This window comes from Carex rostrata, chromosome 7, assembly GCF_964058835.1.
Source record: "Carex rostrata chromosome 7, lpCarRost1.2, whole genome shotgun sequence".
Lineage (NCBI taxonomy): Eukaryota > Viridiplantae > Streptophyta > Magnoliopsida > Poales > Cyperaceae > Carex > Carex rostrata.
In genome coordinates, this window is record NC_135924.1 from 5,317,168 (window position 1) to 5,389,256 (window position 72,089).

Below are 72,089 nucleotides of genomic sequence, written 5' to 3' on the forward strand. Positions count from 1 at the left end.
GACCAAATTTTACATTTTTTGGAATTTTTTTACTATTTATTAAGCATTTTTGAAAATTGCTGATCTGATAGTCCATAAAATTTTACTGTTCACAGCAAAACAAAATTTTTGAAAAATGCTTAATAAATAGTAAAAAAATTCCAAAAAAATGTAAAATTTGGTATCCAAACACATTTCAATATGGAGATCACATCTAATGGTTCGGATCAGTCGTTTAGATTTTCAAAATGAAAATACGGCGTGGAGTACAAACGCGTTTTACTCCATGGAGTAGCGTAGCCCATCCCATATATATATATATATATATAGAGAGAGAGAGAGAGGGGTTGGCTAATATCAAAACGTTTGTTCCAGAACCGTGGTGCAACCAATTGATTTAATATTAAGCAATCTCTCTCTCTCTCTCTTTATATATATATATAGAGTAGAACTAGGGTGCTCTTAAGCTCACCAAAACTTTGGTGAGCTTAACTCTAAAACTCATCAAATCGATTTCAAACGACGAATCCGAACCGTTGAAACCCGCTTACCTTACGTGTGATGCATCTACATGTGAAATTTTTAAACATTCGAATTAATTTAGTATAAAGTCAAGCGGTCAAAATTAGAAGGTTAATAAATTAATTTTAGTGCATTCATTTTTTGGACGTTTTTGACCGCTTGACTTTATACTAAATTAATTCAAATGTTTAAAAATTTCACATGTATCTCATCACACGTAAGGTAGGTGGGTTTCAACGGTTCGGATTCGTCCTTTGAAATCGATTTAATGAGTTTTAGAGTTAAGCTCACCAAAATTTTGGTAAACTTAAGAGCAATCTAGTTCTACTCATATATATATATATATATATGAGGAGAGATCAAGTTACAACATTTTTTGAGTTACAACAAGCATTTTCTACATTTTGAAAGTTCAAATTGACGATCCAAACCGTTAGATGTTATCTCTACAATAAAATGTGCTTGGAGACCAAATTTTACATTTTTTGGAATTTTTTTACTATTTATTAAGATGGGTACAAAATTCAATGGTCTGAATTTGACTAGTTTTTGTACCCATCTTAATAAATAGTAAACAAATTCCAAAAAATGTAAAATTTGGTCTCCAAGCACATTTAATTGTAGAGATCACATCTAACGGTTTGGATCGACGATTTGGACTTTCAAAATGTAGAAAATGCTTGTTGTAACTTGATCCTCTCCTCTATATATATATATATGGTCATAGTGGTATATGACCATGACCTTGGTAGTACCAACTTGTTTTGGTGATTTCAAAGTTCAAAAGTCGATATGAAGTGATGATCAACATGTTCTTCATATTAAAATGTCCTTAGAGATTAAAATTTTACATTTTTAGAATTTTTCACTATTTTTTTAGGATTTTTGAATTCATTGTTTTAATAATAAATAACATTTAATAATTCCAAAAATAGTGATTTTTCAAAAGTCCTAAAAAAATAATGTTTTTTCAAATAATGTAAAGTTTGATCTCTTTTTTTGAAATTGAGATCAAACTTTACATTATTTGAAAAAAACATTATTTTTTTAGGACTTTTGAAAAATCACTATTTTCGGAATTATTAAATGTTATTTATTATTAAAACAATGAATTCAAAAATCCTAAAAAAAAAAAAAAAAAAAAAAATAGTGAAAAATTCTAAAAATGTAAAATTTTAATCTCCAAGGACATTTTAATATGAAAAAAAAAACAGGTACTACCAATGCTCAGATAATGTAAAGTTTGATCTCAAAGTACAATTTAATATGAAGAACATGTTAAGTTAGACTGTCTTTTGAACTTTGAAATCACTAAAACAAACAGGTACTACCAATGCTCAGATTGGGTATGAAACACTATCTTTAAGAGAATTCCGTCTCTCTATCGTGCAAGATTTGAAACCACAACCAAGATAATTCGGAATTGTTATTTCTTAGGAACGACCATAAAAGCAATTGATAATAACTTTGCAATATCTAACATGTTCATCATAATTAATTGACTTGGAGACAAAATGGGAAATGAGAAAACAATCAAAATATTTCATTTTTTTTTCTTTCTCGGATATTAAACAGAGAGAAAGGGGAGCCTTTAAGTCATTAGAGAAAAAAGATCCTTTCATATTAAAAGATGAGAGAGAGACTCTAGGGGTGCGTCAAATTAGAGGATCTTAACAGATATTAAAGGTGCTTTTTAGGCTTGATGACCTTTTTATTTTTAATAGACCGTTCAGAAAAAAATAACGGATTTCAAATTAAGATATTTTTATTTTAACCCTCAAGTTCGTAAATATTACAAAATAAGATTTGAAGCAATTTTGTTGAATTAATTTTATTTTAAAATTAAAGTTTCAACAAATTCTTCACAACAAAAATGTGTTTAAAGGCAACAATTTTCCTTGATAAAATGCTTATATAGCTTATATATAATTGAGAAAATTAAATTTGTCAAGCATACAAAAGTGCTTTGATTTATGAAAAATTAATGGTGTTTAATAAGATTTCATTCAACCGGAAACAAATTCAGGAAAGGAAAATTTGTTGGGTTGATCATCAGACATTAACAATGTTCAAAATTCAAAATTCAAAGTGATTATTTACTTTTGTAGGTTTTTGGGTACAAAGTAATTAATTTTGGACCTTTCTTAAATGGACTTCATGATATATATAACACATTTTGATTGTCATCGATATCTAATTTTTAATTTGCATTTACTCGTATATATTATAGCTGAAGTCTTGCTTTTCCTAATAACAAGTTTTTTTTTTTATTTAATTTGCAGCTACGTCACAAGTTATCCCGTGTGAATCTCAGAAGGCTATATTACGAGCATAACATGTCCCACAAGATAAAAGATCTTTCATCAAGGATGAAAAAGGTTTCTCAAAGGCGATCAGACTTTGGTTTGGATGTCAATGCATCTTCTACGACGAGGGATAGACTTGAGATAACCACTTCACTTCCTCCAACTCACACTGTTGGGAGAGAGAATGAAAGTACTAAGATATTAGGTATGCTCATTCCATACAATGATGTGCAAGTGGGAATCTTGACCATATATGGGTTGGGTAGAATTGGAAAAACAACACTAGCTCAATTGATTTACAATGAACTAAACAAACAAGGAGATTTTAACATGACACTATGGGTACAAGTCTCATATGAGTTTGATCTTGAGAAGGTGACCCGTTCAATTTTAGATTCAATGGGTGAGCCGCAGGTTCGTGACATAGATGCTGCTCAAAAACGCATACAAATGAATCTTGAAGGAAAGAGATATTTGCTAGTTTTGGATGATTTCTCGAATGAGAATATATTCGAATGGGAGAAATTGATTCGACCATTACAAAAAGGAGCACCTGGAAGTATAATTATTGTTACTACAAGTAATGAGTTGGTTGCAAGAATGGTTTCCACAATTTTTTCCTTCCACCTTAAAGAATTATCAGGAAACAATTGCTACTCTTTAGTATACCATTATGCTTCTCGCAATGATACAAATGCAATCGCAAAGCTAAATGCACAGAGGAGTGAGATTATAAATAAATGTAAGGGAATGCCTGAGGAGGCAATCAATTTAGGCGGCCGACTTCGTCAGCAGCATGACGAAGAGAAATGGAATGAGATAATTGTAAAATGGGGTGAGGGGCATACATTTTCTGAAGAAAGTAGGTCTATCAACTCTATGAGATTGCACAACCTTCCCTCATATCTAAAGTCTTGTTTAGCATACTGCTCCATAATCCCCAAAGGTAAGCAGTTCAAAAAGGATTGGATAATCCAATTGTGGATGGCACAAAATTTCATTGCAAAACAAGATCAGCAAAGGATCGAGGATATAGGCAATACCTACTTTGACTGGTTGGTAGCACGATCATTTTTCCAGAAAACAGGGATAAGTCTTAATAAAGACCGATATGAGTATCACATTCCTAATATTGTTCATGAAAGTGTGCAAGAAATCTCAGCTAAGGAGTGTTGCATATTTGAGTTTGGCAAGTCTGATAAGCCAGCTAATAGTACCAGACATATTTCAATCATCGTCACAGGAGAGCAGCTTAGAAATAACCCCAACCTATTCACTGAAATCTATCACTGCAAGGGATTATACACACTCTTAGTCGTTGGCGATTTCTTAACTAATCATCCTTTGCGTTTACCTAATGATATTTTTAATAGATTAGGAAAACTCCGAACTTTAGATCTAAGCTATTGTAACCTTGGATCTTTACCAAAGAATATTGGAGATCTAATACATCTCCGTTGCCTCCAACTCCAGAACTCAAACATCCAGGAACTCCCAAAGTCGGTTGGTGACCTTTACAATCTTCAGACATTGGGCCTTAGAAATTGCTATTCTCTAAGAAAATTGCCCAAAGAGATAAAGTGTCTCCAGAAACTTCTACACCTCGATTTACATCTAGATCATGTAGTCCCAAATGATGACCAAAGGTTGGAGTCTATGCCACCATATATAGGGCTGTTAACTAATCTACGGGTGTTATCCCGATTTGTAGTTAGCAAGAGAAAGCATTGTGGGTTAAATGAGTTAAGGAACCTGAATAGCCTTCAAGGAGGGCTGTCAATCTCAAACTTGGATCTTGTCAAGAACTCTAATGATGCTATAGAAGCAAATTTACAAGAGAAAAGGCATATTGAAAGGTTGGAGTTGCTTTGGAGGGGGAATGGAGGGTTGATTTTAGAAAACTTGAATCCGAATAGTAGCATTAAAGAACTCAACATAGTGGGCTACACTGGAGGAGTTTTTCCTTCTTGGTTAGGATCAACATACTATTCTCACTTGCATGCAATTTTCCTATCTGATTGCACGAACTGCATTAGGCTCCCAACTCTCGGAAATTTACCTCTTCTACAAGATTTGCATATAAAAGGAATGCATAGTGTGAATTCTATAGATTGCGAATTTTTTTGCGGTAACAACCCAATCCGTTTTCCATCTCTTAAGAAGCTAGTTTTTGAGAACATGGCGAGTGTGGAGAAATGGTCTGGACATGAAAATTGTGAATTGTCACATCTCACTGAATTGGTTGTGAAGGACTGCGCTAAACTTAAAAGGTTTGCACACAACTTTCCCTCACTAACAAAGCTGACAATAGAAAAATTACCAAACTTCGTCGGCCTACGCAGATACCCTTCCCTTAAATACCTAAAAGTAGTTTCATGTAGCGATTGGATTTGGGGCTCATGGCCTTGCCTCTCTTCACTCCTTTCCCTAACCCTTAGTAATCTATCATTCGAAACCTTACCGGGTAATTTACCAAAGATACTTGATTCTTTACGAATTCTTGAAATAAGCCAATGTAATAATCTCACCATGTTGCCTGATGACTGGATACCTTCAAGTGTAACACATCTTTGTATCAGGCAATGCCCAATGCTTTGTCAGTTGCCAAAGGGAATAGAAATTCTCAAAACCTTAGAAGATTTGGAGATTCAAGATTGTAAAAACCTTGAATTTTTGCCGGAGCTTAAGAACCTAAAATCCCTCACAAGGTTGGAGATATCAGGTTGTGACTCATTTGTATTCTTCCCGAGTGAGGGGCTGCCAGATGCACTCCATTTTCTAAGCATCAGCAATTGCCCTTTTTTTAGTAAGCAGTTTGAGGACTTGCAAAGCCTGGACCGGATAAAGATTAAGAATGTGTTTTCCGTATGGATCGATCATAATCACTTTAATTCTAGTAGAAATCAAGGTATCTTTCATTATTATTGTTCTCTGTTTTCTTTCTTCTATTGAGTTTCTTTTTAGCAAATTCACAGTTAAATTAGCTGTATGAATGTAACTATATATGGTTTACATGTTACTTCTCAGGAGAGAGCTCAACATAAAGAAGATAGGCCACTACATAGGTTTGCCATGAAGATAAGAGGAGACGACTCAACAGCTACTTGGATCACGGTAACATTATAAAAAAGGAAAACCAATGTTAGAGCTAACCGATAATGTGATTTCTATAGTAATACAGGTTTTATCATTCTCATAACATACTTTTTAACTCTTGTAACCATCTCTTCCCCTGTACTATTTTGCATCAGTACTTGTAAGCCTTACAGCAATTCAAATTTCATGGAAGTTCAACAGTTATAGCTAGTTGTATGCATGAAGTATACTTTTCATTTGTAAATAGTGGAATCTTGCAGCATGTAGTTACATTGAACATGCTCTGTTCCGATCAATGGGAATGAAATTATAACATGATCTTAATTATACAAGTACTTTTTGTATGTTAAAACATGATTTTTAAAAGGAGAAGAGGGCAGGCTTTTATATTTTCTTCTCTTACTGATTACATTTTTCACAAAAAATAATATATTTTTTTTCTTTGTCCAAGGCTGGACATTGATGGTGTAGAGCAAGACGGGAGAATTGGAAACAACTCATATAAGCCTGACCACTTATTTGCTTAAAGGTCAGATTAATTGCAAAAACATGTGATTATTCAATTTGATTATGTGTATAACTACTTAATCAGAAGCTACATTTTCCTGTTAATTAATTTGCAGGGTACTCAGGAATAGGCAGAGGCGAGGAAGCCGGGAGAGTGTTTTATTGAAAATAATAATTAAACCTCTCTGTGTGACGTTTGAGTTTGTGGAGCTTTAGAAATTATTTGCATTTCTTTTCTGAGAGATGTCTCTATTTACTTGTTTTGTATTTTTTTTTTCTTTTGATTGAACCGAATAGGCTCATGTTCCTTCAGCTTTTTTATTTTTTATAATGCATTAATACCTTTCAACCTCCTTATAAAATGAAATTACACTACATCTAATTTTCTAGCCTCCCAATTTGAATTGTTTAGTTCCTTCCCTGATCTGATAATATGCACGCTCTTAGCAACGACGTTCTTACTTTTCATGGGGGTTATTCTGTCAATTGACTTAAAATATATAAACTAAAATTGTAATAATGTACCACTACTTTATTTGTACTAAAATAAAAATAAATAAAAACTTGCAGTGAGATAAATGCTTTCTGTGAGAAATATGTGAAATGAGTGCAGCGTTTTCTGAAAAAGTGTTTGTGCTAAGATTCGAGAATTTTCTAATACATATCAGATTTTAAATTTCGTTTTTGTTGCCAAAAATAAAAATAAAACTCAGCCAATTAACAAGGGTGAGAAACACAGTTAAAAACATCCAACTCTACAACTTACAAGAAAAAAAAATTAAATGTATTACCTTGGCTATGAATATTGGCTAGTATTGCCTATGAACTTTTACAAAAAGATAAATAAATAAGATACCTGATATCGGATCAGAGAGAGCAGCTTTAAATCATGCTCCAACTGATACCAGCTGCCCCCTTGAAACCTTCAATTATTCAATATCTCTTCTTGTTGGATCAGTGACCGTCCATTGAGCTACTAAAAATGGTAAACCAATGTGACCATCACAGTGTAGGTGCTTGCAATGGGCGGATGCCATTTGTTTCATATGATAGAGTTAGCTCAAATTTTGAGTTTAGATTCGGACCATTCAATCTACTTAAGCGCAAATATTAAAGGGGCCTGGTACATTTATCTCGGGACGAATTAAATCAATTACCTTGACTGTGAATATTATGAATATAGTACTCCCTATGGGCTTCATAAAAGAAAAATAAGATGTCCCTGATATTATATATAATGGATGAAAGAGAGTAGCATTAAGTTATGCTCCAGCTGATACCAGCTATACCCTTTGAAACCATCAATACCTCTTCTTGTTGGAGGGGTAAACCAATGTATCCATGAGATCGTAAGTACGTGCTAATTGTGATGGGGCGGATGGTACTTTTACAACATTTTATCATTAATTTAAGCATTGCTAACATTCTACAAATATAGGCATCGATGACTTTGAATAGATCCTATATACCAGCTGAATGGTAAACCTTTAGATGATGGACTTTGTCCATAAGTTAAGTCAACCCTTCCTTTCCTGCTATGAACTACTCATAATTCCTTGCAACTTTCAAAACAATTGAAACTACATCCCATCTGAAAACACACATCCTCTCTATCTTTCTCTCTCACTCTAGAAAATCCTCTCCCAAATTAAGGATGGCAGAAATAGCTTCGGCATTTCTCCCAGTGGTGTTCCAAATCGCAGCAGATTTTATGAGGGAAGAGCTGAGATTGGAGCACGATCTCGAAAGTGAGGTTCAACTTCTCAAAAAAAATGTCAACATGATTAACGCAACTCTCAACGATGCTAAGATGAATCCCTCGCAACCTCTCAAGCTTTGGCTGGATGAACTGAGAGATGTTGGGTATGACGCCATAGATTTACTTGACGAACACAACACTGAAGTCCAACGCCGGAATTTGGTCCTTTATCATGAGGTACGTATTGCAATTATTTGAATTAAAGAAATAATAATAATTTTCTGTTCGAAAGAAATTAAAATTGTATGAAACCTACGAATTTGAATGTATGTGTTAATTAACGGATAGAACTTACAAATTACTCTGTTAATCTTCGTGCGGAAGCAGAAGCAGATCTTACGAGCGTAGCAGTATCACTGGTTTTGCAAGAAATCACAAGCTGAAACCGGAAGCCTTGCATTTTCCACGACCTAAAATCTTCAAGCGTTAACAGAGTGTTTCTGGTGCTCTCTATCTTTTCTCTCTTTTTTGGCAGTCACTATTTTCGTTCTCAGATTAAGAGAAAAGACAGAAGGATAGGGTTTATATAAAAACCAATACACCTCTTCATAAATGGCCTGCACCACTTCATAACGGATCAGCAACTTTTCATAACGGGTTAGATTTTGGATTCGGGTTTTCCATAACGGGCATACCAATTTAATAAATCCAACAGTATGATTTGGATGTGTTAATTCAAGGGGTACATATTAAAAGGGAGGAATTTCATGTATATGCCTAAAATATTTGGAAATTACATATTTTCCGTTGTAAAATTCATAATACTATATTACCATCTAAATTTCAAAACTCTCAAATTTACTCAATTTATTGACTTTTCAATGAAAACTCATTTTAAATTTAAAAAGTGCCCATTTTTCCCTTTATTGAAAAACAAAAATATTTCCTCTTTTAAATGGTAAGTTTCCGAGGACAAATGGTTCATTTATCTATTTATGATACATATAAAATGACATTTAGGCATACACTTGTGTGTGCGTCATAATAAGAAAAATGAACTATCGCTTTCACAACCGACCAATTAGAAGATTGAATATTTCTCTTAAGCAGGATACATAATTTTTTTTAATAAAGAATAAAGTGGATGCTTTGTAATTTTAAATGGGTTTTAATGAAAAAAAGTTAATAAATTGGTAAATTTAAGATTTTTTGAAATTTAGAAGGATAAATATGATATTATGAATTTTAGAGAGAGAAATATATAATTTGGAAGTTTGAGGGATATACATGAACCCCCCCCCCCCCCCCCCAGGAAAATTGGTTAGCAATAAAGAGTACATTCTGTTGAAATAATAAACTTAATTAGCGTTTTAGTTAGTAGTTAATGTAAGAATTTTCTAGAAGTCTTATGAATATATTAGTTAATACTGAAATTAAATCTCTATAGAAATCATATTGTAATTTTTTAGGCTGTTTTGGAAAGTAGAAAAAAATATACTTGGGAAATATAAAGAGTTAATTAGTGGACTAAATGCTATTTAATGAAGGTTGAGTGTGTATAAAGATTTTATGGATCTAAATATAAATTGTATTTTTAATATAAAAGAGTTATATAATATTGATAATAAAAATTAAATTTCTAACATAGAGTGTTTTCACTTCCACTACTATATTAAAGATGGTCTCAAATATTAATTCGATCTTATCACATTCAACCTTAAAAAAAATTCAGGAAAGAAAATTTTTGCTTGGCTGATTCTCAAATATTAGCAATATATTAACGTTACTTCAAAGTATATAATTATTTACTCTCTGCATTTGGGTGGAAAGTAATTAAATTAATTTGGACCTTTCTCAATTTGACTTCCTGATATAATAGTTTGGGTAGTTTTGATTGTCATCTATGTAGAGGTGCAAATGGATTGGATATTATCTGTCTGTATCTGGATCCGTATTTGAATTTTTGTAAATTCAAATACGGATAATTGCTGATACAGATGTGGATACTAGATACGGATACAATTTATGTGGACACAAATATGAATACAAATACGGTTTCAGTTTCAGTATTGAAATTGGATACAAATACAAAGTTGTATCTATATATTTTGATTTGTCGGATATAAGATACTAATTTCACCTCTCCGAAATTCGAACAACTATATATTGAATTGTGTTGGGGTTTAGACGCGGAAGCGCTCAAAGAGTAATTTCGTCGAACACCTTGCGGGCATACACTAGTACCCGACTAAATGGAGAAATATAAAAGTCAAACAAGAAGCCAACACAAATAAGCAATCAAGCATAAGAAAATAAAATAGAGACACAAGATTTTATGCGGAAACCCTTTCGGGAAAAAAACCAAGCACATGACACAACTTCACTATATTAATGAGTCTTTACAAATATAAGGATATTAACAAGCCAATAACATTCTCTCTTCCACTCTCTTACAATCCCATGCACTAATATATGAGATTCTCAAGTGCATCGATGAATTGGACCAAAGAGAGCAAAACCCTAGAGAAAGTTTACAAAAGAGGGGCTCACAGCTTAGAGAGAAAGTCTCTCTCTCTCTGTCTCCATTTTTGTCTTCATTTCCGTCAAAACAACGACATGGACCAAAGGCCCAATTTCTTTGACTTCATAATATAACAATCTCCCGCTTGATCTCACAAGCTCCGCACCACACTCCAACATTGGAGTTACTCAACAAATCCGGATCGCCTCCTTATCTAGACGCACCATCTTCGTGAACATGTCGGCAATCTTTTCAATCACATGATTCTTCTCCATGATCAATTGCCAACAATCGAGTACATCACGAATCAAGTGGTATTGCACATCTATTTGCTTCATTCTTGAGTGATATGCCGCATTCTTTTGAAGGTGTATAGTGCTTTGATTATCATAATGCACTACATACTCATTTTGCTTCAATCTATAGTGTCCAAGCAAACCCTTGAACCAAAACATCTCTTTGGTCACTTTGGTCAATGCAACGTATTTCGTATCGGTTGCAGACAAGTCAACAATGTCTTATATACAAGGCATCCAACTAATGACTTCACCACCGATAGTAAAACCATAACTAACAACACCACCGATAGTACAAACATAACACGTTATAGATTTATTTCTCTTCACAACCTGCATGATCGGCGTCAACATACCCTTTATCATTCTCCAACACAAACATCCACCTATTTTTTAATGCTTTATTTTCCTTTAGAAGTTTCACCAACTCCAAAGTCTTATTTAGATGCAACAAGTTCATTTCATGCTTCATTACCCCAAGCCACTTGACTTTATACGAGCAATCAATAGCCTCATGAGATGACTTGGGTTCACCCGTATTCACAAATAAAGCATAATATAGAGAAGGGGAATACCTTTGTGTAGGTTGTGAAATCTGAGTTGATCTCCTCAACTCTTGTACCGGTGTATATATTAGTATGCTTATTTTCTCTTACACCTTCACTCTCATGCATTTCCACCAGCTCACTCTCACCCTCATGGTCATCACCACCATCTTGAGGATGTGTCACCATCCTAGGTGCAACACTTGCATCAACATGCTCATCCACATGTCGATATTCATTTTGCTCATTCTCATGATTTTCTATGAACATCACATTTTCACAAAATATGACATCTTGGCTTCTAATTGTCTTCTTCTTAATAGAATCCCAAACCCTATAACCCAAAGAGAATAAAAACTCTAGAGAAAGCTTACAAAAAAGAGGCTCACATCTTAGAGAGAAAGCCCAATTTTCATTTGAAAATTAATTCCCGTCAAAACAACGACATGGGCCAAAAGCCCAATTTCTTTGGCTTCATAATATAACAAATTGGGTATTTATAAATTTGGGTATTTTTAAAAAACTCGGCTGAACAGCTACTTTGTTCCATTAATTGGTTTCTGTGAAACGCACTCACGCACACGCACACGTGCACACGTACATGATACAATCAGGAATAAACATAAAAACAATGAAGATGAGGGTTCAAATGCCTCTATTTTTTATATCTCCACTATGCCTCCATTTTAAAAACATTAATAAATCAAAATTTATATTATAAACGTCAAAATAAAACCGTTAGATGTAATTTATTTTATTTTCTCTATGTGCTCATAAAAAATATCACATTTTGATTTTGTTTTTATGTTAATCAATCATTTGAAAAATCAACGTCTAGAAATTATCTATATTAATATGTTTTATACAAGCTCTTGATGCCAACCAAAACAAAGTTGAAATGTCACAATTTTTTACACGTGTATAGATAGAATGATGTAGATCATATCTAACAGTTTTAATTTGACTTTTAAGTTTTAAATTTCGATTTATTAACGTTTTTAAAAATGGATGTATGATGGATCGAGGCACAAAAAATGAAGACACTTGAACCCTACTTGACAATGAATTATTTAATTCATTTGATAATTTTTAAGATAACTAATATTTCTATACTGAACCAAATTAATTTGTGATACAATGAAACATCAGAAATTATTCAAAAATACCGGTTACTGGGAAGAATTACCAAATTAATTTACCTAATTATATCTATATCCGTATATTATGTTGTTTTTATTTTCTAACGAGAAAAATAATTTGTTGAATAATAAGTTAATTTTGTTACAATATTCAAATTATATATTCGAATTATATACTTATCAATATTCGTATCTGGTAATATCCGATCTGTATTCTTATCTATTTAATATCCAATCTGTATCCATATTAGTTTGATGTCCGATCCATATCCAAAAAATAAAAACGAATATGGATATGGTTTTACCACTATCCAATCTGAATCTGATCTGTTTGCACCCCTACCTCCATGTTTAATTAGTAAATTTGCATCAACTAATGTATTACAATTGAAGTCTTGCGTTTTCTAACATATATATTATAATTTTATTGCAGCTACGCAATAGGTTAGCCATTGTTAATCCCGGAAGGGTCTTATATCGGCATGACATGTCCAACAAAATAAGAGAGGTGTCATTGAAGATGAGTGATGTTTTTCAAAGGCGGATTCATTTTGGTTTGAATGTCAATGAATCTTCTCATGTGAGGGATAGACTTGAGACAACCACTTCACTTCCTCCAACTCACATTGTCGGAAGAGAGAATGAAAAGAGTGAGATATTAAAACAAATTTTTCCATGTGATGATGTGCAAGTTAAAGAACCCAAACTATCAATCTTGGCCATACATGGGATGGGTAGAATTGGAAAAACAACTCTTGCTCAACTGATTTATAATGATGAAAAAACAAAGAAGCATTTTGACATGAGACTATGGGTCCATGTGTCATATGAGTTTGATATTGAGAAGGTGACTCGTTCAATTTTAGAATCAATGGATGAGCTGTCCTGTCCTAGCATTAATTTAGATAAACCTCAAAAACGCATCCAAAAAAAGCTTAAAGGAAAGAGATATTTGCTTGTGTTGGATGATTTCTGGAATGAGAAGCCGCATGAGTGGGAGAAATTGATTCGACCATTACACAAAGGAGCACCGGGAAGTGTAATTATTGTTACCACAGGGACTAGGTTGGTTGCAGAAATGGTTTCCACATTCCCTTCCTACCCCCTTAAAAATTTATCAGAATTTGATTGCTACTCTTTAGTCGCTCAGTATGCTTGCCATAATGATAGACATGCCATCGCAGAGTTATATGCATTGAGAAGTGAGATTTTCGTAAAATGTAGGGGGATGCCTGAGGAGGCAATTGGTTTAGGCGACCAGCTTCATCGGGAGCATGATAAAGAGAAATGGAATGAGATAATTGTAAAATGGGGCGAGGGGCATACATTTCCGGAAGAAAGAAATGGGTTTATAAACTCTATGAGATTGAGCTATTCACGGCTTCCCTTAAATCTAAAACCTTGTTTAGCATACTGCTCCATAATCCCCAAAGGTCTGCAGTTTGAAAAAGAATGGATAGTCCAATTGTGGATGGCACAAAATTTTATATCTAATCAAAGTGAACAAAGGATCGAGGATATAGGCAACACTTACTTTGACTGGCTGGTAGAACGATCCTTTTTTCAGAGAACGCAAATCGGTCTTAATAAAGATCGATATGAGTATAGCATTCCTGACATGGTTCAAGAAGTTGCGCGACATACCTCAGCTGAGGAGTGTTGCACCTTTGAGCTTGGCAAACCTCATAACCTGGCAAGCACTACTAGGCATATGTCAATTGTCTTCACGAGGGAGCAGCTTTCATGTACCCATGACCCATTCACTAAAATCAAACACTGCAAGGGTTTATACACACTCTTAGTCATAGGTGGTGATTTAATTAATCAGCCTTTGAGGTTACCTGATGATCTTTTGAATAGCCTAGGAAAACTCCGAGCTTTAGATCTAAGCTATTGTAACCTTGGCCCTTTACCAACCAATATTGGAGATCTGAAACATCTTCGTTACCTCCAATTCCGGAACTCAAACATCCGAGAACTCCCAAAGTCGATTAGTAACCTTTACAATCTTCAGACATTGGGCCTTAGGAATTGTTATTCTCTAAGAAAATTGCCTAAAAAGACAAGGTATCTCCAGAAACTTCTACACCTTGATTTGCATCTCGATTATTTACACCCAAATGTCAACCAAATAGTACCATCCTGGGAAACTGCAATAAATTTGGAGTATATGCCACCATATATAGGACTACTAACTAATCTGCAGGTGCTATCTCGGTTTGTAGTTAGTACGAGAGAACATTGCGGTTTAAGTGAGTTAAGGAACCTAAATAGCCTTCAAGGAGAGTTGTTAATCTCAAACTTGGATCTTGTTAAGAATTCTGATGATGCTGAAAAAGCAAATTTACAAGAGAAGAGACATATTGAAAGGTTGGAGTTTCTTTGGAGGGTGAATGGAGGGTTGCATAGATGTAGCAAGGAAATAATAACAAGAACAGAGTTGGTTTTAGAAAACTTGAAACCGAATAGTAGCATTAAAGAACTAAACATAGTGGGCTACACTGGAGGAGTTCTTCCTTCTTGGTTAGGATCAACATACTATTCTCACTTGCATGCAATTTTCCTATCTGATTGCACGAACTGCATTAGGCTCCCACCTCTCGGAAATTTACCTCTTCTACAAAATTTGCATATAAAAGGAATGCATAGTGTGAAATCTATAGATTGCGAATTTTTTTGTGGTAACAACCCAATCCGTTTTCCATCTCTTAAGAAGCTAGTTTTTGAGAACATGGTGAGTGTGGAGAAATGGTCTGGACATGAAAATTGTGAATTGTCACATCTCAGTGAATTGGTTCTGAAGGACTGCGCCAACCTCCAAAGGTTTGCACACAACTTTCCCTCACTAACAAAGCTGACAATAGAAAACTTACCGAATTTTGTCGGTCTGCGCAGATACCCTTCCCTTAAGTACCTGAAAGTAGTTTCATGTAGCGATTGGATTTGGGACTCATGGCGTTGTCTCTCTTCACTCCTTTCCCTAACCCTTAGTCAGCTATCATTGGAAACCTTACCGGCTGGTTTACCAAAGATACTCAATTCTTTGCAAAGTCTTGAAATAAGTCATTGCAATAATCTCACCATGTTGCCTGATGACTGGATACCTCCAAGTGTAAACCATCTTTGTATCAGGCAGTGCCCATTGCTTCGTGAGTTGCCAAAAGGATTTGAAATTCTCACAGCATTAGAAGATTTGGAGATTCAAGATTGTAAAAACTTGGAATTCTTGCCAGAACTTAAGAACCTAAAATCCCTTACAAGGTTGGAGATATCAGGTTGTCACTCATTTGTATTCTTTCCGAGCGAAGGGTTGCCAGATGCACTCCATTTTCTATGCATCAGTGATTGCCCTTTATTTAGTAGGCAGTTTGAGAATTTGCAAAGCCCAGACCGAATAAAGATTAAGCATGTCTTTTCAGTATGGATCGATCAGAAGCACTTTAATTCTAGTAGAATTCAAGGTACCATTGATTATTATTTTTCTTTGTTTTCTTTCATCTATTGAGTTTCTTTTTAGAAAATTCCAAGTTAAGTTAGCTGAATGAATGTAATTGTTTTTTTTTTTTTACATGTTACATCTCAGGAGAGAGCTCAACATGAAGAAGATAAGCCACTGCGTAGCTTTGCCCTGAAGATCAGAGGAGACGACTCAAACTACTTTGTTCACGGTAACCTTATAAAAAAGGAAAACAATGTTAGAGCTAACCACTAATGTGATTTTATAGTTAGGCAGGTTTTATCATTCTCATAACATACTTTTCTCTCCTGTAACCACCTATTTTGCGTCAGTATTGTAAGCCTTACAGCAATTCAAAATTCTTGCAAGCTGATCAACAGTTATAGCTAGTTTTATGCATGATATGTACTTTTCATTTGTAAATTTTTGAAATTTGCAGCATGTAGTTACATTGCACATGCTCTGTTCCGGTCAATAAACATGGTATTATAAGTAGAACATGATCTTAATTATACATGTCCTTTTTTGTATGTTAAAAGTTGATTTTCAATAGAAAGGGACTTACTTCTTTTTTTTCTCTTATTGATTACATTTTTTTATAAAAAAATAATCTTGTTCATTTGCAGGGTACTCATGAATAGGCAGAGGTGAGGAATCTGGGCTTGGTTCAGAGTGGTTTAATTATTAATTTTCTGTGTGAAGTTCGAACTTGTGAAGCTACAGAAATCATTTGCATTTCTTTCTGTGTGATGTCTCTCCTTTTTTTTTGTTTCGTTCTTTTTTATTTAATTTTTTATTTTGATTGAACTGAATAGGCACACGCTCCTTCAGTTTTTTTTTTTTCTTTTTTCTTTTTCTTGCATCTGGCATAAGAAATGATTAATTTCATCTTTAAGTGGTCAGAGACGGATGGTACATATATTGTTGGAGAAATGATATTAAGTTAATTTTCCTATATATTTATAATTATATTCATTAAGTTTTGTAAATTTTATGTGTTAATACCTTTCAGCTTCTCTCTTCCTCTTATAAAACAAAATGACACTACATTTAATTTTTTTAGTTCCTCCCCTGATCGAAGAAAGTTATCTCTATGAAAATACGCACACTCTTACATTTTATGAGAGTAATTAATTAATTAATTATCATTATTGTGAGATTTTCGGATTTCACCCTGGAAATATATCATTAAGCAAATCATGGTGGTGTTGTTTAGGTCAATTGACTTTATTTTTTTTTATAATTGTAATAATGTACCAATACTTTATTTTTATACTAAATTAAAATAAATAAAACCTTAAAGTGAGATAAATGCTTTCTGTGAGAGAAATGTAAGATGAGTGTAGTGTTTCCACTTTCCTGACGAAGTGTTCGTGCTAAGGTTTGAGCTATTTCCAATTACATGCCATATTTTTATTTATTTTTTGTAAATGCCAAAATCATGTTGCAACATACAAATAGGATATGTTTAATTAAGATAATGTTATAAATTATGATTCCATTTCCAAAACCTGAACAGAGCATTATCTATTTAATTACACGCTGCAAGTTTCAATTTTTCGAAAACCTGTTGAGCTTGAATGGAATTTGAACTGATGTAAGGCCAAATGTTACAATACTCATGCGAAATGGTACAGAGGAAGAGGGCAAGAGATGGTTACATGAGTTTTTTTTTTTTTTTATTGGTCAGTGGTTAAAATTACCACTAACAAATATATTGATAAGAAAAAAATATTTATAGATGGTTACATTAGTTACAAAGTAAGTTAAGAGAATGATAAAACCTGACAAACCATATAAATCAAATTATGGATAGCTCTAGCATTGTTTTTTTTTTTTTTTTAAATAAAGTTTCTATGATCCAAATAGCTGTTGACTTGCCTCCTCTTCGCTTCAGGACAATGCTTTCCAGTGGCCTATATTCTCCATGTTGAGCTCTCTCCTAGTAGCATGTGAAACAAAACAATTACATTCAAACAACTAATGTTTACTTGGAGGGGAAATAGGAGGCAGGTGGATCGCTGAAGGCAATTATATATCAGATCTCTTTGAATTAATGTTTACTTCCGAAATTTTTATTTTTACCATTTTAAGAAAAAAAAAACAAATAACTCTTTTTACTTCTCTGAAAATTCTATTTTTACCATATTGAATCAGTGACCCCTATTCTTCACTCTAAAATGAGTTGATTACAAAACAAAAAAGAAAAAAAAGTTGTAATCGCAGATTGAATATGTGATTCCAGCCAAAACAATCTCAAACTAGTAAAAATGGAATTTTCCGAAGTAAAAAAAGAATTATTTCGTTTAATTTTTTTAAGATGGTTAAAAAAAGATTCTGGTGTTTACTTATCAGCCTACGGGCATTTCAAACCAAAAAAAAAAAAATGTTTACTTATCATATGAATTTTGTCTATTTGACTTGAACCATGCTGTTTAACAAGTTTTTGTTATCATATGAGTTATGCTGACAGCTAGTTTTATCATGAAAATTGATGGAATCGGGCAGATTTAGCTTCTTTTTTTTTTTAATCAGTCTGATTCTCATGATTTGGACAATTCTCTTTTAGCTAGGCCTGATTCTATCATAAAATTAGCTAAAATGAATTGATTACAAAACAACAACAACAAAAATTTATCATAATATTATTAAGCGTAATTAGAAGACAAATGAATTAGCTTATCCATTAATATTTATATTTGGTAGAACTAGCATTTGATCTAGTGATAAAGGGATGCGTTTCTTTGTGTAAGAGACATGGATTTGAAACCAAGATAGAAAATATACTTTGTAATAACAAAAGTAGAATTTCGAAGGCAAAGAACTCCAACTCTCTTTCAAAAATAAAATTGTTAAAGAGAATTGTCCAAATCATAAGAATCAGACTGATTCGGAAATATAAATTTGTTAAAGAGCGTGAATTTTGTCAATTAGACTGATTCGGAAATCATTTCAAAAAAATAGCTAAATTGGCCTGATTTCACTGATTTTCATAATAAAACTCACTGTCAGCATAACTCGGACTTAACTCAGATCGATCCCAATTGATTCTGATTTAATTTGGCCGAGTCAACTTGGAATCGGCAGATTCTCATAACCATGTCTATTGTCTACCCAACTTGGAATCTGACTGCGATAGTGTGATTAATCCTGAATTGCTATTGGAACTGGCCAATTAGAGCCCCAAATTTCACCACAAGTCCCTAAAATGGCCCATATTCTGTTATATATATATCCCGTGCTTCTTGCATAGCTCTCTCAATTTTGGCTGGCTGCATGTCAAGCTTATCTCCACCAATTTTGGCAACTGCTTTAGCTGTGATATGTGTAACTTAAGATGTTGAATGGTAATTTTTTATTTTAGGTGTTTTAAAGTTTGAAATAATTTTCAGCTCAAAGGAAATAATGTAAATAATGGAAGTTTGAAATAATTTTACTTATGGTTATTAGTCTAGTTCATGTAAATAAAACCCTCAGGCTTACTTTGCTGGTACAGTACCACTGTTAGGTACTTAGGTTCCAGTTTTTTGTTGAGCATGGGAAATATGCTGTTTGTTTGTTGCAACAGTCCAGGATATTGGATACTGAACAATTTTTATCTGGTAAGATACCAGTTTTTGGTTGAGCATAGAAAATAGGATGCAAAAATGTTTTTATAACATAGGAACGAGATAAATTAAGAACAGATAGTTTTTACAGATCAATTGCTTGTTGAGATATGTGGATGTTTGGTTGGATTTAACATTTCGGTAATGAAATGGGCTTGTATTCCTTTGTTTTGAAAAAAAAAAAAAAAAATTACCCTTCACCTTGTACAGATTAGCATTTCCAGTGGTCTATATATGTAACAACATTTGGATAAAATAGAATAATTTTGTTAAAAAAAATGGACTCTAATGTCTAAACAACATATTACATATATAACATGCATTAATCCGATGCAAATTCTATTTCATGCTGCATGGTTATTAAAATACGTGGTTCTGTTTATATATATATATATATATATATATTTTTTTTTTCTCTTGTACTAATTGCTCATTTCATCAAACAAGGTTATTTTTGTGGAATTTGTATGCTTGCAGTTGCAGATGACCAAGCATTCATGGAGCGAAAAAAATTGAACAGCCCGAGAGCACAATTTCTCTGAAAAAGGTAAAAAATTAGCTAATTTCTTCTTAATTAATTGAAGTGTGCTCCCAATTTGCGATGGAGGACAAGTGATAAGGGTGAAAAAAAAAAAACATTCGCATTTTTACAGTTACTCATTGAACTTAATTATAAACACAGAAAGCAAGCTTGATTAATTAACTGCAAACCCATTACAAACAAGAAGAATTAAAAAGTTGGAGTATGTTTCCTATAGCATTTAATTTTTCAAGAAAAAAAAACCTCTATGAGTATGAGCCTATTCGATTTAATAAAAAAAAATGAATAACAAAAAGAACAATACAAGTTGTAGTAGACATTTGTTAGAGGAAAGAAATGCAAATGATTTCTAAAGTTTCAGAAGCTTAGAAACAAACAGAAATGTCCAGTTATATTTTCAATATACCACTCTAATCCACGCCCAACTTCATTGCCTCTTCCCCTTCACGAGTACCCTACAAATTAACTAGAAAATGTAACTTCTATTTAATTAGCCATATACATAAACCAATTTATAAATCACACGGCTTATGTCAATTAATCTGACCTTTAGGCAAAATAAGTGACCAAAGCTGCATCAGATCTTTGCCACTTACCAGTGATATCATGACCGCAAATAATTTTTACCCCCTCTTGTACCACACCAGGCATATCTAAGTTATTTGCATTTCTTCCCTCTTGTTGTACATCATCAATGTTCAGGCCTAGACAAAAAGAAACAAAATTAATGTTTCTTTGTAAGAAATTAATGTAACCAATAAGAGAATAAAACTTCAAAGGAAGTTCTTTTCTCCTTTTGAAAATCATGTTTTAGCATAAAATAAGGACATGTATAATTAAGGTCATGTTATAATTCAATTTCCACTGATCGGAACAGAGCTTGTTCTATGTAATTACATGCTGCAAGTTTCAAACATTTACAATTGAAAAATTTTACTTAATATGTACACCTAGCTATACCTGTTGAACTTGCATGAAAATTGATCATATGTAAGGTCAAATGTTTGGATACTGATGTAGAATGATACAAAGTAAGAGATGGTTACAGACTTGCAGGAATAACAAAGTAAGTTATGAGAATGATAAAACATGTATAACTATAGAAATCATTATCGGTTAGCTCTAGCATTGTTTCTTTATTTTATTTTTATAAAGTTACCATCATCCAAGTAGCTGTTGAGTCATCTCCTCTTCACTTCAGGGCAAGACAGTGGCCTATCTTCTCCATGTTGAGCTTTCTCCTAGTAGCATGTGAAACAAAACAATTACATTCATACGACTAATTTGACTTTGAATCAAAAAAAAAAAAAAACACAACAAAGAGAAATAATAATGAAAGAAGTACCTTGTGTTCTATGAGAAGTCAAGTGCTTCTGATCAATCCATACCGAAGAGACATGCTTAATCTTTATCCGATCTAGGCTTTTCAAATCCTTAAATTGCTTACTAAATAAAGGGCAATCACTGATGCTTAGAAAATGGAGAGCATCTGGCAACCCCTCCCTTGGGAGGAATTCAAACGAGTGACAACCTGATATCTCTAACCTTGTGAGCAATTTTAGGTTCTTAACTTTCGGCAAGGATACAAGGTTTTTACAATCTTGAATCACCAAATCTTCCAATGCCTTGATAGTTTCTAGTCTCTTTGGCAACTCACGGAGTGTTGGGCACTGCTTGATACAAAGATATGTTACACCTGAAGGGATCCAATCATCAGGAAACATTGCGAGATCTTCACAATAGCTTATTTCAAGACTTCGCAAAGAATTGAGCTCTCGTAGTAAACCAGCCGGCAAGGTTTTTGATGGTATCTGACTAAGGGTTAGGGAAAGGAGTGAAGAGAGATAGCACCCTGAACCTGAAATCCAATCACTACATTCAACTACTTTTAGATACTTAAGGGAAGGGTATTTTCGTAGGCTGATGAACTTTGGTAATTTTTCTATTGTCAGCTTTGTTAGCAAGGGAAACTTGTGTGTGAGTCTTTGGAGGTTGGCGCAATCCTTCAGGACCAATTCACTGAGATGTGACAATTCACAACTTTCACCTCCAGTCCATATCTCCACACTCAACATATTCTCAAAAACTATTTTCTTAAGAGATGGAAAACAGTTTTGGTTGTTACCGCAAAATTTGCAATTTATAGATCTCACACTATGCAATCCTTCTATATAAATTTCTTGTAGAAAAGGTAAATTTCCTAGAGGTGGGAGTTCAATGCAATTCGTGCAGTCAAATAGGGAAATTGCCTGCAAGTTAGTTAAGTATACTGATTTTAACCAAGAAGGAAGAACTCCTCCATTATAGCCCACTATGATAAGTTCTTTAATGTTACTGCTTGGCTTTAAATTTTCTAGGACCATTTCTGTTCTTCTTCTTTCCTTGCTACGTTCATGCATCACTCTGTCTCCCCTCCAAAGAAACTCCAACCTTTTAACATGTATCTTCTCTTGTAAATTTGCTTCTGCAGCATCATTAGAGTTCTTGACAAGATCTAAGTTTGAGATTGACAACTCTCCTTGAATGCTATTTAGGTTCCTCAATTCATTTAAACCACAATGCCTTTTCGTGCTAACTACAAATCGGGATAACACATGTAGATTAGTTAGTAGTCCTATATCTGGTGGCATGGACTCCAAATTTTCACAGGATGACACCATTTGGTTGACAATTGGGCGTAAATCAAGGTGGTTGACATTTGGGCGTAAATAATCTAGATGCAAATCGAGGTGTAGGAGTTTCTGAAGATTCCTCGTCTCCTTGGGCAATTTTCTTAGAAATAAGCAATTCCTAAGACCCAATGTCTGAAGATTGTAAAGCTTACCAATCGACTCCGGAAGTTCCTGTATGTTTGAGTACCGGAGTTGGAGGTAACGAAGATGTTTCAGATCTCCAATATTGCTTGGTAAAGTATCAAGTTTACAGTAGCTTAGATCTAAAGTTCTGAGTCTTGGTAAGCTATTCAATAGATCATCAGGTAACCTCAGCGGATCATTAATTAAGGAACCATTGACGGTGACTAAGAGTGTATATAAGCCCTTGAAGTGATAGATTTCAGTGAATGGGTTCAGAGTGCTTGAAAGTCCCTCTGCTGTTAAGATGATTGACATATGTCTGGTAGTGTTAGTTGGGTTATGAGGCATGCCAAGCTCAAATATGCAACACTCCTCAGCTGAGGTGTTTTGTGCAACTTGATGAACCACATCAGGAATGCTATACTCATATCGGCCTTTATTAAGACCGGTTCTCGTCCTATGAAAAAAGGATCGTTCTACCAACTGATCAAAGTAATTATTACCTATATCCTCGATGCTTTGCTCACTTTGCTTGGCAATGAAATTTTGTGCCATCCATAATTGGACAATCCATTCCTTTTCAAATTGCATACCTTTGGGGATTACGGAGCAATATGCTAAACAAGGCTTTAGATCTGAGGGAAGCCGAGAGTAGTGTAATCTCATAAAGTTGATAGACCTACTTCTTTCTTCTGAAAATGTATGCCCCTCACCCCATTTTTCAATTATCTCATTCCATTTCTCTTCATCATGCTCCCGAATAAGTCGGACGCCCAAATCGATTGCCTCCTCTGGCATTCCCTTACATTTATTTATAATGTTACTCCTCAATGCATTTAATGCACATGCATGTCTATCATTGCGGGATGCATAATGACATACTAATGAGTAGCAATTGTGTTCTGATAATTCTTTAAGGTGGTGAGAAGAAATTGTGGAAACCATTTCTGCAACCAACCCAGTGCTTGTGGTAACAATAATTACACTTCCTGGTGCTCCTTTTTGTAATGGTCGAATCAATTTCTCCCATTCAGGAATATTATCATTTGAGAAATCATCCAACACAAGCAAATATCTCTTTCCTTCAAGTTTGCCTTGGATGTGTTTTTGAGCGATATCCAAATTAATGTCACCAACCTGCTGCTCACCCATTGAATCTAAAATTGAACGGGTCACCTTCTCAAGATCAAACTCATATGAAACATGGACCCAAAGTGACATGTTAAAATGCCCTTTTTTTTCTAATTCTTCGTAAATGAGTTGAGCTAGTGTTGTTTTTCCAATTCTACCCAACCCATGTATGGCCAAGATTCCCACTTGCACATTGTTGTATGGAATGAGCTTACTTAATATCTCACTCCTTTCATTCTCTCTCCCGACAATGAGAGTCGGAGGAAGTGAAGTGGTTATCTCATGTCTATCCATCACAGGAGAAGATTCATTGATATTGAAACCATACATACTCTGCCTTTCAAGAACATTATGCATCTTAAATGAAACATCCTTTATCTTGTGGGAAATGCTATGCCAATAATGGATCCTTTTGGGATTAGCAACGGTTAACTTATTGCGTAGCTGTAATAAAAAATTTAATTTGTTAGGAAAAGCAGGAGTTGAACTCTAAATACATGAGTTAATGCAAATTTACAAATTAGACGAAGGATGATAATCAAAAAGTGTTATATCATGAAGATGATGAAGTAATTTAAGAAAGGTCCAAAATTAATTACTTTGTACCCAAAGACAAAGTAAATAATCACTTTGAATTTTCAAACATTACTAATGTATGAGGATCAAACATGCAAACTTTTCTTTACTGAATTTGTTTCAGGTTGAATGAAGTCTTTATCGATCACCATTTTTCATAAATCAAATCCCTTTGTATGCTTTAGACAATTTTAATTTTCTCAATTATATATAAGCATTTTGTCAAGAAAAATTATTGTCTTTTTTTTTGGAAAAATAGACAAAAAGCCCGTCCATTAGTGTTGAGAATTGTAACAAATAAAGCGGTATATTGGTAATTAGGAATATGGAAGAAATCTAGGGTCTATTATGTAAAAGGTGTAAGGCTTTATATAGGCCAACTCATTAATCAATAGACTTACTTTTTGCTCAATTAAAATCTTTTTGATATCAGAGCACCACAGATCTAGGGTTAGCCACCTTAAAAAAAAAAAAAATCGCACCACCGCCAGCCTGCGAGCGCAGCTGCGCCGCCTCCCTCTTCCTAGGCCGAGTCTTCCCTTTCTCTCTCTCGGCTGGTTCTCTCTCTCTAGGCCGACCATCGTCTCAAGTTTTGATCTTCTATTGAAAGGAGCCCGTGTGGGGGGGGGGGGGGGGGGCGTGATACCCCACGGATCCCAAGGAAGGGTAGAGATGAAGGGATAGAGACCTAGACCTTGATGTGAGGAGAATCAAGATCGGGTCAAGAAGAGGAAGAAGGGCAAGGTTGTGATCTAGACACGAGTGATTGAGTGGAATTGGTGTGAGGGAATCGAATACGAGTCTGATCAATGGAAACTAGCAAGAATTCGATGGAGGAGATCGTGAAGAAGCTAGGTCCTGCAGACCTTGCGACCTTGATGTAGTTTATGAGGATGTCGATGGGTGAAAGCGCCACGAGGCCACCATCTGTGAAGGTGGAGCTTCCACCTATTGATCTAAAACTCGATGGGCCGGCCACATATTTGAGCTGGTCACGTCGGGTAAGGTATACTCTGGCAGGAAGAAATCTGGAGGGTTTTCTGACGGGTGACAGGTTAGAGCCGGTTGAGGGTGCTACAGGGAGAGATGAGTGGAAGTCTACACACATGTTGGTGTACATCTGGCTTCTGAACTCGATGGTCCCATCTATTGCTGCCACTGTGGATGGTATTGAGAAGGTAAAGTATGTCTGGGAGAAGTTGAGGAGGACCTATGATGGGGTGGGGAATAATCTGAGGGTGTTCCAGATCAAGAAGGAAATCTATGTTGCAGTCCAGGGAGATAGGACGGTGCAGGAGTATCCCATAGAGCTAGAGCGCTTGTGGTTAGAGCATGATCATTTCTCACCTCGAGCGGGCTGCAAAGATCCTGAGTGCAAAGAGAGAGGGGCATTGGTTTAGGAGCGGACTATGTTATTTCTCCAGGGGTTGGCCCCAGCGTTTGAGTAGAGGACTGCGATGTTGTTAGCTCAGACGAAGATTCCCTCACTTGAGGAGGCAGTATCAGCCATGATACAAGAAGAGAGCCGCATTAAGCTACAGGCGGGGACAGGTGGACCTCCGGGAGTGAAGTCCGCTTTGGTTGTCTCCAACTTGGGAAACACAGGGGCCAGGGTTGAAACTCGTGAGTGCTACAACTGCAGCGAAGTAGGCCACCCGAAGCAGGCATGCACTAAGCCACCGAAGGAGAGGAACTCGGGTGGTCGTGGGCATGGAGGTCGCAGAGGTGGTGGAAGAGAAGGCTACCGGGCAAATCTGATGGTAGCAGATGACGAGGGAGAGGCAAATGTGGTCTTTTACTGATGAAGATCATGAGTTGCTGGAGATGTTGAAGTGGAAGAAGAGAGTGGCAGTCGGTGGAGACAGGAAGGGTGTGAGTGAAGATGCATCCACATCCACATCATCTAGGGGTAACATTGCTTCCTATGCTCACTCAGCCAAAGGTACTCATGATACACATGCTCTTGCCTCTATATCCACCTCAAGATCACCAGAATGGATAGTAGATTATGGTGCATCTCGACATGTGACAGGTACTGCTAGTGAGTTCTCATCTTATACTCATATAGCGGTGCCAGAGAGCAACCAGACCACTGATGGTACAGCACAGCCTGTGGTTGGTAAGGGTACTGTGCCGATTTTATGACTTTGTCTAATGTTTTGCATGCTCCTTCTTTTCCAGTAAATCTTTTATCCATTAGTGTCATAATTCTCCAAATAAAATGTATTGTTTCTTTTTATATTCCTAAGGTGATTTTCCAGGAGAAGGGGAGTGGCCGGAGACTTGGGATTGGCAGGTGACATAGCGGACTGTGGTACATGGATAGAGAGGGGATGGACTCAGCCTTGACATCCATGGTAGAGAGTGCTGGAGTAGGAGGAGTTGGGCAGAGTGTGGAGGATGTGTTGCTGCTACATCACAGGCGCATGGGACATTCTTCTTTTAGTTTGTTGAGTCGTTTGTATCCGTCTTTGTATGAAAAGGCAAATAAACAAAAACTGGTGTGTGATGCTTGTGAGTTTGGCAAGCTTACTAGAAGCTCTTATGTTAGTTCTGGGAATAGGAGTTCTAGTGTTTTTGATTTGATACACTCTGATGTTTGGAGACCTTGTTCTGTTAGTTCTATGCATGGTTATCGTTATTTTGTGTCTTTTATTGACTGTTTCTCTCGTGTTACTTAGTTGTATTTGATGAGAAACAAGAGTGATGTATTGAACTGCTTCAAAGATTTTCACAGGGCTATTCAGACTCAATACGGGGTAGTAGTGAAGGTATTGAGGTCCGATAATGGGACGGAGTATACCAACAAGGCGTTTGGGGAATACTTGTCAGCTCAAGGGATACAGCACCAAACTACATGTCCATACACACCAGCACAAAATGGAGTAGCAGAGAGGAAGAATAGACACCTGCTAGAGGTAGCCTGCAGTATGATGATCTCAATGAATGTTCCAAAGCACTTGTGGGGGCAGGCGATTTTGACAGCCACTCAATTGATCAACAGGATGCCCTCAAGGGTGTTGGAGTAGAAGTCCCCTTGTGAGATGATGAAAGGAGATAATGGTGGAATCCTTCCATTAAAGGTGTTTGGGTGTGTACGATTTGTGAAGGACAATAGGCCATCAGTAGGGAAGTTGGATCCCAGGGCGATAAAGTGTGTTTTTGTGGGATATTCTGCTACCCAGAAAGGGTATGTGTGTTGGAGCCCAGTTGAGAAGAGATTATTTGTGAGTATGGATCTGACATTTAGAGAATTTGAACCATACTACACCCTGGAGGTGACCTCACCCTTTAGTGACTCGCCCGATACTTCAGGTATGAGGCAAAAGGGGGAGAGTAGTAGTAGCGATGGTGAGAGACCGGTACATGTACCCTGTACTGTTGTGGTGGAGGAATCAGTTGAGGAGCAGGAAGATAAGGAGGAAATTGAACTCGAAGGGGGTGAGACTCAAGCTCAAGGGGAGCTAAGGGTGTATACGACGACGAGGAGGCAGAATGACGTAGAGGTGCCAGCAGTGCCAGTCATATCCGCAAGTCCCTTGTCCCGGCCTACTCCGACTCCTGAGACACTTACACCATCCACCTCAAACTCAAATTACACAGTGATATGATTCCTCTTCCTTCTCCTAACCCCATGAATTTAAGGAGGACCTATCGCAGCAATGCGGGACATCCTCCTGACCGTTTTGGTTTTCCACATGATATTGCTCAATTTGTCTCATACTCTAACATCATATCACCCAAGTCTTCACAGTGAAGCAGACTTTAGAAGGAAAAATTGACTGCTACAAGGCACGATTGGTGGCAAAGGGGTACAGTCAGACATATGGCATCGATTATGATGAGACCTTTGCATTACTGGCGAAGATGAGCATAGTCTGAACCCTCGTCTCCCTTACTGTGAATGGAGGATGGAAGTTACACTAGCTGGATGTGAAGAATGCATTTCTCCATGGGGACTTACTGGAGGAGGTGTACATGGAGGTACCCCCAGGCTTCGGCACAAAACAAACAGTGGGTTGAGGAAGTCCCTGTATGGATTGAAACAGTCTCCTCGAGCTTGGTTTGACAGGTTCAGGAGAGCTATGGTAAGCATGGGCTATCAGCAGATCAACGCAGATCATACAGTGTTCTTTCGACAACATGGGGGTCACACCACGATGTTTGCTGTGTATGTGGATGACATGATCATTACTGGTGATGTTGAGGGAGAGATTGCTCAGCTGAAGGCGAGACTGGGTAAGGAGTTTGAGGTGAAAGATCTAGGGCAGCTAAGATACTTCCTTGGGATTGAAGTAGCTCATGGAGAAGAGGGGGTGGTCCTGTCCCAGAGAAAATATGCGTTAGATTTGCTCAAAGAGACGGGCATGCTGGGATGCAAACCGGCTACTTCTCCGATTGATCAGAAATTCAAGTTGGGTGCAGAAGCTGGAAAGCCAGTTGATCGCGAACGGTACCAGAGGCTGGTAGGCCAGTTGATCTATCTGAGTCACACTCGTCCTGACATCTCATTTGCAGTAAGTGTGGTGAGTCGCTACATGCATGATCCGAGGAAGGGTCACATGGAAGCGATGTACCGAATTCTGCGATATCTGAAGAGTGCACCAGGGAAAGGGCTAATCTTCAGGAAGAATGGGCACTTGGGCATTGAGGGATATTGTGATGCTGACTGGGCAAGTTGTGCTGATGACAGGAGGTCTACATCGGGGTATTGCATGTTTGTAGAAGGCAACTTAGTCTCTTGGAAGAGCAAGAAGCAGTCGGTAGTTTCGAGATCGACTGCAGAGGCAGAGTACAAGGCCATGGCTTTAGGAGTTGCCGAGATGCTGTGGTTGAGACCCGTATTGGTAGAGCTCAAGGTGGACCAAGGAGCCCAGATGAAGTTGTGGTGTGACAACAAGTCAGCAATCAGCATTGCTAATAATCCGATGCAGCACGACAGAACCAAGCACGTGGAGATTGATATATTATTCATCAAGGAAAAATTGAATGACGGACTACTGGAGCTAAGTCATGTGGCTACTGGAAATCAAGTGGCTGACTGCCTCACCAAGGGACTTAGTGTAGTAGATTTATCTATGTTGTGTGATAAGATGGGCTTAGTGGATATCTTTTGTCCATCTTGAGGGGGAGTGTTGAGAATTGTAACAAATAAATGGGTATATTGGTAATTAGGAATATGGAAGAAATCTAGGGTCTATTATGTAAAAGGTGTAAGGCTCTATATAGGCCAACTCATTAATCAATAGACTTACTTTTTGCTCAATTAAAATCTTTTATTAGAATAGAAAACCATACATAGTTTTGAGTAAAAACAGAAAAATACAAAACTACCCCTAAAAATCCAAAGCAACAATAGCACTAAACCTTGTGCCAAAACAGAAAAAAATTATTGTCTTTTATAAACACATCTATATATGCATGACGTTCGATATATGCATGTGTATGTTCTGGAGAAAATAATATATACTCCTGCTGAGCTGTTAACACATGGCGTTTAATGCTAGTATAGGCCGCAAGTTTATTTAGCCTACAAAAGAAATATTGGAAATAATAAACTTAATTAGTGGTGTAAATATAATAGCTAATGCTGAAATTCTCTAGAAATCATGCGTCCTAGCCTCCTAGGTTGTTTTGGAAAAATGTTAATTAATGATAGAAGTGTGTAAAAAAATATATATGGGTTAATGTAATTAATGGAGATCGGAGTATGTCTGATGGGCATCGGATCTTTTTTGGGTCCAATTAGCTTCAACACCGTCCAATCAGCATTAACATATGTACGCACATAAACTAAAGCAGACATGCACGAATTTTAATGCATAGCGCATGCATCTTAATGCAGATTGGATAGTAGTTAAACCCATCAAACCAAAATAGCACTACAACAATGTAGATACTTTTTGCGAGAGAAAAAGCAAATTTATGACGGTACTCCCTCGCGAAAAGTACTGTCGCAAAAAGAAAAAGCTGAAGAATGATAGTAGTCCGTCGCAAAAAGTAACTTTTTTATCCTCGCGAAAGGTGTCTCATTCTTGTTGTGTAGGTCCGATAGGCATCAGCCCTACTCTAAATTCAATATAATATATAAGATGTCTTTTAATGTAAGAGTAAGAGAATACTGATTATATAAATTAAATTTATGTCATAAGAGTTTTTTTCTCTTTCACCACTAAAATATACATACTGAATTCATATCAAATACTAACAAGGAAATCTGGAAATTAAATGTCATATATATTTTCGTAATTATATAGGCAAACAATGATTGTGTGGTATATATATATTTTTTTGAGAAACAATAAGGGTCATGCCATCCAACTTAAGCGGGTCTCAGATCCGACCAAAGTAAACGAACCGACCATCCGAGTTACCCGGCCCCCGCTTGGGTTACAAGCTCACGCTACTGAGCTCGGTACTTTAGCGGGTATATATAGTTATTGTCTATTTCTTCTCCTCTTTCTCCAGATGTAAAATGCAATTTTAGACTTGTAGAAAGCTCCTATGAATTTATATAATATGTTTGATGTCTTTTACATATAAAAGCGTAAGAGAATATCAATAATAGATAGAAATTTTCTATTCAAAAGTGTTCTCTCGTCTACTAGTAAAATTATACAAAATTCATCTCAATTATTAAGTCGACACTAACGAATTAGTATCGAAGCCATGGCAAGTAGCAGCACATCAATAGCACATCAATAGGTGCAATTGGACAAGTCTCATGTCTTCTTCTCTCAAAGACTAACTACGTACGACAACTAGAAATTTCTAAAATCCGGTATCACAATTTTATTATTTTGATTGATGATGTAATTTTTATTATATTGATTTTTTTTTTTATTTGCAACTTTATTATTTTGATTGATGATGTAATTTTTATTATATTGATTTTTTTTTTATTTGCAACTTTATTATTTTGATTGATGATGTAATTTTTATATATTATATTGATTTTTTTTATTTGCAACTGTATATATTCGCGTATTCCTGACAAAATTTCTAGCTTCGCTACTGGATATATAGCCTCACTCTAGATTTCATATAAAATTTTATCTTTCGAAAAGAAAGCTATTATTTTTTCCTTTAATAAAAAAAAATAGGGAAGTACCTCAGCAGCATGGACCAAGTTCCGACGTAGGAGTTCGGTGTTGTGCTCATCAAGTAAATCTATGGCATCATACCCAACATCTCTCAGGTCGTCCAGCCAAATCTTGAGACGTCGCGAGGGATTAATGGTAGCAACTTGGAGAGTTGCGATAATCATGTTGACATTAGTTTGGAGATCTTCAATCTCTTTTGGGACATCGTGCATCAATCTCACCTCTTCTGCCAGAAAATTTGCTGCAATTTGGAACACCACTTGGAGAAACGCTGAAGATGCCATATCTGCCTTTTTTTTTTCTTTTTTTTTGTGAGAGAGATTTTTCCAGAGATAGAGAGAAAGAGAATGTGCTTTTGCAAGGATTATGGATACTTTCATAGCAGGAAAGAGGGAGGGTTGACTTTATGGACAAAGTCAATCATCTAAAGGTTTACTTGTCAACTGGTATAGGTCGTTTCATACCGGAATAAATCAGCTGTTATTCCAAGGAAATAACAGGAACCCGTTATTCCCATCCCAACCATTCAAATTTTTCAATGCAAGAATATCAAGCAAGAAAAACATTTTCATGTGAGAATCTCAACGAATATCAACAGTTGAGATCGGAATAACATGTTCCTGTTATTCTTTTGAAATAACAGCAGATTTATTTCCGTATCAGGCCACATGTTTCCATGTGTTGTCTTTTAGTTTTATAAGAGTTAAGGCTGGAGACTTATTGGAAAGTTGTGCAAATTCATTAATTACAAAAAGCCCAAAAGGCATCCGAATTCTTATAAATTACAAAATTATTTTTCTTTGCTTTATAAAATTTCCAATCTTTATTATTTAAAATTTTAAAATAATTATGCCACATGCAAAAGGAATTAAATTAAAATTATATTGTATATAAAATATATATTTGCCTAATGGCAAACATTTTAAAATTTCCAATACGTTAATTTCATATTATGTTAACAATACAACAACAACAAAGCATTTAGTACCTCACATATGTATCTTTTTAGAGAAAATTGGTTATTTGCCACTCCAAAACCTTTAAACTGTACCCTTACTCATTTAGATAATGAAATGAAATCTTATCCGTACCCATACTTAATAAATTTACAAAAAAAATCTTATCTGTACTCATTGACACCCCCATATATTCTGAGTGAAACCTAACAAGTAATATGCAATTGCTCGTTCAGCTGTCCCTCGGATACATTGGTTTACCCTTTTTTTTGTAGTTCAATGGACGGTCACCCCTCCAACAAGAATTGTTATTGAATGTTTCAAGGAGCATCCAGCTGGTACCAGTTGGAGCATAATTAATTTAAAGCTCCTCTCTCTATCGCATCCAATATAATATCAGGTATGGGTGTCAACGGGTACGATACGGGTCGGGTGGAGATATTTTTATACCCGTGCCCGTTATGACAACGAAAAAAAATCTTTACCCTTATCCATCTTTTCGAATACGGTACGGGTCGGGTAAACGGATAAAAAAGTGTTATTGACATTTCGATTTGTGCTTTCGATAAAATATTTTTCAAAATAAAAAAAAATAATGAATACAACTAATTTTTATTATGAAAATTTAATAAAATACAAAATTTTATTGTATCATGTATCATCTTCATACAAATATATATCTATATATATAATTTTATTTTTAAAAATTATCTTATACAAAAACGGATAAGATAACGGAAAAAAATCATTACCCTTATCCGAACCCGATTAGCTAACGGAAAAAAAATCTTACCCTTATCCGTGTTTTCGGATACGATACGGGTCGGGTAAATGAGTAAAAGGGTGCCATTGACACCCCTAATATCAGGTACATCTTATTATCTTTAATTATTTTTAGACTTTATTTCTTAGTTATGTTATAGTACAATTTTGTAGTAATTTTTAGTTCAAACTAAGTACAAATTTTTATTTGTTAAACATGTGTATTTAATTTGAATTATATTTTCTAATTAAGTTCGGATCTATAATTTATTCATATTACTAATATGATGCGAATTTATAATTTCAAACATAACATTACAGAAAGAAACTTAACGAAAATGCTAATTAACACAAGTAGCACAAAAAAAAAAATTCAGTCATTTCTGGATCAAACTGGTTTTGCTCCATTTCACTGTATATTATTCTTTTGCAAAACATAGTAGAACTGGGGTATTCTTAAGCTCACCAAAGTGTTTGGTGAGCTTAACTCCAAAATTCATCAAATCGGTTTCAAATGACGAATCCGAACTGTTGGAACCCACCTACCTTATGAGTCATGCATCTACATGCAAAAAATTTAAACATTCAAATTAATTAAGTATAAAGTCAATCGGTCAAAATGAGAAGGTTAATAAATTAATTTTAGTGCATTCATTTTTTGAATGTTATTTTACCGCTTGACTTTATATTAAATTAATTTGAATGTTTAAAATTTTCATATGTAGACGCATCACTCGTAAGATAGATGGATTTCAACAATTCGGATTCATCATTTGAAACCAATTTGATGGGTTTTTGAATTAAGCTCACCAAACACTTTGGTGAGCTTAAGAACACCCTAGTTCTACTCACAAAACATTACTATATATATATATATATATATATATAGAGTACGGCTAACGCGCTTCCTCTAGCATATGGGCCGAAATGTTTCCGGTGGAAATTTGAAATTTCAAAATCCAAAAAGTCGATCTGAACCGTTCATCTTCTTCTCCATATTAATATCTGCTTGGAGACCAAATTTTACATTTTTCTGAAATTTTTTACTATTTATTAAGCCATTTTGAAAATCGCTGATCCAACGGTAGCTTCTGATTTTTACTGTTTGGTAAGCCACCGTTGGATCAGCAATTTTCAAAGTGGCTTAATAAATAGTAAAAAATTTCAGAAAAATATAAAATTTGGTCTCCAAGCAGATATTAATATGGAGAAGAAGATGAACAGTTCAGATCGACTTTTTGGATTATGAAATTTCAAATTTCCACCGGAAGCATTTCGGCCCATATGCTAGAGGAAGCGCGTTAGCCGTACTCTATATATATATATATATATATATTATTTGCATGAAATTGTTTACGCCCACTTGTTAGGCTACATAATATTGATTTGCATTGGCATTTTGAAGATACGGTATTGGTACTTTTTTTTTTAAAGAGAAAAATAGATATCTAGTTTTTTTAAATTAGAATATCCACAAAGAATCTCTTCATTCATATTTTGAATCTAAGAGTGTTGTCTTTTGCCAGAAGAATTTTTAGAAGTTAGAAAAAAAAATACATAATTTAATTTGTTGCAACAACTACATTTTTTTAAGGCTAGTAGGCTTGATTCCACAAATAATTGTATTAATAACAAAAATTTATTTACAAAGTCCTAGCTCTCCTAACTCCTCAGATGAATGTATTTACTATTATTTTGGTATGTTAATTATCAACTACAATTTTGGTATGTTATTTTTTGTTGCACAAAGTGGCAACTGGCACCAGCCAAATAATCAAGGATCATGCTAAAAAATTGAGAAACCCTACGAAGTCAAAACTTTTTGTGAAAGTAGCACCTTATTTAAAACTTCAAATAAGGTATTGTTAGCTATCAAAATAGACCAAGTCACAAGGCTGCCAACTTCAGATCAAACGCTTTAGTTTTTTTTTTTTTTTTTTTTTTTTTAAAGGACAATATTATACATGCCCATTTGCATTAAACAAAAAGAGATACAAACATCATCTCACAGTCATCATCATTTCTATCTAAAGTTAGCACTTACTGTAACTTAACCTTGTTTCAGTTAAATGAAACAGGGCTTAAGTTAAAAAATCTATAGTTAGAACAAGCTTTTTAAGCCCCAAATGTGCGCAGAAAATTGAATAGAACGGTGAATATTATGTGAAATAATCACATGGGATCCGAATCAGGGGAAACAAAATATTCAGCATGGGAAACAAATTGATATGATCAAGCAAAGAATGAAAGAATCAATTACAAATTGATATACAGCAGCTTCTCTCCCTAGCGGATTCCTTAGATGGTTTAGGAATTGATTTGTTGTATTATCTATCCTTACATTCTAAAATTAGAAGATGTAATAAGATTCAATCTTTATGTTAAATAGGATTAACTGGTGTCATGTAAGAACATAACAAAATATTCTTTGATCAATAAAATATGGGAGAGAAGGGTGATTCATGGGAGTTCTGTGTTATTTAATTTTATACAAGTAATTTTGTCATATTATGCTTCCGTTGGTTTATGAAATGTTTTTCTCATTATAATTGTAATAATATACAAATCCGCCACAGAGAAAATCATACACGGAATTAAGAGAAGAAAAAAAAGTACATAAAGACTTCTTTCAATAACAGGATTTCAAAGAGATGAAACAAAATCCACCAGGATTCTTATGTTATTTACATATATAGTAACTAAAAAGCATGACACACACACAAAAAAAAAAAAAAATTGTTTCATTATATAGCAATCAATTATTACTAACTTATATTACTCCAGCATCCTTGGCTCAGCTGCCTGATCATTAGAACCTTGCAAAAAACAACAAAAATATGTTTCATTTCTATTTTATAAAAAAAATATATATATTAACTCATGATAGTCATAGAGGCTTCTAAAGCTGTACCTTTCTCTTGGTGCAGATCACTTGCTGCAGTAGTACTATCGGATCCATCACCTCCTCCAACAACTGATGTCACGGCCCCGCGTATCTTCACCACCATTTGTGTACCGCCAGCCAATGTCTGAGCCGTAGCCACCTCCTTCGTCACTTTCACCTCTTCCTTGCTCCCCTGAGCTGCCTCTGATATCACCTCACTCAAAGCCTCATCCTCCTCCCCCGGCTTCAGCTTCTCAGATATGTACTCTTTTACACACCCCTTTATCTTGGCTAACAGACTAACATCCCGGTTTGTTTCTGTATCAACTTCCTTTGTGGGGGGAACGCCTCAAATTTTCTGTTCCACTGCTGTACCAGCATTGTAAAGTGTATCGTATACTGTGGATGCTATGTTATTGCCATATTCTGCTGGAACGGTGGCCATGGATCTGAGTTTTTCAGTGTAGATTACAGTGGGTTGATCGGTGGAGCCGGTAAGAGCTGATGGTTGGGTTTCTGGTTTTGGTTCGAGTTCTGGTTTGGGTTCGTTTGAGACGGAAATGGCTTCAAATGATTGGATTACCAGTGTCATCCAAATTTCCTCTCCACCTGAATTGACACGCAAAAATTGTTTCTTTTAATTAAAAGTACATATCATGTTTAGACATTATCTAAGATACCATAAATTTCTTTTATTCGATAAATATGAAGTTTTACAACCACCCACTTTATCCACAAATAATCCAGCCAAACTTGGAACCAAAGACCTCTCACACGAAAAATTATTAAGCATTTAAGATACAAGAAGAATTTGATTAATTTTCAAATGGATATAGGAAAGCTTGATTAATTAACTGCTAGCCCATTACAAACAAGAAGAAATAAACATTTGGTATATTTCCTACTGCATTTATTTTCAAGAAAAAAAATGCTGTAGGAGTATGAACCTATTTGATTAAATCAAAATAAAAATGAATAACAAAAAGTATAAGTTCTAGTACTGCACATATTTTAAAGAGAGGCATCTATCATAGGAAAAAGCTTCAAAAGCAAATGTTTCCCAAATGCAAATGTTTTTTAAAGCTTCAAAAGCTTTAAACACACAGAATGGTCCAATTATATTTGCAAATTTCAATATACCACTGATCCAAGCCCACCTTCCTCGCCTCTTCCCCTTCATGTGTACCCTACAAATTAACATTTTCCTTCAGATTAATTAGTCATACACATACATAAATAAATTGAAAAGTCACCTTGCTTATGTCATTAAATCTGACCTTGATGCAAAGAAGTGGCCAAAGCTGCATCTGATCTTTGCCATTTACCAGTGACGTCATGACCCCACGTAATTCCTTCCACCTCTTGTGTGTCGCCAGGCTTATCTGAGCTGTTTGCATTTCTTCCCTTTTACTCTACCTCCTCAATGTCCAGGTCTGGACAGAGAACAAAAATTAAGAGTTCTTTTGTAAGAAAAAAAATGTAATCAATAAGAGAAAAAAACATAGAAGCAAGTCCTTTTCTGATTTTGATCATATTTTAACATACAAAAAGGAGATGTACAATTAAGAGCAAGTGACCGACACATGCTGCAAGTTTCAATTAATTATTTGCAAATGAAATTGAATTATTGTAACTTCCATGAAATTGAATTATTGTAAGGCCAAATGTTACAATACTGATGCAAAATTGTACAGGAGAAGAGATGGTAACTGGAGCTACAAAGTTAAGAATGATAACACCTGACAAACCATAGAAATTATATTATCGGATAGTTCTAGCATTGTTTTCAAATTTTATCAAGTTACCATTATCCAAGTAGCATTGACTCGTCTCCTATGCAGTGGCCTACCTTTCTTCATGTTGAGCTCTCTCCTGAGAAGTAACATATAAAACCAAACAATTACATTCATACTGCTAATTTGACTTTGAATTTACTAATAAGAAACTCAATGGAAGAAAGAAAATAAAGAAAAATAATGATGGAAGATACCTTGAGTTCTACCAGAATTAAAGTGATTCTTATCGATCCATACTGAAAAGACATTCTTAATTTTTATCCGGTCCGGGCTTTGCAAGTCCTCAAACTGCTTACTAAATAAAGGGCAATTGCTGATGCTTAGAAAATGGAGTGCATCTGGCAGCCCCTCACTCGGGAGGAATACAAATGAATGACAACCTGATACCTCCAACCTTGTGAGGGATTTGAGACTACTAAGTTCCGGCAAGAATTCAAGTTTTTCACAATCTTGAATCTCCAAATCTTCTAATACTTTGAGAGTTTTTAATCCCTTTGGCAACTCACGAAGCATTGGGCACTTCCTGATACAAAGATATGTTACACCTGAAGGTATCCAGTCATCAGGCAGCATGGTGAGATATTCACAATTGCTTATTTCAAGATTTTGTAAAGAAACAAGTATCTTTGGTAAACCAGGCGGTAAGATCTCCCATGATAGCTGACTAAGGGTTAGGGAATGGAGTGAAGAGAGGCAACGCCATGAGTCCCAAATCCAATTGCTACTTACAACTTCTACTTTTAGGTACTTAAGGGAAGGGTATTTGCGTAGGCCGAGGAATGCTGGTAAGCTTTCTGTTGTCAGCTTTGTTAGCGAGGGAAAGTTGTGAGTTAGTGTTTGGAGGTTGGCACAGTTCTTCAGAACCAATTCACTGAGATGTGGCAATTCGCAATTTTCATGTCCAGTCCATTCCTTCAGACTCGTCATGTTCTCAAAAACTAGCTTCTTAAGAAATGGAAAACATATTGGGTTGTTACCGCAAAAATCGCAGTCTATAGATTTCACACTATGAATTCCTTTTATATAAATTTCTTTTAGCCGAGGTAAATTTCCAAGAGGTGGGAGCTCAATGCAATTCGTGCAATCAGATAGGGAAATTGCATGCAAGTTAGATAAGTATGCTGATTTTAACCAAGAAGGAAAATCTCCTCCAGTATAGCCCACTATGTTAAGATCTTTAATGCCACTGCTTGGCTTCAAATTTTCTAAAACCAGTTTTGTTCTGTTTCTTTCTTTGCCACGATTGTGCAACCCTTTATCCCCCTTCCAAAGGAACTCCAACCTTTTAATATTTCTCTTCCCTTGTAAATTTGCTTCTGCAGCATCCTTACAGTTCTCGACAAGATCCAAGTTTGAGATTGACAACTCTCCTTGAAGGCTATTCAGGTATTTTAACTCTTTTAAACCACAATGCTTTATTCTGCTAACTACAAATCGGCATAGAACCTGCAGATTAGTTAGCAGCCCTATATAAGGTGGCATAGACTCCAACTTTTGGATGACATCTGGGAGTAAATGATCTACATGCAAATCGAGGTGTAAGAGTTTCTGGAGACACCACGTGTCCTTGGGCAATTTTCTTAGAGAAAAGCAATTCCTAAGGCCCAATGTCTGAAGATTGTAAAGGTTACCAACCGATTCCGGGAGGTCCTGGATGTTTGAGTTCCGGAGTTGGAGGCATCGAAGATGTTTCAGATTTCCAATATTCTGTGGTAAAGATCCAAGGCTACAATAGCTTAGATCTAAAGTTCGGAGTCTTCCTAATCTATCCGGAAGATCATCGGGTAACAGCAAAGGATTACTAATTGGATGATTAGTTAAGAAAGCTCCTATTACTAAGAGTGTGTATAAGCCATTGCAGTGATAGATTTCAGTGAAAGGGTTGGGGTTACATGAAAGCTGCTCTCTTGTGAAGACCATTGAAATATGTCTGATAGAGTCAGCTGGCTTATCAGACTTGCCAAGCTCAAATATGCAACAGTCCCCAGCTGAGGTTTGTCGCACAACTTCATGAACCATATCAGGAATGCAATACTCATATCGGTCTTTATTATGACTGTTCCATGTTTTTTGGAAAAAAGACTGTGCTACCAACCAGTCAAAATAAGTATTGCCTATATCCTGGATGGTTTGCTCACTTTGCTTCGCAATGAAATTTTGTGCCATCCATAATTGCACTATCCATTCTTTTTCAAACTGTAGACTTGTGGGGATTATGGAGCAGTATGCTAAACAAGGTTTTAGATATGATGGAAGCCGAGAGTAGTGTAATCTCATAGAGTTTTTAGACCTATTTTTTTCTTCAGAAAATGTATGCCCCTCACCCCATTTTACAATTATCTCATTCCATTTCTCTTCATCATGCTCTTGGCGAAGTTGGTAGCCTAAACTAATTGCCTCCTCAGGCATTCCCCAACATTTTTTCATAATCTCACTACTCAATGCATTTAGCTTTGCCCATGCATTTAGCTCATTGTGGGAAGCATAATGACAAACTAAAGAGCAGTAATCTTGTTCTGATAATTTTTTAAGTTGGTAGGAAGGAAATGGTTTGGAAACCAATTCTGCAACTTTACTATTTGTTGTGGTAACAATAATCACACTTCCTGGTGCTCCTTGGTGTAATGGTCGAAGCAATTTTTCCCACTCATGCGGATTCTCATTCCAATAATCATCCAACACAAGCAAATATCTCTTTCCTTTAAGCTTCTTTTGGATGAGTTTTTGAACAGTATCCAAATTAGATTTGCCATCAGGCACCTCATCCATTGAATCTAAAATTGAACGGGTCACCTTTTCAAGATCAAACTCATCCGAGACATGGACCCATAGTGTCGTGTTAAAATGCCCTTTTTTTTCTAATTCTTCGTAAATGAGTTGAGCTAGTGTTGTTTTTCCAATTCTACCCAACCCATGTATGGCCAAGATTCCCACTTGCACATTGTTGTATGGAATGAGCTTACTTAATATCTCACTCCTTTCATTCTCTCTCCCGACAATGAGAGTCGGAGGAAGTGAAGTGGTTATCTCAAGCTTAATAGGAGAAGATTCATTGACATTCAAACCAAAGTTGATATGCCTTTGAAAAACTTCTTCCATCCTTGATGAAAGCTCTTTTATCTTGTGGGATATGTCATGCCGATAAATCAGCCTTTTGAGATTAAAAATGGCTAAATTATTACGTAGCTGCAATGAAGATTTTACTTTGTTAGGAAAAACAAGACTTCAACTACATATAATACACGAGTAAATGCAAAATTACGAATTATACATGTATATCACCATCAATAGTTAGGTAGTTATAATATTAAGAAGTATATTTAATTTGGACCATTAAAAGAAAGTATATTTGAGAAAGGTCCAAATTAAATTTAATTATTTTGGACTCCAACAAAATGTAAATAAGAGTAAAGCTAATGGGTACTATGCTCATCAAATGGGCTTGGTGAGCATAAATTCAAAATTTATTCGATTGGTTTCAATTAAACATCAAATTCAACAGGTGAAACCGATCTACTTCACAAGTGATGCATGTATATGCAAAATTTTGAAAATTTTAAATTCATTTAGTGCAAAGTTAAGTGTGAAAAAATGATCAAAAATAAATGCATTCAAAAAACCCTTTATTTTTTTCATTGCTTGACTTTATACTAAATAAATTTGAAAATTTTAAATTTCCGCATGTAAATAGATCACTTGAGAAGTAGATCAGTTTTAATGGTTTGGATTTTTCGTTCGAAATCAATCTTATAAATTTTGAAGTTATACTCATCCTTTTGGTAAGCATAGGACACGCACATTGGCCTTAGTAACAATCACTTGGAATTTAACATTAATTGTCAGCACCGGAAGGAGCATAACAGGAGAGTTCTTCAGTCAAAGAAAGTAGGAGCGTATACTGTTGGAATTAATTTCAATACAACATATGTGGGCTTATATGAAATATAAATATATATTGAATAATAGACTGTCAAAATTAGACCTGTTATGAAGTGATCAAAATAAGTATTATTTATCGGGTTCAATATGTGTCATGAGAAGTGGGGCACTTAATGTGTAAAATGCGTATTAACAACTTTATGATTTAGTGATGGTCTAAATTATATAAAGTTTAATTGGTAATAATACAATTATGCTATTAGTCTCTGGAAAAGACAATCAAATATGACAATGTTCCATAAATAAAGAAATACCCAATAAGGCAAGTTCTAAATTCAGACCCGCTACAGATCCAATAAGAAAAACCGGATTAATTAATTAATCAATTAATTAATTATTGATTAATTAATTAATTGATAAGGCGCCTAATCAGAAAGAGGCGCATATGGGTCTGAATGCTCTTTGATAATTAATTAAAAGGGTGTATGCATGAATACATGAATCCAATGAGAAAAACAAGATTAATTAATTAATTAATTGATAAGGCGCCTAATCAGAAAGAGGCGCATATGGGTCTGAATGCTCTTTGATAATTAATTGAAAGGGTGTATGCATGAATATATATACATGAATCTATACATGAATCTGTACCCTTTTAATTAACTACGGCTCTCATCTTACTCTCTCTCTCAAAAATAGAAAGATCATAGATTGATATAGAGTGGTTAAGGAGAGGATTTTCAGTTCAGAACTTGAATCGGGTGTCTCTCTTTGTACAGAAGAGAACGTTGCCGCTGCCACCTCTCTTGCTCTCTTCATTGGACTTGAGAGTGATTACTTGGAAAGGAAAGGCTTCTGGTGATTGTGCATCCCTGAAAGATTATGGCTACGGATCAAGGTAACTTTAAATTTTATATTAGAGTTTACTAGAAGATTGTGGCATATTTTATATATGCAGTATGGTTCTGCATAAAATAAATCCAATAAGTGGTATCAGAGCCTACTCTAGTTGAACCGATTAATTTCTGCATAAATAGATTTTGTTAAAAATTTCAGAAATTAATTATTTGAAATTTCTGGTTTGAAGTCAGAGGCGTAACTCTGTTTTTAATTTGGCTTGTGGGTTACTCTGTTTTGACCGAAAGCTTGAATTTTTGGTTTCAAAGTGTTGTGCCTAATTCTGTTTAATTTCCGGTCGATATCGTAACTCTGTTTTATTCGGATCTAACTGTTTTGCATTAGGGTGCAAACCAGGAGGCGGCTAGGTACATGAGCCTCACAGCATGGGAACTGGTCACAAGGACCAAAGAACAAGGAGGTATGGGGGTTAAAAATCTATCAACAATGAACAAGGCATTAATGGCAAAATTCATGTACCAGTGGATGAGTACAACTAGACCAGCATGGATGGAAATAGTTCCAGCTTGCCAGGGAGCTATCAAACCATGGGAACATCACGGAGCAACCATTTTCTGGAAAAACATGGGACCAATGGCACAGTTCATGATAGTTTCAATCTCCTTCAAGATCTATCAGGGTTCAAATGTGGCTTTCTGGAAAGATCAATGGCTAGATGGACCCCTGTCTGACAGATACAAACATCTATACGATCTGGTATCCAACAAAAATCTAACAGTACGGCAAGCACTAATACAAAACCGGTGGAGTCTAGATTTCAACTCACAGCTCACTGAAGAAGCAGAAGAGCAGCTCCAAGCGCTCCACCAGGAGGTAATTAACAGAGAAGATGAAGGAGTCCAGGAGGATGTCACTCTGTGGAGATGGAATGGACAAGGAACGTTCACGGTTAGCTCATTCTATAAAAAAATGGAACAAGAACCTCTCATCAGAAACATAATAAGCATAATCTGGAAGCTCAAGGCACCCACAAGAGTTGTTGTATTTACTTGGTTGATGCTACAGAATAAAATTCTGACGGTAGACAACCTGGTAAGAAGGGGATGGAATTTACCAAATAGATGTACCTTATGCAAGAAGGCAGAAGAATCTGTATTGCATATGTACACACACTGCCCATATACCAGAAGGGTAATTAATTCAATCATATTGACACAAGAAAGCGATGAATTCAAACAAGGACACTACAAGAAGTGTATACTCAACAGGAACAACAAAAACATTGCGAGGCTACAAGTTACACTGTGTTTTGTCATATGGAGGGAAAGGTGTGCGAGAATATTTAGAGATGAGAACAAGTTGCCAACGTATTTGGCAATGGAGATTATCAGCGAATTCAAGGATTGGTTTTCATAGAGCATGCAGCAAACAAGGATAGGAGACATTCCTCTACTTTATTCTAAATTTACATTACTTCTTACTTACTGTCATCTTGTTTTATATTATGCAAATTAAATTCAGTCAGAAAATGTAAAAACTGGACACCACTGGTGCCCTGATTAATGAAAATTGGAAGCTAGACTTCCACTTTTTCTTGTCAAAAAAAACTGTTTTGCATTACTTTTATCAAAGGCCAAGCCAATGAAAATATTTAAAGATTTCGAAATCATTAAGTGATTTCATGATTTCGTATCAGAGTCAAAATTGATTCGATTGACCGAATTTTTTAATTAAACTATTTTGTTTGTTTCCGCTGCATAATTGATTTTCGGCCAATCAATTGAATTTCAGCCAGAACAGAGTTGTTAATTATTCGGCCAGAACATAGGTATAATTTTCGGCCAGATAAAAGGTGTAATAAATTTTGGTTTCCGTAAGACATTATACTGGCCGAACCCGGCCAGAATAGAGTAATAATTCGGTTAATTCAAATTTTGATAAATTTTTATTCGGATAATATTAAATTATTATGAAGGCTTCAGATTGAGAAATATTTTGGAAAATGATTGACAAATGTATCATCTTGCCAAAATAAGCTCTCATACCAGCGTTAATCATTTGCCAATTTATACACAGAAAATATACATATAATATTTGGTTATTGGATTGGCCCAAAGGAAAGACAATAATTAAGTGTTGTATGTGTATTCTTGTGGTAATGAATATGTAATAGTCATTCAGTTTTAGATGTAATTAGTTAATCGGCCCAAAGGTTGACTAATTGACATCAAATGAACTGTTATATTCGATTACTACACCTATTTATCTTAGAATAATAACTGACTCCAAAGAGCACTTATTGTTCGAAGATACTAAGTTGATGGAATATGCCTTATTTTGATTTTTTTATTTTTATTCGGTTATTTGATTTGTTCTTTGCGAATATTTTTCAGCAAATAAAAATTGCTTATCTTATAGCCGACATCAATAGCATTCCGATGCTGATGGGTTTTAATTACAAGGATTGGAAATATAATCTTGAGATTATCCTTGTGTGCCTTGACCTGGACACAGCATTGCAGGAGGCCAAACCTACTATGCATGTTGCGACTAGTTCTGAAAAAGGAACAAACTGCACATGCACGGTGGATGAAGGTCAAATCACTTGTGTCTCCGGGACATGCAAAAGACCGTTCCTGAAAGTTTTAGGGGACCATTTTCTGATTCCACTAACAGAACAATTTTCCAGACAAATACAGTTAAGTTCTTTGAGGATGTTTGGTTCAAGGGGGAAATACAAATCAAATTGTTTTTGAAGAGAAACAAGATTCTCCTATATATACAAGAGGCGCCAACAATGGTACCGATTGTAATAAGAATATCTGGAGACTCATTGGTTCAGGATCGTACTATGAATGAACCTGCAGCCTGCAGTGTATGAACCTCCAGAAATTGAAGAGAATATGGTTCAAGACAATGTTGATGTTGAAGAGGAACCTATACCACTCAAGAACTTCAAGAAACAGTGCCTTTAAGGCAGTCCACCAGAGAGAGAAGAAGTGCAATATCTAATGATTATGTTGCATTTCTTCAAGAACATGAATTTGACATTGGCATAATGAAGAATGACCCTCTCAGTCTCCGTCAGGGTTTGGAAAGTGTCAATTCTCAGAAATGGATCGAGGCCATGAATGAGGAAATGAAGTCAATGTATGACAACAAAGTCTGGGATATCGTCTCGTTACCTGAAGGTCTAAAGCCTGTTGATTGCAAATGGATATTTAAGATCAAGAGGAATTCAGAAGGTAATGTGGAAAGATATAAAGCACGACTTGTTGCTAAGGGATTTACACAGAAAGAAGACATTGACTTTACGGAAACTTTCTCACCTATGTCTATGGAAGATTCCTTCAAAATTATCATGGCGTTAGTGGCACATTTTTATCTTGAGTTACACCATATGGATGTTAAGATTGTGTTTCTCAATGGCGACATTAATGAAAATATTTATATGGTGCAACCACCTAACTTTGAGTCTGATGATCCAAAGCAAATGGTTTGCAAATTAAAGAAATCCATCTATGGACTCAAGCAAGCGTCTCGACAGTGGTATTTCAAATTTCATCAAGTCATTGTCTCATTTGGATTTGAGCCTAATTTGGTGGATGAATGCATATATCACAAGTTCAGTGGGAGTAAGTTTATGTTTTTGGTTTTATATGTTGATGACATATTGCTTGCCAGTAACGATATAAACATGATGCGTGAAACTAAGAGATTTCTTTCCAGGCATTTTGATATGAAAGATCTTGGTGAAGCATCATATGTGTTAGGCCTTAAAATACAAAGAGATCGAAATAAGGGTATTTTGGGGCTTTCACAAAAGGCATATATCGAAAGAATTCTCAAGTGATATAGCATGTAACACTGTAAACCAAGAAATACCCCTGTTGCAAAAGGAGACAAATTAAGTCTCAATCATTATCCAAAGATAGAACTCGAAAAATCAGAAATGCATCAGATTTCATATGCTTCGGTAGTAGGAAGTCTGATGTATGCTTAGGTGTGTACGCGTCCGAATATTGCGTACATCACAGGGATGTTAGGCCGGTATCTCAGTAATCCTGGTATGGATCATTGGAGAGCAGCCAAAAGGGTAATTAGGTACTTGCAAAGAACAAAGGATCATATGCTGACATATCAGAGATCAGACAAGCTTGAGGTCATTGGATATACTGTTTTCGATTTTGCGGGTTGTGTAGATAGCATGAAGTCAACATCTGGTTATATTTTTATGTTGGCTGGAGGAGCATTTCTTGGAGGAGTGCAAAGCAGACTATGATTGCTTCTTCCACCATGGCAGCCGAATTCATTGCGTGTTTCAAGGCATCGAATCATAGAATATGGCTAAGAAATTTTATCACTGGGCTACGTATTATGGATACTATTAAGTTACCACTCAAGATATATTGTGACAATAATTCAGCAGTACTGTATTCCAACAACAACAGAAGCTCGTCAAAATCCAAACATATTGACATTAAGTTTCTTGTTGTAAAGGAAAGAGTTCAGAGTGGACTTATTAGTATTGAGCATATTGGTACAGCTTCTATGCTGACAGATCCACTAACTAAGGGATTAGTACTCAAACAGTTTCACAAGCATGTTACTCATATGGGTATCTATGTTAAAGAGGATTGTCAGATTTAGTGGGAGTTTGTATTATATGTATCATGTTTTATGTTTTATATGATATACTTTTACAGATATCATGCAGTTAACTTTTATATGATATTATGTTATTAGTATGTGTCATGCAGTTATTCAGATTTCAGTTATTCAGTTTTCAGTTATTTAGTTTATTATGTACTCTGAATTTATGATTGACCTCAAAATCAGATTAAGGTAAAGTGACCAAATTGGAGATAGGCATGTGGATCACATTGCATGTAATTTCCAAACTACACATCCCCTTCATGATTCATGTCATTCGGTTATGTTTACACTGTGATTTATGTTGGTTTAGTTTCGATTCATGAGACGAATACTGCTTAAGTCCTTGTGAATATGATTGATGAACGGAATTGGTTGATGACACAAAAGGCTATGACAGCATAGTTTGAGTACTCAATTAGGTTTTATCAATATATATTATTTGGATATACATATAGCCCAAGTGGGAGATTGTTGGAATTAATTTCAATTAATTACAACATATGTGGGCTTATATGCAATATAAATATATATTGAATAATAGACTGTCAAAATTAGACCCGTTATGAAGTGATCAAATTAAGTATTATTTATCAGGTTCAATATGTGTCATGAGAAGTGGGGTCTTTAATGTGTAGAATGCGTATTAACAACTTTATGATTTAGTGATGGTCTAAATTATATAAAGTTTGGTAATAATACAATTATGTTATTGGTCTCTGGGGAACACAATCAAATATGGTAATGTTCCGTAAATAAAGAAATACCCAATAAGGCAAGTTCTGAATTCAGACCCGCTACAGATCCAATAAGAAAAACAAGATTAATTAATTAATTAATTAATTAATTAATTATTGATTAATTAATTAATTAATCAATTAATTAATTATTAATTAATTAATCAATTAATTAATTATTAATTAATTAATTAATTGATCAATTAATTAATTAATTGATCAATTAATTAATTAATTGATAAGGCGCCTAATCAGAAAGAGGCGCATATGGGTCTGAATGCTCTTTGATAATTAATTGAAAGGGTGTATGCATGAATATATATACATGAATCTGTACCATTTTAATTAACTACGGCTCTCATCTTACTCTCTCTCTCTCTCAAAAATAGAAAGAACAGAGATTGATATAGAGTGGTTAAGGAGAGGATTTTTAGTTCAGAACTTGAATCGGGTGTCTCTCTTTGTACGGAAGAGAACGTTGCCGCTGCCGCCTCTCTTGCTCTCTCCATCGGACTTGAGAGTGATTACTTGGAAAGGAAATGCTTTTGGTGATCAACGATGATTGTGCATCCCTGGAAGACCATGGCTACGGATGAAGGTAACTTTAAATTTCATATTAGAGTTCACTAGAGGATCATGGCATATCTAGGGTTTATATATGCAGTATGGTTCTGCATAAAATAAATCCAATACATACTACTCAATGAGACGACAATGAATTTGCATTACTGGGGATTGTACGATTGCATGTACAACTTAGAGAGAGTTTTTCCTATTCTTGTATGTTTAGATGGGAGCTAGAATAGCGAAATTTGGAATTAGTATATCATAATAGAGAAAAAATATTAATTTTCATATTAGTGTGAAAATTGTGTTATTCGGATTAGTAAAAATGTTGTTGAGTTGTACATTTTGAATAGTGAATAGTTATAATAAAATTATGTTATCGCTCTCTCTTTCTTATTATTTGTTTTATTTTCGTTGCAACTTCATTTAAATTGTTGAATAATAATTCTTTTTTTCAAAAAGAAAATTATTATTAATATCTTTAATATAAATTCTTGCAATAAGTACCTCAGCAGCATGGACCAATTTCCGGCGTTGGAGTTCAGTGTTGTGCTCGTCAAGTAAATCTATGGCGTGATACCCAACATCCCTCAGTTCATCCAGCCAAAGCTTGAGACGTTGCGAGGGATTCATCTTAGCGTCATTGAGAGTTGCGATAATCATGCTGACATTTCTTTTGAGAAGTTGAACCTCACTTTGGAGATTGTGCTGCAATCTCAGCTCTTCTACAAGAAAACCTGCTGTGATTTGGAACACCACTGGGAGAAACGCCGAAGCTATTTCTGCCATCCTTAATTTGGGAGAGGATTTTTTAGAGTGAGAGATAAAGAGAGAGAGAATGTGTTTCAGAGTTGGAGAAGGGAATGTAGCTTAATTTCTAATGAAATTAATTGCATGCCAGAATTACGAGTTCCTAGCTACTTCCTATATAGAAATTAGGGAGAGTTGACTGCATGAGGTCAATCACCTCAAGGTTACCACTCAGCTCGGATAGGATTTGTTCCAAGTTAAGCCACATATTTTCATCATTTCATGCCAAGTTGTCTTCTAGAATTTAAGACTGTAGGAAAAAAATTAAGAGAGGTTGGACCATGTTCTTTTCTTCTGCTTTTTCTTTTTTAATTTTAAATTTTAAAATAATTATTTCGCATGATAATTAAAATAATTAATTTAAAGAGAAATGTATATATAAACTCATCATAACTTTAATTATTTAAATATATACCAATAAAAAATTCAAATTATTTATTTTTCCATCTAGACTCACTTATTTTATTAATACCCTATTTTTATTTAATTAATTAAAATTAAAACTAGATATTAATATTAATACAATATTAATATGACGGATATGCCTTCTCTTCAAAATACATGTGATGGGCCACCTACTCCCTCCCATACCGCTAATTGCTGCTAAAATCGGTGAAAAAGAAGAAAGGATCGCCTGTGTATCACTAAAATATATATATTGTCAATACAGTGATTGCTAGGTACATGGTGTAAAATATTTTTAATATGCTAATTAAATTAATTTAGTAAAATAAAGATTGAAGTACTATTATATATGAGAAATAAAAGATAATGTTTAATTTTTTTTTTTTTTATAAAAGTGAGCATAGCTCACTGATTTCATATTTAAATGTGTTGAGGGTCAAGGAACCCAACACATTTTAAACCCCTATGTATTAATATAGAGAATTTCTCCACTTTGTAGATGTCAAACTCATGACCTCATACATAAGAGCCATGTGTATTTTTCACTAAACTAAAGGCAAGTTCTTGAAACCTAAGAGTTAATAGGCTACACCATGCCATCAAAACAACTGCATCACAATTCACAACTCAATTACTAAAATCAGACCAGTGTTGTAAATAACGGTATGCACTCGTCGGATGGACATTGTACCGCCAAGTGATTAACCGGAAACAATCGGCCATAATTAGAAATTATATGCCAATTAGTCCAAAAAATTTGTAACAGTTTGATTGCTGCCAATGACTAATCGGCCTAAATGGCCGTTTTTCACAAGACTGAATCAGACTAAAAATCATAAGAGTTATCAGATAGCATGTCCAAGAGCTCCTGATCAGCTAATTCATTTATCTACTACGTACATCTCTAAGGAGAGAATTTTCCAACAGAGAGAGAGAGAGAGAATGTGTTTCAGAGTTGGAGAAGGGAATGTAGCTTAATTTCTAATGAAATTAATTGCAATTACGAGTTCCTACTTCCTATAGCAGATAAGGGAGAGTTGACTGCATGAGGTCAATATAATCACCTCAAGGTTAGTCATCATTTCATGCCAACTTGTCTTCTAGAATTTAAGACGGTAGGAAAAAAATTAAGAGAGGTTGTACCATGTTGTTTTTTTTTTCTGCTATCGGTGATTAAACATCTAAGGTTTTCGGTAAAAAATAACTACAAAATAAAATAAAATATATATAATTGGACTTTTTGTAATAAAAATTAATTTAGGACTATCGACGGTTAAACTTCCAGAATCTTTGATGAAATATAACCATAAAATAAAATTACATATATATCAAACATTCCAATTATTCTAATTGGTTAAAAAAAAATCTGAAATCTTAAAATAATTTTGCAGTTTGGTAGATTTAAAAATAAATTTGAATCTTGAATATAATTGAATATTTTATATTTAAAGTTGGATATTAATAAGAATGTCGGAATATCTAGCTTCTACGTACCTTCCCGATTTTTCAAAAAAAAAATCATCAGGATTGCCAGAATTTTTCAAACGGTTTTAAGAAGAATTACACCGCCACGATATTAATAAAAAAAAAACCTAAGCATTTTTTTCAAAAAAAACAGAGAATGGGCAAATTTGTAATTTTATATTTAACAGAGGATATTAATAAAAAAAATTGGTGGGAGGACTGTAGGGTAGGAGCTTATTGGACATGCGATCAAAGTATATAGGTAAAAAAGAAAACCTGAATTAAACACAAGCAGCTAAGATATCATACCAGTCATTTCTGGGTCAAACTGGTTGGTCAATTGTTTATTACCCTAAAATTTCAATTTCGGTAAAGAACTCAAGATTATCCGTCCGGGCCTGATTTGCTCAGAATGATTTTCGTCGGCATTTTGAATTTACGGTACTGGTACAGAAATTAAATAATTAATTGTGTAGCACCAACTACAATTTTGGTATGCTATGTTTCTGTAGCACAATGTGACAGGCAACTGGCACCAACCAAATAATGAAGGATCATGCTAAAATATTCAAGAACCCACGAAGCCAAAACTTTTGTGAAAGTGACACCTTATTTAAAACTAAATATAAGGTATTATTAGGATAGAAAAAAAAAACATTTGATATATTAGGATAGAAAAAATGTAGGATAGAAAAAAAAAACATTTGACACCTTATTACTCTATTAGGATAGAAAAAAAAAACAATTGCATACCCATTTGCATTAAACAAAAGAATTTTAAACATCATCTCACAGTTATCATATAATTTCTATCTAAAATCCAGAAAAGACAGCATGTGAGAGGGCTCAGTCAAAGGCCTCGATCCTTGCCCAAACATTTACTAATATCATAATCCCAGAAATCACTGGTACCACATACCAGTATCCTTCATCAAACGCTTTAGTTAGAACAAGGTTTTCAAGCCCACTTGTGCTAGCTAAAAACCCAACAATTCCTCTAAACAAAAGTTCGAGTAGATGGCTTAGAAATTTATACAGTTAAATTTGCACAAGCAGTTTCTTATTTGCATTTGTAATTTGTTGTTTAGAGTAAATGTCAAAAAATAAAACATTTGATATATTTATGAAGTAATGTCATAATTCTTTATATACATATACATAGGATCCGGCTAATTTGTTGCCGGCAGCATTTTAGCCGGAGGTGCTGCCGCCCCTTTTTTTTATTTTGTGATGTCCAAACAACAAATCCAAACCGTTAGATGTTTAATCTATATTATAATCTACCTGGAGACCAAATTTTACATTTTTTGAAATTTTTTTACTATTTATTAAGCTAGTTTGAAAACCGCTGTTTTCAGTAAATTTTTGCATCATTGAAATCAGCGGTTTTCAAACTAGCTTAATAAATAGTAAAAAAAATCCAAAAAATGTAAAATTTGGTCTCCAAGTATATTATAATATAGATTAAACATCTAACAGTTTGAATTTGTTGTTTGGACATCAAAAAAAAAAAAAGGGCGGCAACACCTCCGGCTAAAATGCTGCTGGCAGCAAATTAGCCACAGCCATATACATATACATATACATATATACATATACATTTATACATATACATAAATGTATATGTATATGTGTATATGTATATATGTATATGTATATATGTATATATGTATATGTATATATGTATATGTATATATGTATATATGTATATGTATATGTATATGTATATGTAGAGATGGGCTATGGTGCATTGCAATGCATGGAGGGGTTTGTGCATTGGACCATAAATCTAAAATTCAAAATCCAAATGACCGATCGAAACCGTTCATCTTGTTCTCCATATTAATATGTGCTTGGACCATAGCTCATCTATGTATGAGATGGGCTATGGTGCATTGCAATGCATGGAGGGGTTTGTGCATTTGACCATAAATCTAAAATTCAAAATTCAAATGACCGATCGAAACCGTTCATCTTGTTCTCCATATTAATATGTGCTTGGAGACCAAAATTTACATTTTTCTGAATTTTTTTACTATTTATTAAGTATTTTACAAAATTGTTGATCCAACGGTGGCTTAACAAAACAGTAAAATCAGCAGCCATCGTTGGATCAACAATTTTGTAAAATACTTAATAAATAGTAAACAAATTCAGAAAAATGTAAAATTTGGTCTCCAAGCACATATTAATATGGAGAACAAGATGAGCGGTTTGGATTGGCCATTTGAATTTTGAATTTTAGATTTATAGTCCAATGCACAAACCCCTCCATGCATTGCAATGCACCATAGCCCATCTATGTATGTGTATGTGTATGTGTATGTGTATGTGTATGTGTATGTGTATGTGTATGTGTATGTGTATGTATACACATACACATACACATACACATACATATACATTTACTAGTATCGTGCCCGTGCGTTGCAACGGAAACATATTACAAGATAACAAAAAAATTCTCACACAAAACAACATATTATCATAAAAAAAATTAGACTAAAGGACAAATAATATTTCTTATTTAACATCCATTAAATAACATATTAAATATCATATATATATATATATATATATATAGGGTCCGGCTAATTTGCTGCCGGCACCATTTTAGCCGGAGGTGCTGCCACCATATTTTTTATTTTCTGATGTCCAAACAAGAAATCCAAACCGTTAGATGTTTAATCTATATTATAATCTACTTGGAGACCAAATTTTACATTTTTTGGAATTTTTTTACTATTTATTAAGCTGGTTTGAAAACCGCTGATTTCAGTAAATTTCTGCAGCATTGAAATCAGCGGTTTTCAAACCAGCTTAATAAATAGTAAAAAAATTCCAAAAAATGTAAAATTTGGCCTCCAAGTAGATTATAATATAGATTAAACATATAACGGTTTGGATTTGTTGTTTGAACATCAGAAAATAAAAAAAAGCCCCGGCAGCACCTCCGCTTGAAATGCTGCCAGCAGCAATTTAGCCACAGCCTATATATATATATAGAGGAGGGTTCAAATGCACCCAAATTTTTGTGCACCCAAATGCATCCCATCTTTCAAATTCTTTTTTTCCGTTTTCAAAGTCCTAATAGTCAATCCGAACCGTTAGATGTGATCTATATATTAAGATGTGCTTGGAGACCAAAAGATAAGGTGCATTTGGGTGCATTTGAACCCTCCTCATATATATATATATATATTATCTTATTTACATATTTTCATAAAAAAAATTCTCAAACTAAATGACATATTAACACACAACAAATGGAGCTCCTGTGTCTGAAATCCGCTTCCCCTCTAAACCTAGCCCCGAAATTTTGAAATTAACTAACTATATCATAAATAAATTTTTAAGATTAAAATGCATCTAAGTAATCATTGTTCAACAAAAAATAGAATTTGTGGTCTGCCAACCAAGCCAGCATTGCAATTGTAAACTGAAATACAAATGCAAAATGAATGGTGTAAGTTCTATACTTTGTAGAAAATTGCAATACCAACTTGTGTAATTGAAGATGCATGTCCACTCCAATTGCAACTTACTACAAATTATTTATTAAGTAATCGAAGATGCATGAGTTCGAAGTTACTAATTCGAAAGATAACTTACAGCTCCTTTAGATTTGGGGGGTGGACCAAGGATAAAGGCAATGAACTAATAAGTTCATTATTTTGAAGGTGACTGTAAAATTCTCAATGACATGTTGACAACTTAAATTTTTAACAACTGCAATAATTATTGGGGTTGAATGGAAAAAATAAAAGACACAAATAGACCCACGACACAAAAGAGAGAGGATAATTCTATACTGAGATCAGATAATTCTATAATCAGAACTACTAACATTACACAAGAGAGAAGATAATCAACACAATTAACTACACTAATTACATCAAAACTTAAATAAACTAAGTAGTAAAAGTAAACCCTATAATTACTTCCAAGAACAGAAGAAGGAGAGAAATGGTAATAAAGCCTCTCATCAGAAGCTGCAGCTGAAAGCCACGTGGCAGAAGTCGATCCATCGAATCCTTCTGGTATCGGCTCGGCCGACTCCCACAAGCTGGCGTGCTTGTCGTAAACCTCGACAACACCAAGCTCTTCCCCTTTGTCCCGCAGCATCGAAGGATCCAGAAAGGGATCACTTGGCTTGAATGGTCATGTGCTGGATGAAGTGCGAGGTCTCCTTGGCCTTGATCGAGGAGCTGTCACACCTCTGCCTCCGCCGTGACCTGGCAGTTCCCCTAGAATTGATGCCGGATCTCACACTTAATTCATTTCCATCCAATTGATCTCTGCGATATAAAGAGAGTTACTGAATCAATACTGGTGAAAACAAAATTTTCTTTTAACAGAATTAATGTTATATTACTCTTTCAAGACGACGTAAACTTTCATGTCATATTACTCTTTCAAGACAAAATTTACATATGATTTTTAAACTATTAATTAGGACTTGCTGATGTTACTTTTGTTTGCAGGTGCATTAGAAAATAAAAAAGATAATAAGAAGTTATTCATGAATTTTCTTTAAAAAAGAATTGAATAACTTCCACTCACATATTTGATCAGTAAATTGCATTTCATCATACCTCCAGACAAATTGACAGCTAATTAAATGATATTCAACTAAAATTGCTTATTAATTGGGCCAGGTTAAATTTTGTCAGTTATAAGGAAAATATATAGAAGTAGAGCATAGTAAACCTTTCAACATTTAAGATCAAATAAGTACCAGAAAAATTCATTGTTTCAGTTTAAATTAAAAAAACAACAGCAAAGACAAACATGAAATTAATGAATTTGTTGTACAGAAGATGACAGTCCATTTGATTCCAGCATCAATAGAACGCGTAAATTAAACCATAACCAATTGTCCAAATTTCTGCAACATTTTCCATTTATATTTAATTTAAGTTGATTTATCATCTTAGCATAAGATAAAATTCAATAAAAATAAAAATAAAAAGTAATTAGACTTTCGAAAAAGGATAAAACCTTTTCTTCTTAGGGAGTAGCTTATTGTTATTAATCTTGCGATCACCCCTCACTGTAGTAGTGTTGTTCGCACCTTCCTTCCACTTGTCTGGATGATGACCTTTCCCAATTTCTTCTCACCTCAAGAAAACAAAAAAAGAGATAAAAAAAATCAAAGATTAGACAAAAAAATAACTCAAGTTTAAGGCTTCTTCTCAAATTGGGGTTAGCGGCAGTCTAACAGGAAACAAGATTAGGGTTAGGGTGCTATTTCAAGCAACGGTGCGGGTTTGCACTTTTGACACCGATAGCACCAAGACTATACTGGGTCAAGTGCTAAGTGCACTGTTGATCTTAACTAAGGCTAAGAGAGGGTTTTAATTGGGAGTTGCTATTTTAAGGGATCCCACTGGCAGGTTTTATGTACCATAAAAAATGAGAATAAATAAATATTTACTGACAAGGAAACATATTATAATGACTTGGAACATACCAATAACAAAAAGTCACTCCGTTCATATGTTGGCAAGCCATGATTTTCTATCTCTTCTCTTTCTTCAGATTTGACCTTGCCAAAGCTAACAATAGCTGAAACATAAAGAAAATACACTTATCACTAATCACATATTTGTATCTCATTCTTATGTATCGCTAGTTTGGCAACAACTACACCCGAACATTCATCCCACTTAATGATCATTTACGTTTACCTAATTTTATGATGTACTGCTGTTGTAAATATATTTTGTTTTTTTTAAAGGAAATTTTATTAGTAGGTGACTGCTTGCTACCTTTAAAAAACAAGACATGTTAAAACTATTGGGCACCAAAGGATCCAATTCCACTAAATTACTTTACAACAACTAAGATATTTGGCATGAATACTTACTTTTAAGGAACTCGGTTACAGGTGGTAATGTCATGAGCAACTGAAAAATTTAAAGCGATAATTTAGTCAAACATTTCATATGTCAGTATTAGACGACATCCTTGGATTAGTGGTACCTCTCCGATTTTTTTTCCCTCTGCAAATGCAATTTCAACTTCTGCATGGCGTAAAATGAACTCTATAGCACCAGCACCTGGTAACACGATTTAAAAATTAATCATTAATTTGGTGTTGTGACAGAGACATCCAGAAAATAAAAAACTTGAAAAATAAACAAAAGTAAGGTAATATACCAAGAGTATCGTATAAAGGAACACAGTAAATTCCATGAGCATTTCAAGCCTACAATAATAGAAAAAAGCAGCATCAACTAAACTCTGTCCAAGCCAATTTGTACTGGTATGATTCTTCATTATTTAGTCCCTACTTTCAATTAACACAAATACACTCATAAAACCCAAACCACAAACCCAAATAAAAAAAAAATCTGACAAATGTGCTTGGGAACAGTAGTACCATTCCTTGGTACTGTAACTATAACACTCATACGAAGAACTAAATTTCATATCCAAGGTACGAAAAACGCACCTCCATGCTCATGATCCACTCAGGACAATTAGCACCATAAATGTCTTCGGCGAACGTCCGCCTCGTTGCTTGGAATCGGGGGAAGGGGTGGGCAAGAGCGCAGGGAGAGGCGGATAGGAGAGGCAGGGGAGGGCGGGGTCTAGGGTTTGGATCGGTAGACGGGCTTGTGCAGGGGGACAAGTGCGAAGGGAGAGGCAGAGAGGAGAGGGAGGGGAGGGCGGTGTCTAGGGTTTGGATCGGGAGACGGGCTTGTGTAGGGAGCGGGGAAGGGATCGGGGAGAGAGACGGAGTGGCAGAGATCTGAGGCGATTAGGTTTTCTCTCTTTTTTTTCTTTGGAAGAAGGGGTCGGGGAGGGAGGGGGGCACAGAGATAATTTGCTGGGAGAGGCGCAGCGCTCCAGCGAAAAAATTTACACATCATAGATTAATTTGCACGATTTTTGATTGAAATCCGACGGTGCAGAATCAAAATACCTATGGTAATACATGTAGCGATACGTGTAACGGGTACAATTTTAACTAATTTTGAACTTCTACACGTATAAAGGATGTATTTAATCAAAGAAAGATTTAGATGGCTCAGATTCAATCAACAAAAAAAACAGTAAATCAGAACCCTTGCAGGATCTAGACATTAAGCTCCTTAATAAGGTAGGGAGATACATATACATATGTACATATACATTTATACATATACATTTGTACATCTACATATACATATACATATACATATACACAACAAAATTGAAACGGACAGCCCAGATTTAATAAGAGCCGGTGCCTGTTCAGAATACAGAGGAGCAGTATTATTTGTGCTTTGTGATTCGTGTCAAGTTAAAAATTTTAATCTTTGACTGTCCAATTTAATTGTACTCAGTCAGGTAACGTGAGGGGATGTGAATTCACGTACCAAGGTGCAAGTTGCAATAATTTTAGAATCATAGCTGTCATGCATACATTTTGAGCCCATGCGTTCAGTTGTTCCCATCAGGTGCAAGCTGTCATGCGTTCAGTAGTTTCCATCAGGTGCAAGTTGTAAACTAGTGGGGACTTCGTGACTGGTTAAAAAACATATCTCCATTCTATTATTAAGCATGTTGGGTGTCCGATCCGCCAACGGCTACGATTGAAAGTTGAAATTTCAGATTTAATCTCAGCCCTCTAATTACGTAATACGTCTTCTTTTAATTAAATACATCTGAATCATATGTAGAAGTCTAAATTTAACTAAAAACATATTCACCACACATGCCGTCACACTATGTATTACAATTAAAATTAAATAAATCTGAAATTTAGCAATATAATTTGTTTCCTTATTTCTCTCTCTCCAATTTAGCAATATAATTATATTTCCTTATTTCATTTATTCCTTATTTGTCATGAGAGTGAATTTTTTTACCAGTTAAACTAATTTGATTAAAGTTAAGTCATTAATATATCTGTATTTAGTATTTGTTATAAAATGAAATCACAAGAAACAAGCAATCTGAAAATTAATCTTGACATAAATTTGAAATAAGGTCAAAAAATATTCAAATTTACAAAGTCAATTTTAATTTAGCATTAACCATGACTTAGTTTAATCTTTTAGTTCATAGATTTTGATAGTGCCTTTTGCAACTTAGGCTTTAATTTGTAACTTCACATATTTATATCTATCTGTTATTTATAATTCAATATTTATCGCTGCTAAGTTATTTCTTTGTCTAGATAAATTTAATATATGATTCTTCTTATACATAATCATAACTATATAAAATAAATAAAGAAGGATAATAAATCTTAGTTATTGCAATATCGTGTTGACAATTCAAAATGACAATAAATATTTTCCTTCCAATAATTCACTCTTGATTATTGCACCCCGCTGATTATTCAAGATGGCAATTAATACATCATTTTAATTATTGCATTATGATTAGTCAAGCCTTTCATCAATCTGTCCACATATAGTCGCAATTAATTACAATTACCCTTAATCAGTTTCCTTACTAGAGGGTAAACAAAATTTATTTGATTTGACTGTTCCGTTCTAAGAATTTTGCAAGAGGTAAACAATTAAATCTCAATTTGCAGAATTCGTTTATTTTTCATTTCTAATATAAATGAATAGGTAATACGAGCTTTGTTAAAATAGATATTATGATTTTTATGAAATACTTTTACATAATTTTTGTGTAAACTCGCAAGTATATATAATAATTTTTGCATCTCGTTGATTATTCAAAATGGCAATAAATATTTTTCTTCCAATTCACTCTTGGTTATTGCATCCCGTTGATTATTCAAAATGGCAATAAATATTTTCCTTCCAATTCACTCTTGATTATTGCATCCCGTTGATTATTCAAAATGGCAATAAATATTTTCCTTCCAATTCACTCTTGATTATTGCATCCGCTGATTATTCAAGATAGCAATAAATACATTAGTTTAATAATTGCATTCTAATTAGTCAAGTCTTTCATCAATCTGTCCACATATAGTTGCTATATATTCAATCGCAATTACCCTTAATCAGTTTCCTTACTATTCTTCTCTAACAAGATCATTATTGCATTCCCTTTCATTTATCTTTCACAATCTATTGTGGACACATTACTTATTCTACATATTCAATTATTCTTCTACACACATTTTTTGTGTGCCTTATATGAGCATGATTCTTTTCTTTGTTTCTTGATCTACTTATAAATTACAATCGCTCTATATCAGTGTTTTATTATTTTGAGGTAAAGATTTTAACATAGCAGTTTTCGCTTCATGCAACACACAGACTATAGAATCAGAATAGTGCTGCATATATGGTTGGAAGTTTCATATGTTGCATGAAGCCATAACTGTTCTATTAAATCTTCCCACTGACGAAGTAGCAAAAAATTGTGTTGTCGATTTAAAACAAGGGCCCGCTATGATCAGCATCGCAGGCCTTCTATCTTGCTACTTGTTCAACAATTTTCAGACAAATCTGTGATCCAAAAACTTGCACTGACTAGAACCGTACTATTGATGTGGTTCCATCTATTTTTCTAAGAAAAAGAAAAATAAATTCCTTTCCCGTAAATTGAATTTATTAACTTCTAAAACATAAACAAATCCATATATATATTCTTATTGTATGAACAAAACTAATATTCTCTTATGAATTCTTATATATTCCTCTAATTACTTTCAAATCATATAATTGCAACATAAAACCAAATATTTCTTTAAGATAATCGATTACCTTTGTTAGTTTATTTCATGTTCTTTCTTGGTACTTTATTTTTTATTAATTCTTTTGAAAAATTGAAGTGTATAGTTAGGTTTCCTATATATGTATTTTTTTCTTGGGCTTTAATTAATAGTTGAAAAAGAAAGTTAAATAAACCAAAATATCAGTTTTATCTATATTATACTTGTTAGCGAGCACATAGAGGTTCAATGAAATCAGGTATTAATTTATGTTGTTATCTTTTATTATCTCCTGCTGACCGAGTAGCTAGCATGAATGAAGGCCTATGATGCTGATAGCGGGTCCTTTCTTTGAAAGTGCAACAAACAACTTTGTGCTACCAATCTGTGAAATGATTTAATAGAGTGATTGTAATTTGAAAAATACACACACACATATTCTATTATTAAGCACGTTGGGTGTTTGATCTGCCAACGGCTACGATTGAAAGTTGAAATTTCAGATTTAATCCCAGCCCTCCAATTACGTAATATGTCTTCTTTTGATTAAATACATCTGAATCATGTGTAGAAGTCTAAATTTAACTAAAAACATACTCGCCACACATGCCATCACACTATGTGTTACAATTAGAATTAAATAAATCTGAAATTTAGCAATATAATTTGTTTCCTTATTTCATTCATTCCTTATTTCTCCCTCTCCAATTTAGCGATATAATTATGTTTTCTTATTTCATTTGTTCCTTATTTGTCATGAGAGTGAATTTTTTTACCAGTTAAACTAATTTGATTAAAGTTAAGTCATTAATGTATCTACATTTAGTATTTGTTATGAAATGAAATCTCAAGAAACAAGCAATCTGAAAATTAATCTTGACATAAATTTAAAATAAGGTCAAAAAAATATTCAAATTTACAAAGTCAATTTTAATTTAGCATTAACCATGACTTAGTTTAATCTTTTAGTTCATCGATTTTGATAGTGCCTTTTGCAACTTAGGCTTTAATTTGTAACTTCACATATCTATATCTATCTATTATTTATAATTCAATATTTATCGCTACTAAGTTATTTCTTTGTCTAGATAAATTTAATATATGATTCTTTCTATACATAATCATAACTATAAAATAAATAAAGAAGAATAATAAATCTTAGTGGTGAAATACATATCATACAAGGCGATCCTATAAAATATATTAGAAGTTCCATTTGTGTTACACTGCTTAAAAGAGAATCAGTTGATCTATTTAATATCCTAATTTATAACAGTATTAAATTAGAAGTTAAAAAAAACATTTAAGAAAGATAAAATCGTATTTAGAAAAAAAAAATTTATGTTCTCAATGATCTAATTATTGCTATCAAAATAACACGCGCGTCTCCCTATTTAATATGCCATTTAAAAATGTTATTGTCATTTTGTCAAAAAAAAATTAATGAAAATATGTTATTTTGTATGAGATTTTTTTAATGTTCTCTTATAATATAATTCGTTGCAACGCACGGGCATGATACTAGTTTATATATATATGGTTAGGTAAATAAACCCTGCCCCAGTAATTAATGTATTTATTGCATCTGTTTCAGCTTTGAACCCAACAGGAGAATACTTTTGAGCCCACTTCATGGAATTTTTTTCATAAACCATAATTAATAAAATAAATCTTACGGAACCAATATGATTAGATTTTTTTTCAAAAAATATAAGGACCGTGGGGTTCCCACGGTCTCTAAAATTATTTTTTTTCCAGACCGTGAGAACCACACGGTCTTGCAAATATTTTTTTTTTATTTTTCCACACTTTCACAAAAATTGCCACAGAAAATCTGCAAATTTTATACAGACCGTGAGAACCACACGGTCTACCCAAATTGAAATCAAGACCGTGGGAACCCCACGGTCCGATTCCTATTTGTTTTTTTCAATCATACCGTGACTCCTCCTTCCTCATCGAGTCAGTGCATCTCTTCCCCATTTTTTTCATCTTCTCTCTTCTTTCTTTCTTTCTTCCTTGCTCTAAATTTTTTTTGTACTCTCATAATTAGTGTGTTTATTTTTTTTAATTACATAAGTTTGTATATTTTTGAAAGAGAAACAAAAAGAGCTTCAGATCTACAAATTTCGTTAGGTATGTATTTGATTCTTTTATTTTTGATAAATAATCTGCAATTATGAATAAATGAGTAGAATAGATTGTTTATGTAGTATAAATGGTTGATGTAGTATAAATGGTTTATGTATAATTTTTTCTTTTTGTAGTATAAATAGTTTATGTGTATTGGTAGCTTTCATCTAAAGATTGTAGTAAGTTTATTTTTTCAATGACGATCATATTTTAGGTTGTAAAATTGAAAATGATATCGATTATTGATTGTGAATTTTTTTTGTTCATATAATGTCTCAAGTGATAATAAATGTTTATTATGGACGCGAAATTTCAGACGCAACAACCTGCACATTTCCTGTTACTAATTCAACGAGTCTTGATGAGCTAAGAAAACATATATATGTTAGCATTCATTTGATCCCTAGTCAGTTCGATCTGACAATCAAGGCTCATTTGAACACGGCACCACCTGGCTCAGCAGAAAAATACCAGTTATTTAGCGTAGACGAGGAAACGATATGGCACATGATGCTTGAATATGTCACTCGGTACTGAATTTTAAACTTCTTGATTTAGTGGTTGAGTCAGTACCAGTTGTTAGTCATACCAATTATGACCCATATCCGGGTAGTGTACCTGGAAGTAGTAGAGACACAACGGTGTCTGATTTACCCATATATTGTGATGACCCACCTAAAATACCGATAGTGGATGATTTGGTAACTCGTTTTAACGAGATGAATAATAATACTAGCTCAGACACAAACTCTGACCTTGGTGGCTCAACTGTCGGGGAAGATAATATGGCTGAAATGGAGGATCAAATTAGAATGCAAGATGTAATGAAGGAGTGGGTAAATTCTATTCCCTTTATTAATCGAGGATTGTAGCATCCTTTTCCGGCATTTAATGATGATGTGCCGATGCTGTACAAGGATGAAATATTTTTTGGTTATCCACCCAGAATTGACAGTCAATTTTCAGTGGGACAGATATTTGAATCCAAAGACGATCTTAAATCCCAGTAGGGTGCATTTGCCCTAGATAATAACTTAGAATTAAAACAAAAATATACCAATCGTACTGGCTATATAGTTGTATGTAGAGCAGAGGGGTGTCCATGGAGGTTATGCGCAAAAACCACTGAGACGGGAAATTGGACAATTGCAACAAACCCAGACGAGCACAATTGTTACAGTATTGCTTGTAAAGTAGACAGTCGTCAGCTGACTACCAGGATGATTGCATGTCGGTTTGTAGTTAGAAATCAATACAAAATAGTTCAACCTTCATACATCAAGATTTGAAGAGGAAGGGAGTTGGCGATTGCTGATTTATTTGGTTCTTGGGAAAATGCCTACGAACTGCTACCTTCTCTGCTCGGTGCAATCCACATGTCTATCCCAGGCACAAAATATGTAATTGAGCACGAACCATCTACAAAAATGGGTATCCGTATTTTCACCCGTGTGGCATGGGCTTTTGGTCCATGCATTGAATCATGGCCATATCCCCGACCAGTTATAAGTGTAGATGCTGGTGATAAGCCGAAATTGTATCTATTGAAACCTAGGGTTTGTTATGTAAATTAAGCCAAGTTTTGATTAAATTAGGTTTGATTAGATTAGAAATGTCCAAAAGTTCAATTTACTGCCCTAGTTATGTTTATTTTGCAGGTAATCAAGTGTTTGGAGCTTAAAGGAGCAATACGGGTGATTTGTAGCAAGTTAGCACGAAGTTTGGAGCAGCTTTCACTTTCATTGCGGCCCGAAATGAACTCATTGCGGCCCGCAACCAAACAAGTCAGAGCCACTTCATTTCCTGCACTTTCATTGCGGTCCGCAACCAAATCCATTGCAAATGACTTTTACAGATTTTCTGCACTTTCATTGCGGCCCGCAACCAAATCCATTGCGGCACGAATGAGTTACAGTTTTCTGCGCGACAAATTCTTAACTGCCTCCACTCATTGTGGCCCGTAATAGATGTTATTGCGGCCCGCAATAAGGCGGTTCAGAGCCCGAATTTGCTATTTTTAGGGAGTTATTTTTAGGTTTTGGTAGGGGTATAAAAAGGGAACTTGTAGAACAGATTAAGGACATTTTTTAGACATAATTTCTGGGGTTTCAACAAGGAAAAGCAAGGAAAAGCAAGGAAGAGAGAAGAAGGGAGGAGAGAGCAAAAATCGATCAACCGGTTTTATTGTTTTCTTTCCTTTGGAACTCTTTTACTCTTTTTGATTTCATTTGTGTCTTAGCCATGACTGGCTAAGGGCTTTTCTAGGGTTGATTAGGATTGTACTTGAAACTTTTGTTATGATTTAGTTGGTTTTATTTTATATATTCTTGTTCTTTGTTATGATCTATTCTTTATTTTAATTGATTGTGAAGACTTAATCGAAATCACATGAAACCCTAGGATTTGGTATTTGCAATTGAGAAATTGAATATTAGGTCCAGACCATAAGGAATAGAGTATTTGATAGGCTAAGTACCGAGAGGTGACGCTTGTCTTATACGGGCTTCACCCAATAGTTTAGAAAATTGTGCCAAGTACCGAGAGGTGAAAGATAGTTTTCTAGATCAATTGGGACAGTAAGAACTTAATGACTTTAGATTAGAGTAGCCAAGTACCGAGAGGTGACGTTTATTCTAATTTAAAGATGGTATTAATATAGAGATATCCCTTTGTACCTACAACACCCAACTGTGCCTTCATAACTAAAAGAACAAATTTAATAAACCAATTAGTCATAACACTAGTGGATAGGAACCCTAAGAAACCCTAATTTCTCATACTTGATAAAAATCAGATTTTGCTTTAGAGACTTTAGTTTAATTCAACATAATCATAATCAAACCAACCTTTGAACAAACAAATTCCTTTTTACTTTCTTTTACTAAATTAAATTGTTAGGTTAGATTTTGATATTCCAACTTGTCCCTGTGGAGACGATCCCTAAGTACTACTTGACAAGGTTGTACACTTGCAACCGAATTGAGTATCAACTAGGATTTATTACTTGTATTGTAATAATTCAAATCAGCTGGACACCTATCTGGCAGGTATAAAGGAAAATTATTCATGGCATGCGCTTATGATGCAGAACAACAATTATTGCCAATTGCGTTCGGGATTGCGGATGAGGAGAGTTCATCCAATTGGGGCTGGTTTATGCAATTTGTATGTGAAAATGTTGTCGGTCCTGGTCGGATATGCGTTATATCAGACCAGCATGCTGCAATCCGTTCAGTTTTTGATAGACCTGGTTTAGGGTGGTGTGAGGAAAGGGGTGAAGCAGTTCATCGATTATGTTCTCAACATATTGCGTCAAATGTTTACAAGTTGTGCAAGGACCAAATTATCAAAAAATTATTCAAGAAATTTGTGTGTAAGATGAAACCTTTGAGGTTTTATGAGGGTATGGATTTGATAAAAAAACAGGAGTATTACTACTTATCAGTATGTCATGTGGTGTGGTAAACGGTTGCAAAATCTCGAAGAAGAGCCTTTGCAACTCCATAAATGGGCACAATGTCATGACGGAGGCCTGAATAGGTGGGGTATAATAACTACAAATAGATCAGAATCATTGAACAACGTATTTCGAGTGGCTCGCCAGCTGCCTGTAACAGCAATAGTTTAGCGCACATTTTACAAAATTGTGAATTGGTATGTGAAAAGAGGTAAGGTCGCTCAACAATGGGTTCAAAGAGGAATGAGATTTTCAAATAACATATTATCAGTTTTACAATATCGGACTTCAAAAGGATTAAAGCATGAAGTGATACCAATGGGGCCCAACGTTTTTGAGGTCGTAGTTCATAATGGAGTCGTCAGAACGGTATGTCAGCTGTTTACTTAAATTATCAGTTTAAATTTATAAATGGTAACATGTAATTATTTTAATTTATTGATTGTAGGGAGTGAAGGGAGATATGAAGTATGAAGTTAGATTTTCATTTGGAGAGGTGGGGATGCTTGTTTGTCAGTGTCAAAAACTGCAATTTACTAGCATTCCTTGCGACCATGTCCTAGCGGTGTGTTGCAAGTTACGTCTAAATTTGACGAACTATGTAAGCCACTATTATAGCATTGAAAATTATGTCAACACATGAAGAGGTAATTTTTCCGGCTTTGGTAACTCCCACAATTGGCCATTTGTACATAAACTACATGAACATAAACCATGCATCTACATAAACTATGCAAATAAATAAATCATTCAATAATTAGTACATGCATGTACACTAAAAAAATCTACATGCACATAAACCATACATCTACATAAACCATAAATAAATAATCCAAAAATTACTACATTCATCTACACTAAAAAAAACTACATGCATCTACACTAAAAAAAACTACATGCACATAAACCATGTATCTACATAAAACATGCAAATAAATAAATCATCCAACAATTACTACATGCATACTAAAAAAACCTACATGCAAATAAATTACTACATAAACTATTTTTTTATACAACAATTACAACATAAACCATTTATACTAATAAAAAAAATACACATAAACTATTTATACTACAAAAAGAAAAAATTATACATAAACCATTTATTTATACTACAATTACTACATAAACAATCTATTCTACTCATTTATTCATAATTGAAGATTATTTATCAAAAATAAAAGAATTAAACACATACCTAACTAAATTTGTAGATCTGAAGCTCTTTTTGTTCCTCTTTCAAAAATATACAAACTTATGTAATTAAAATAAAAATCACTCTAATTATGAGAGTACAAAAAAAAATTTAGATGATGGAAGGAAGGAAAAAATGGAGAAGAGACGCACTGAGGAAGAAGGCTCTCACGGTCTCGGGTAGGAAAAAACAAAAATGAAGACCGGACCGTGGGGTTCCCACGGTCTTGAGTTTAATTTGGGTAGACCGTACCCTTCCCACGGTCTTGCAAATTTTTTCCATATCTTCTGTGGTAATTTTCGTGAAAGTGTGGAAAAATAAAAAAATAAAAAAATTTGCAAGACCGTGTGGTTCTCACGGTCTGGAAAAAAAAATTAGAGACCGTGGGAACCCCACAGTCCTTATGCTTTTTGAAAAAAAAAAGTAATCGTATTGGTTCCGTAACATTAATTTTTTTAATTATGGTTTATGAAAAAAATTCCACTTCATGGCTGATGGCTCGCACCAACAAAAACAATCAAAAGACTACAATCTATAAGCCGGAAAAAAAAAGACCACAACATAAATACCCGAAATTTTTAAATATACCATAATTGAAAAAATAATAAACCAAAACACTATTCTTTTGATGAAAATTATAAAAATACCATGGTCGCATCCTCTAGAAGCGGCCACACTTTAGGTGGCCGCATCTAGGCAAAGCGGCCAGAATTTTGAGCCACTTCTATGAAATGCGGTCATGGCCGCTTCTAGGGCCACCCCTCAGTCCTATAAATAATAGCCACTGGTTTTATTTTTTGTCACAATTTCATTTGATTCTCAATCCCTTCGAATTAGATAATTTTCTTCTTCTTTTCTAATTTCAGTTTTTAGTTTATATTAAGAATAAGAGTAGGAGTAGGGTTTAGTATTAGGGTTTAGAATTTATGATTTAGATTTGTATCGAACTTAGTTATTGATCAAAATAAATATCGAATTGTATCAAACTTAGTTATTGATCAAAATAAATATCGAATTGTACCAAAATTAGTTATATTCCAAAATAATTAGTTATATCACAAAATAATTAGTTATTGACCAAAATAAATATCAAATTGTATCAAACTTAGTTATTGACCAAAATGGATATAAGATGTGGATAACTTGGTTATAAACTGTACAGCACTTAAATCTTAAGCTCGCCCGGCATTAACAAACTTAGCCTCTCCATTACAAACAGGACAGCAGACTCCAGTAGTAAACTCGAATGACTCCACTGGAGAGAGGAAACTACTCTCACCGAGCGGCAGAGCCCTATAGAACATCTTTAAGTGAAACTAATTTTGTAATTATGTGCTTAATCTAAGTATTAAGGAAGTCAAGATGATATAGAATTTTTTTTGTTAAACTACTCTCTTATTAATGCGCTGGCAACTTTTATACTTTTACTTTTTCATTTTTTTGAGGAAAAATATGGGTCATCAAACTCAAGTTAATTGTCACAACTACTATTTCTTTTGGTTGAAGGTTCTCTTTCGAGTGCGCACTGTAATTATAATAATATTGTTATTATGTTATTATTATTATTGTTTTCTAAACATTGATTCAGAAAGGAAATATCTTTTTTTTTAAAGTAAAAAAGATTTAAATAAAACAATTTGTATAAAAAAATTGTACGTTCATTAAAGTTTAAACACAAATCAATATTTTTTTTAAAAACATTAAGACACCATCTATACTTCAAGATGAAATGAAGTGAAAAGAAGAAAATAAGAACAAGAGATGACGGAGGGGCAGTAGAAGGAAGAAAGAATAATCAGAAGAATATTCATGACAGAGATACTGCTTCAAAAGCAGAGTACATTAATGAATGTTCAAATACTCATGCCTCTACTACAAAAGGGATTAAGAAATCCCAATAGAAAAGGAAACATAGTAATATAACATAATCTGTACATTTAGCACTGGATTCTTCTTTGATTGGATAATAAGGGTGTCATTCTTATTCACAAAAACCACAAGAAAGCTTGATTAATAACTGTTAACCCATTACAAACAAGAACTAAGTATTTTTTCCTACGGCATTTATTTTTGAAGAAAAAAAATCAATAGGAGTATGAGCCTATTCGGTTCAATCAAAATAAAAATGAATAACAAAAAGAACAATACAAGTTACAGTACTGCACATATATATTTTAAAGAGAGACATCTGTCAGAGAAAGAAATGCACATGATTTCTAAAGTTTCAGAAGCTTAAAAAACACAGAAAGGCCCTATTATATTATTTAATATACCACTCTGATCCAACCCCAGCTTCCTCGCCTCTGCCCCTTCATGAATACCCTACAAATTAACAAGAAAATTTAACTTCTGATTAATTATCCATGCACATAAGCAATTTGAGAAATCACATGGCTTTCAATTAATCTGACATTTTAGGCACATATAAGTGGCCAAAGCTGCATCAGATCTCTGCCTCCTATCAGTGATGTCATGACCTCACGTAATTATTCCTCCTCTTGTACACTTTCAGGCTTATCTAATTAAGTTGTTTGCATTTCTTCCCTCTTTCTCTACATCATCAATGCCAGGCCTGGACAAAAAGAAAAAAATTTACAGTTTCATTGTAAGAAATATGTTATCAATAAGATAATAAAACATCAAAGCAAGTTCTTCCATGTTTTAACATACAAAAATGACATGTAAAATTAAGATCATGTTATAATTTATAATTCCATATCCATTGACCGGAACAGAGCATGTTCAATGTAATTACATAATGCAAGGATTACATGAGTGATGCTAGGATCGATGCTTTGGGAAGTAAAGAGGGTGTTTTACTTCCCGCTCATATCTTCATTTTCGAAGTTCAAACAGTCGATCAGATCTTCTCAACACAAACTTAATATTGAAATGTGCTTGGAGACCAAATTTTACATTTTTTTTGGAAAAAATTACTATTTTTTTAGAATTTTTGAAAATCAGTGTTTTTCTGAATTTTTATTAATTTTTTATTTAATGAAAAATTGGGATTTTAAAAAATTATAAAAAATAGTAAAAAAATTTCAAAAAATGTAAAATTTGGTTTCCAAGCACATATTAATTTGAAGATCATATTGAGAAGTTCAGATCTACTGTTTGAACTTTAAAAATGGAGATATGAGCGGGAAGTAAAACACCTCTTTACTTCCCAAAGCAAGATAGCCTACCCCGGTTATATATTTACAAATGAAATTTATACTTGATACATATACCTAGCTATACCTGTTGAATTTGAATGAAATTTTGAATTGCTGTAAGGCCAAATGTTACAATACTCGTGCAAAATGGCACAGCGTAAGAGATGGTTACATGAGTTACAAAGTAAGTTATGAGAATGATAAAACCTGTATAACTATAGAAATCACATTATCGGTTAGCTCTAGCATTTTTTTTTTTATGAAGTTACCGTGATCCAAGCGTAAGTTGAGCCGTCTCCTCTTCTGATCTTCAGGGCAAAGCTTTACAGTGGCCTATATTCTCTACGATGAGCTCTCTCCTAGTAACATGTGAAACAAAACACAATTACATTCATATGACTAATTTGACTTTGAATCAAAAAAAGAAACACAACAAAGAGAAATAATAATGAAAGAAGTACCTTGTGTTCTATGAGAAGTCAAGTGCTTCTGATCAATCCATACCGAAGAGACATGCTTAATCTTTATCCGATCTAGGCTTTTCAAATCCTTAAATTGCTTACTAAATAAAGGGCAATCACTGATGCTTAGAAAATGGAGAGCATCTGGCAACCCCTCCCTTGGGAGGAATTCAAACGAGTGACAACCTGATATCTCTAACCTTGTGAGCAATTTTAGGTTCTTAAGTTTCGGCAAGGATACAAGGTTTTTACAATCTTGAATCACCAAATCTTCCAATGCCTTGATAGTTTCTAGTCTCTTTGGCAACTCATGGAGTGTTGGGCACTGCTTGATACAAAGATACGTTACACCTGAAGGGATCCAATCATCAGGAAACATGGCGAGATCGCACCCTGATCCTAACCAAGAAGGAAGAACTCCTCCAGTATAGCCCACTATGATAAGTTCTTTAATGT

General features: G+C 34.4%; 4 protein-coding genes and 3 long non-coding RNA genes across 10 annotated transcripts in view; 4 read left to right on the plus strand and 3 right to left on the minus strand.

Moving 5' to 3' along the window:
* Positions 1-2,787: 2,787 nt before the first annotated feature.
* On the plus strand, positions 2,788-4,694 carry LOC144557092 (putative disease resistance protein RGA3; the record flags this gene model as incomplete). The annotated part of the gene is made up of 1 exon (XM_078305631.1): positions 2,788-4,694. A coding segment is annotated over exon 1 (1,857 nt), but the record flags the coding sequence as incomplete, so codon positions are not given.
* Positions 4,695-4,696: 2 nt separating this feature from the next.
* LOC144556786 (uncharacterized) lies at positions 4,697-6,717 on the plus strand. Of its 2 annotated transcripts, XR_013512498.1 has the most exons (4): positions 4,697-5,715; positions 5,835-5,921; positions 6,355-6,432; positions 6,527-6,717. It is a non-coding gene; the product is annotated as an uncharacterized LOC144556786 (long non-coding RNA). The 2 variants fall into 2 exon arrangements; XR_013512499.1 differs by lacking the exon at positions 6,355-6,432.
* A 1,167-nt stretch (positions 6,718-7,884) lies between these two features.
* On the plus strand, positions 7,885-17,046 carry LOC144556784 (putative disease resistance protein RGA4). The gene is made up of 3 exons (XM_078305225.1): positions 7,885-8,346; positions 13,044-16,071; positions 16,194-17,046. The coding sequence occupies exons 1-3, from the start codon at positions 8,065-8,067 to the stop codon at positions 16,208-16,210; spliced, it is 3,327 nt and encodes a 1,108-aa protein (XP_078161351.1). The 5' UTR covers positions 7,885-8,064; the 3' UTR covers positions 16,211-17,046.
* Positions 17,047-21,371: 4,325 nt separating this feature from the next.
* On the minus strand, positions 21,372-49,793 carry LOC144557432 (putative disease resistance protein RGA3). Of its 2 annotated transcripts, XM_078306000.1 has the most exons (4): positions 49,421-49,793; positions 38,414-41,405; positions 38,229-38,295; positions 37,717-37,856 (listed from the first exon to the last, which is right to left on the minus strand). In XM_078306000.1, exons 1-3 carry the CDS (start codon positions 49,700-49,702, stop codon positions 38,279-38,281), a joined length of 3,291 nt encoding a protein of 1,096 aa, XP_078162126.1. In that variant the 5' UTR covers positions 49,703-49,793; the 3' UTR covers positions 37,717-37,856; positions 38,229-38,278. The 2 variants fall into 2 exon arrangements, with proteins under 2 accessions (XP_078162125.1, XP_078162126.1); XM_078305999.1 differs by lacking the exons at positions 37,717-37,856; positions 38,229-38,295 and adding an exon at positions 21,372-21,457.
* LOC144557441 (uncharacterized) lies at positions 22,205-22,572 on the plus strand. Its single transcript, XR_013512664.1, has 2 exons — positions 22,205-22,327; positions 22,421-22,572. It is a non-coding gene; the product is annotated as an uncharacterized LOC144557441 (long non-coding RNA).
* A 6,494-nt stretch (positions 49,794-56,287) lies between the features above and the next one.
* LOC144557439 (uncharacterized) lies at positions 56,288-58,313 on the minus strand. 2 transcript variants are annotated; one of them, XR_013512663.1, is made up of 7 exons: positions 58,050-58,313; positions 57,755-57,803; positions 57,578-57,654; positions 57,462-57,501; positions 57,066-57,160; positions 56,594-56,713; positions 56,288-56,480 (listed from the first exon to the last, which is right to left on the minus strand). It is a non-coding gene; the product is annotated as an uncharacterized LOC144557439 (long non-coding RNA). The 2 variants fall into 2 exon arrangements; XR_013512662.1 differs by lacking the exon at positions 57,462-57,501 and having other exon boundaries at positions 58,050-58,311.
* An 11,810-nt stretch (positions 58,314-70,123) lies between these two features.
* Positions 70,124-72,089, minus strand: part of LOC144557433 (putative disease resistance protein RGA3) — a 6,234-nt gene continuing 4,268 nt past the window's right edge. The window contains exons 2-4 of the mRNA XM_078306001.1: positions 71,634-72,089; positions 71,442-71,531; positions 70,124-70,586 (exon numbers count right to left, since the gene is read on the minus strand). The exon at positions 71,634-72,089 is cut by the window's right edge and continues 2,029 nt beyond it. Coding sequence (XP_078162127.1) covers positions 71,515-71,531; positions 71,634-72,089 — 473 coding nt within the window. The 3' untranslated portion in view covers positions 70,124-70,586; positions 71,442-71,514. The remainder of the gene's footprint in view (positions 70,587-71,441; positions 71,532-71,633) is intronic.

Coding starts and splice junctions, on each gene's coding strand:
- LOC144556784 (XM_078305225.1), top strand. CDS start 8,065: ATGGCAGAAATAGCTTCGGCATTTCTCCCAGTGGTGTTCCAAATCGCA. Junction 8,347..13,043: donor ATTTGGTCCTTTATCATGAG/GTACGTATTGCA, acceptor ATTTTATTGCAG/CTACGCAATAGGTTAGCCAT.
- LOC144557432 (XM_078305999.1), bottom strand. CDS start 49,702: ATGGCAGAAATAGCTTCGGCGTTTCTCCCAGTGGTGTTCCAAATCACA. Junction 41,406..49,420: donor AATTGGTCCATGCTGCTGAG/GTACTTATTGCA, acceptor TCTTCATTGCAG/CTACGTAATAATTTAGCCAT. Junction 21,458..38,413: donor TAATTCTGGTAGAACTCAAG/GTATCTTCCATC, acceptor ACATGCTACTAG/GAGAAAGCTCAACATGGAGA.